Genomic DNA, 61,109 nt, shown 5'->3' with positions numbered 1-61,109 from the left:
TGTCCCCTCTCGGCTTTGTACCCGCGTCTGGCTGAAATGCCTCAGGTGTCGGACACGCGTCTTTCTAAGCATCAACATTTTAAGCGCCAGCCTCATCCTCCCAGTTTTTTTTAAGGTGGTTGGTGCAGCCAGTCTCGGAGAGACAAACGTCTGGCTTGTCCCCATAAACAGCATAATGGGATCCTATGGCCTCTACAGCGTGCCCTCCCATGAGAGCTGTGAATCTACCACATGCTCTGACAGGCCAGATGGCAGGGGACACCCTGACATCTCCAGCTCCTCCAGTTCAGGATGAAGACACGCTTTATACTTAGCATCTGCATTCCCCACCTCCTATTAGCATGTTAATACACTCAACAGCTTTGGAAATTGCATTTAAAGTTGTTCTATAAAGCAGAAACTGCAAATGTACTCTTCTAAAAAAATAAATAAGAAATTGAAATAATGAAAAATCAGCAGAGATGAAAAATTGCTTCTAGATGCTGCAGGGGCAAAATTGTAATGGACATTGATATGACACCTTCTGCACAAATAGATTAATTCAGCAATGAACCATAGCTGCTTCTGGAGATATTTAATATCAGACAGGACGAGAGCAAAACAGTGGAGGAGGAAAAGATAAATCTTTGTCCAGGAGAAACTGGTTTAAAGAGAATTGACAGGGACACCTTGCTTCCCGTGGGCAAGTTCATGCTGCCCTGTGTCCCTGTGAGCTGGACTGAAATTACTGCTCCGACACCAGAGAAATTGAAGGGAAAACCCTGGGATTACAGGGCTCAGAGCCTCACCGACTACAGCTACGTGTCATCACTCAAGAGCTGTTATCTCAAGAGCTTTATTCTTCACTAAAGCAAAGTTCAACTTCTTAAGAAGCCCAGCAAAGCACCTCTGTTTCCACAGGTGCAGGGAGGGGAGAGTTTCCAAAGAGCAGGAGCTCCCTGTGCCCAGGTGCTGAGCAAGGGGGCTGGCAGCTCCCACTGACCATTTAATGTTGGAAAGATGCCCACGGCCACCTGGCCACAAAGCCCCCATCTCCGGGGGGGTGGATCCCCCTCTCCATACATCCCTCTTCTCTTTTGCAAGACTCGCTTCCTCGTTGTGCCTCTCCTGCTGCCCCTGCCCCATCCTGTCCATCCCACAGCTACTGCTGCTCTCAGGGGAGATCTCTTCCTCGCTTCCAATAAACGTCACGGCATCCCTGATGAGACAAGGATTACTATTTGCTGTATTCTAGAATCCACTGCTCTCAGCAGAAAGCAGAAGCCACCCAACACCCCTTCACATTTCCTGGGTTTTCCAGCAGGGGAGCATTATCCCGGGCAGTCAGGTCAGCTTGACATTAGTTAGCAACATCACACGTAGTAATTTCCTGTTAAGCAGCTCCAAAATATCTTCTTATCAGGGGTCATTTTTCTTGGCAGGTGACACAACTGTGGGGAGATCAAAGTGATCCTCAGAAGGAAGGCAGAGGCAGCACAGCCTCAGCCGTGACTCAAAACCCTGGAGTTTAGGACAAGGCTGCAGCCCTCAGGGTGAGCAGCTTCCTCAGTGACAGCCTTGACAGGGTGAAAACTGCCAGCTCAGGTTCACTGACCTCGGTAAAGGACATGAAATGGGTTTGGGATTGTCACTGACAAATACTTCAGCACCTGGAGCTGCTTTCCAAGGGTTTTGGTCTCTCTAACGACTGCTCAGCACACAAAGCCCCCGTCCCTCTATGTGGCACAGTTTCTGTACTAGCCTGGTCCCCGCACAGGGCAGCCTGCAGCTCCAGGGCTTGGTCCTACCCCACACCCACAGTGCCACCTCTTCTGCACTGGCCACATCATTCACAGCAGCAAGGTCACCTCAGTTTCCTTCCTCATGTTTCTGGAAGGTGTTGCACACTCCACCCTGACCCTTAATCCTGTTTTGCCGATGAGGGCAATGAAGGATAAAGGTTCACTGTGGGCAGCCTGTGAGCTGTTGGACCAAAGTGAGCCCACTTCAGCTGGAAGAATTTTGCTCTTAACTTCAAGAGGTCAAGATTTTAGGGCATGTGTTACCATTTTATCGTCACCTCCTAGGTCATCTTCTCACAGCAGCACATCAGGACAAAGTCTCCCTGGTTTCCATCAAACCAGGTGTTTTAAGCAGATTGACAGCAAGGCAAATGGATGATGCTTCCCCATGTCAAATCTACTTTAATCCTTATAGATTCTTTCCTGTGGCATTAAATGTAAGAGTGTACCCATTTTTACAAAAGTAGTATATACTAAAACTTACCTGTTGCAAGGGAATAATTTTCCCATGGCCTTTTCTCACATACATGTATTATACACAGTCATGGGCAGTAACCACAGTTTTGAGTGTTTGTAGAACATTTCACTGCAGCAGACTCGATGAAAGCTGCCAGCTCCATCCTCCCTCTGAGGAGCACCATGCAGAAGCTCCTTTAGCACCAGTTGCTCTATGGCAGATGGAAACGGGTTCCCAGGAGACAGGCTTTTGACACTGAGCTCAGTTAGCAAGGGCTGGTTGTTTTATTGGATACAGGGTTGTTCGCCTGCACAGGGGACTTTTGCATTTGTGGGTGGTCAGGACAGTTTCATCTGCAACTTTAAAAGCTCAGGTGATGCCTCTGTGTGCAGCAACAGGATGTGCTCGGGGACGAGGAGAGCACCCGTTGCCCTTCCCTTCTGACACAGGGCCCTGAGCAATCAGCTCTGGCTGGCATTTTCAGAGAAAACAGACCACCTTATTAAAACATCAGAGTTTTTAGGTGGCCAAACCCCACTGAATTTTCTAGCCCCTGACTTCTGCAGTTGCCGATACCTTTTCTGCCTCACCATCTGCCCAGGTATTAGATATTAGCATCTGTGTTGTGACAGCACCTCAGAGCCAGTCTTGCACCAGAAGAATTTGCAGTGTGAATAATTATATGCACTGGAAGAGTAAATGCTTTGTCTGTACCCTAAAGCTATTCAAAGTAATTCCCAACATATTCATAAAGATTTTTAGCGAGCACTTACGAAAGACAAGATGGCAGATTTCTACGCCTTAATCAAAAGCTGTCACAAATTACAATACCAAAAAAGTCTGCAACCCTGCCACGTACAAACAGCAGGGAGAAATTCTTTAATAGTTTAATTTTATTGCATGAGACTTTCTCGTCCAGCAAAACACTGCTTGATCATCAAGGTTCAAGGAAATACCAGAGAAGATCTAAACCCTCGGACTGTTGCAGGATACATATTCAACTTTAAGCATATGAGTAATCATGCTGAGGTCACTGTAACCAAACGAATGTAATAAAAGGGCATTTCTCCCTGGTAAGGTGGAAGCTGTGCACAATGGAAGGAGGTGGGTTGTACAGATGCCATCCGCTCCTTACAGCTACAGAGAGCAGTTAGTACGAAGAACTTAGTTTGAGCAAACCAAGCTGTGAATAATATTTTCCTCTCTTTTCTTTCCAGTCAATAAAAAACCACCTCAGTGGCACCGATTTAACTCCACGCTCATGTCATAAAAACAATAGAGGGTGAGCTAGAGTTCTCGTGCCATTCGTTACACAGGCAAGCTGCTGAACAGAATGTGTTTAAAGAAGGAATGGTGTGATGATTTTAATTCCGTTAAGCGTAGCTTCCAAAATGCATTCTTTATGCTTCATTTCTTGCAAATGAATGACTCCGTTAAAACAGCATTTCAACATATTTTAGCCAAAATATTTGCTTTGCACAACAAGGAAATACAGATAACTGCAATTATCTGTAAGCAAGAACAGGCAAATTGACAGACACAGCAGAGAGATGTTTGTTGTGATACCTATGCTCTTTTTCAGCACAAAACTTTTATGGAAAACAAGAAGCCTCAGTAACGCTGATTTGCAACTCTTCATTTCCCTGTTCTGCCTGTTACTGTCAATGTTTGGAAAAAACGTGTAAACAAATATACTGTATATGTGGTTTATTTCCACATACATTCCAACCAAACAAAATGCCCGTACTTCAAATATTTTCACCTTTGTGCACCAAGATAGTGACTATGAATTTAAAATATCATTATCTTCCAACTGTATAGGCTACATGCAAGATGAAGACTTTTTCCCCCTCTTGGTGTCTTTAGTATAATTAGCATGTACGACAACATTCAGACGATTTAATTTCCCAATTACACAGCTATGCTGAAAATATCCTTTGCATTAAACATGCAGCAATTCTTATCAGTAGATACTCTACAACTTCTTCTGCCCCGCTGTATCACTGCAGATGCTTGTGTTTTGCCAAATTGAGAAATGATAATTTTCTGCCCTATCAACCAGAGAGACAGGAATCGCAGCCCCGCAGCGGAGCGGGGGCTGACACGGTGCTACCTCTCTGGGACCCCCCACTCCTGAGGGGCAGCCCCATAGCGCGGGCTTCTTGCCGAGCCCAAGTGGTGAATCAGTTTAAGCTGTGAAGTGTGAGAACGGGGACATTTGTGATATTATCCTGCTGTTCTCCTAGAAGCTTTGGTAGCCATGGGAAAAATCAGTTACTGGAATCTAATTTGCTTGCTTCTAATTCATATCACCCAGAAGCTACTTATTTGCCTGCCTATTTTTAGGACTGATAGATGACCAATGATAATGGAAAAAAAAAATTGATTATTTTTCCGAATCAGTAATGGACACCTAGTTACATATGTGTTAAGTATTAATCATGGGAAGTTTAGAAATTTTTCTTTTCCATGAGTAAATATGAAAGGGAACAGGGCATTTACAGATGGCTTGGGGGCATACAGATTTTTTTCCTTCTTGTTCTCCAATTGAAAAACCAACCTACTGACAATTCTTCAATACTTTATATGAAAACAGGGAAGTCAAAGCTAGAAGGAGGGGGAAACCTGTATTTTCCAGGCCTCCAGAGCAGAGGGATGCTGCAGAGATGCTCGCAGAAGTCTTGCTCTCTGCATAAATCACACACCAGCACAAAGGATCTCCAGCATCTCATGGATGTCTGTCTGCCAGCTCCAGCTCCACAAGCCAAGACAGCACCCACCATCTCCCTCAGAACTCATCCCACTCGAGTCCACTAACACAGGCAGACCTCTCTAACTCTCTCCAAGGCCTAAATCTCGCTGATTTCTGCCACATAACACCTGAAAGATACAGCCTTCCTTGGCTTCCCACGCAGCTGTAGCTCTCCTAGCTTGCCTCTCCTCTGCTGTAAAGCCCTTTTATCTCCTGCTGAGAATCACACTCCTGCAGGTACCTCTATCAAATGCTGCCTCAGAGGTCGTCTTCTAAGCCTATCACTTTGACCATCTCTCTGTGGTCTTCTCCGAGCAGTTCTCTGCTCAGTTCTGTGTATCAGATCAGACATAAACTGCTTCTCTCGATTTCAAAGGCTTTCACAGACAACCCTGCTTTGACTTTAATTACTCATTTAGCACCAAGAAGTCAGCTCCTTCCTCCAGCTGGCTGCAAAACCAGCCTCTCTCTTCCTTCGCTAGGCTCTCAAACAATCACCCTCACACTTCCTTCCGTGCTGCCCCTTCTGCTTGGGGTTTTTTCCTTCTAAGCAAACCCAAGCCAGCCGTGCCACTCTCCCTTTGTCTATGAATACACCCTATGAGATCAGGACCTTGGCACTGTAGTAACGTCAGTGGTGGCTGCAACATCTAATTAGTCAGCTCACACCACTTTGCTCCCAAGCCAACATCGGGACACACCGTATCACACATCTCTGGCCAATTCTGCCTCCCCACTGCATCATACACTTCTCATAGAACAGTGTTTAAGGCATTAACACCCATGAATTATAAAACAGCACGGAAGAGGCACATGTGCTCTAGGCTTAGCTTTGCTGTAAGATTCCTCAAGACTGCAAAGCCTCAATCAAGTTCTTGTAATAATGACCAGGCAGAAAGACGGGCAAGGCTGCTGTGTTAAAGCAAACTAAAGGGTAATTGTCTTCTCACTAGCAGCATTTCCACCCTTGTTCCCGTTGCTGCTTAATAACATCAACATCCTTTCATGCACTGTCTTGTTCAAGCAATGAAGAGAAGTCCAGAGGTTAATGAGTAGAACAGTCACTTACTCAAAAAGAAAGAAAAAAAAAGCTCAACAAAAACCCCAAAACCCATTTAAAGCTACAAACTAAAATTTGATAGAGTTTTCCAGTGGAAATGAATACAAATTTTAACGTTAATTAAGCACAGCAGACTGTCCTTTGGCTTAGGAAAATCATGAAACATTTGACCTGGTTACTTTCAAAGGCTGTCAGCCAGGAAGGCAGCAAGTCATGGGGCGCTGTGCTGGTTCTAGGGGAGGGGAGTGGAGCTGGGCAGCTGGCTGGGGTTACACCATGACAGGCATCCACCAGAAGCCAGCAACCCGTTATACACACAAGTACAATGTACCCTACAGAGGCAGATAGGCACTTACTAAATGGCAGAACATCTCATCAATTAAATCTGGCCATACATCTTCTTGCAACACATGACATCTTGATTGGCAACCTTTCTAGAGACCTGGCTCAGACACCTGGGGGATTTTGCTGGCAAGGTCAGTAAAGCTTTTAATAAAGTGCATTCCATCGCACAGTCATGGGTGACGAGTTAACAGACCTGCACGCTGTGCTGCGGTACCCCCCTTCTGCACCCCCTCTGCAAAAAGCACATGCTGCGTTGGGGATACTAGCCCCAGTCTCAGGTCTATGCTCTCCTTTCTTTGCTGTTTCTCTTCCTGGTTTACCCCAAAATTATTCTTCTGTCCAACCCTTCTTATAACGTCTTGCCAGTTCCTTGAAGTCCATAATAAATGATGTTTGACTGCAGTGGTATTCCTTGCTTCCCATTTATTTCAGTTTTTTCTTCTTGGCCCTGGCTACTCCTCTTGGAGGGCAAGTTATTCAAAGTATCAATAGACCTGTGTTTAAACCCTGGGTTAATCCTGGTGTCCTTCACCTTCTAGTTCTGGAAACCTCACTTCTAGAGAGATGGGGATTATTTGGTGTTCCACAAAGAGCAATAAAAAGCTTGGGAAAGGACTTAACACTGACCATATCCAGCTTGCTTTCCAAAGGAAAAATTACCAGAAGAGAGGAGTCAGGAAAGAAGCCCTTTCATGAGGATGGAACAAGCAGAAAGGAGATTAAAACAGAAGATCTGAGATAGAGACTATGAAAACTGTAAGAATAATGAATGCCCTAACAGGAAAATCCTGCATCTCTCAGGTAAAGCTACTCTCATGCATCAAATCCAGACAAACCAAGTTCCAAGGCTCCTTTCTCCACAGCCTCCTCTAGACCTTCTCAGCAAAACTAAAACCAAAGCAAAGTTTAACCTGCTTGATCAGTTCTCCCTGCTTGAAGTCTGCAAGGAGAGTGTCAGTTAAATAAGGGCAAAGGTTTACCATGAAACCTGTTCTTGGTGGCAAAACTCATGTCTTGCCTTTGTGGCTCTTCTCACCCCGGTAGTTTCCATCAGGGTGAAAAGTGAGTGGCTTCTGCTGGAAGAGGAAGGCTTTGCTACTGTGAACAAGGCAAAGACGCAGGAGGAACTTCCTTCTCTTACCCTACTCTCACCTGGATTGATGAAGGGTAAAGAATGAAAGCTCCATTCGGACTGGAAGGGCTATGTGTCTGTCAGAGGCATGTGAAAAACACTAGTGTAATCTGCAGAGCAACTTTTGAAACTTAATTATTTCTCAGGATTCAACTTTAATGACTCGCTTCTACTCCCTGGATCCTAAGCAGCTAGTTATGTCATGTTGCATTGGAAGCTGAAGCTACAGCAGACAGAACAGCATTAAACCTGGTGGGGGGGAAAATAGGAAAAAAAAAAGAGAGAGAAATCCTGAATGCTTTTCCTTTACGAAGAACAAACGTATGCAGTTGCACAGTGCTTTGGAAATAAATTGCTTACGAACCTTCTGGCTTGAAGGTACCCGTAAATCTTCCCGTTTGCAATGATGCCCAGGTATATATGGCAAGAAAATCTCACTGCTCTATTAAAGGCCTTACAGAAAAGTCTCTCTGCTTTACAGAAAAGCTCTTATTTACCCCTTGTGTCCTCAGAAAAACAGATTACCACAGCTCCTGGCAATCACAGCACAGCTCAGCTGCATGTCCACACTGCGGACTAAAGTGCATTACATAGATTGCAAGCTGTTACATAAACCAAAATTTTATTATGGTGGTTATAGCAGCAAGATGTCCAAAGGGATATTTTATATACAACCTCTCCCTGTGCTTAATCAAAGTATAATCAAGCATCTTTTTTTTTTCTGTTGTTAAAAGCTTCACAGGAGAAATGTTTTATTATTCTTGAGTTGTCCAGTACTCTATCGCTAATTCCCTACGTTATTAAAGCTTGAACAAGGAGACTAGGGACTAGCTCTTGCAAATCCTCAGTCAATTGAGTTTGGGGTTTCTAAAGCCTCAGCACTGAGTGATTCAGACCTGAGCTCATGGCAACTGGACCATGAGAAGACAGTCACCAGTGGATTGGAGGCTCAAAACCGTTCTGCTCCACTCACTGATGTTCCCTTTCCGTTCCAAGAACGAACGGCTACATTGCTCGGGAGCAGAATGGAGAAGTTGGGCAAGCAGGTGACACTTTGGCCTGGAGACACCGTATGAGATTGGGCACAGCCAGCAGCCCCCAGCCACCGAGATGTGGCAGCAGCATTGCCTTGCTCAGAGGTCTTCTGAGGAAGGTACAGGACGTAGCATAAAATATTCCGTTAGCATGGTAATGTGCCTGTGGAAAGGAGTTAGACTGCTACAACAAAGGTCTGGGGGCTCAGATCTACTGGCTTCCAAGAAATACTCTGGCCAGGATCCACCACAGTGGCTGACCATGCTCTGCTCAGCTGCACCCCATGCACAGGAGCAGTCAGAGGTGTGCATGGACTCTGGTGGGGAGTTCTGTGATGGGTGTCCTGCATCAGAGTGCCTTAAACACCTGCCTCAGAGCAAAGCAGTCATCCCAAGCGCATCCCCCATCCCATCAGAGCCATCCCCCGAGGTCCCCCAGGTCTGATTTGGAGCTCTCAGCGCACACAAGTCCCACTCCCGGGGCCAGAAGCATCTTTGCCCTGCCCAGCACGAGACGGCTGTCTCCTGACAGTAAAGCCATGCTAATTGCTGTCTGGTACAATTAGGCTTATTCCTACTTATAATTTAATTTGTGTGAGAATGCTAGTTCAGCACAGAGATTGCATGCATTTGTGGCTTCTTCAATTAGTGGCACCACATACTCACTCAGACAGCGGCTGTGACGGGGTTTTGTCCCATTTCTTTCCCTCCTGGAAAGATGCTCAGAGGGCAACAGGAGCAGGACTGGTGGGAATGGAGCAGGGACATGCCCAGCCTTGGCCTGGGGGGGACTCGCTCATGGTAACAGGGCAGGGCAGGACGATGGGATGAGCCAACACTGCCATAACCCTGCCTGGGGTCAGGCTGGATGGGGCTCTGAGCAACCTGCTCTGGTGAAAGATGTCCCTGCTCACTGCAGGGGGGTTGGACTATATGGCTTTTAAAGGTCCCTTCCAGGCCAATACATTCCTATTCTATAGGTGGCTACAGAAATAGAACAGAAGTAGAAGGAAAATAATAATAATAAAAATGTTAAAAAGCTGCTGAAAGAAGCCTGATGTATGCAATACCAACAACACCGTGGTAGTGAGCCAAGAGCCACCTTCCCATGAGATTTGTTGGCCCGCAGGACTTGGGTGACTCTAAAAGAGCACGTTTCACTGAGACCACAGCCAAGTCTAGACAACACTGTGCTTAACCTAGGGAATGGAGGAGGGAAAACAGCCAAGAAGTAGAAATCAGAGTACAATTAATGCAAATCAGTGTTTGCTGGTGCCTGTGATGTTTCACTGATCTTTATATATTTCTTGTGGGATCAGGAACATTTTGGGTACCGTGGGAGGATAAGAGTTCTTGTCTAAATAAGCAGATCTCCTGACACCCGTCTTTCACATTCTTCACTCTGCACACAGACGCTAGATGTGGGAAAGTTATTATATTCCTCTGATAAGCTTTTCCTACAAAAAGAGAGACTATTTCCTTAGCCTTCAAAAAACCCCACATCCCTATCTGGGAAATAAGAGGCCTGCGGAGGACTGATTTGAAATTCATCACACCTCCTGCTCCAGAAACATGCCTAAGGACAAATACATCAGAACATATAAAACTATTTTTAAACTTAAGTCATGTCCTGCCTGTCTGTTTTGCTCTGATATTTGCTTCAAGAGCAGAGCATCACAAGGGTCTGCAAAGACTTTAGTGGTAGAAAAGACCTCTTTGGTGCCAAGAGAGGCAAGCAGTTCCTTAGAGGGAGAAAGGCACAGCATTGTATCAACAGAGAATTTGAAAAACTGTTTGATTTGTAGAAACTAGCAAAAAAATCTCCAGAGGACCCACCATCCACAATAACCAGAGGAACTATGATGATTTCTTGTTTTCCTCCCCCTTTAAAATAATCTTGCCAAAACAAAACACTTTTCCTTCATTCTGAGCTTAAAAGGACAGTCACAAAGATTATAACAGTTAAAAAAGAACCATTTATTGCAAAAGGTTGTGGTAAAAGATATATAATTTTAGCAGCAATTGCCTGTGGGCAGTGGAAAGAGCTGCTGAATGGGCCATCAGCAGAAAGATTGAAGAGAGGTTAAAGAGGAGATCTTGGAGAAGGCATTCACCTTCCCAAATGGGCCATAAACTCAAATGGCTGGCTGCAGCCAACTTAAAAGCAGGAATATTTCCATTGCGTATCAAAATAACAAGCAGAAGGCTTGCTGGAACCCTGAGGATGCTTTAGAGGAGCAGCTCTCACAGACCACAGAGTAGCTCTCACACACCACAGTCCAAGTGATTAGCCCCCTACTGCGAGCTGGACACCACCACGAGGTTGGCCTCCTGAGGTAGTGCTGGTTGGCAAATTGAGATCTCTCATACTGAAAATACCACAGTTTTCTAAATTATTAGCCATTAACAGTCATTTTCCCCTCGCTCCTCTGAAATCACTCACTAGCAAACACGGGGTGTCTGAACACACCAGAGCAGCTGATTTGCAGGTTTCCTGGTGCCCATGAGCTCTCAGGGACCTGGCTCAGTCTCAGGAGCCTTGTTCCCAGCTGGGCAGCACGCAAAACAGCTGGCAATAGCTGACAAGGAGTAACCACAGGGCTGCTGGAGAGGGGCTGCTGCTTTTCCCAGGCACTTCCAGTTAGGAAGAGGTGTTGACCAAAGCACAAGGTGGTGAGAGCAGCTCTGGGGCTTCTGGTAACAGTTTTATGCCGTAAAAAAGAAAACCACACAGAAAGATCAGCAAAGGTTTTTGAAGCATTAATAAATCATCTAGGAGTCAGGCAGACGCCTCCATGTTTGACATGGTTCACTCACCAATTCTCCCAAAGCTTAGCCCGAGTAAAAAGCTTCTTCGGATGCTCGGCAGTTTCTGGAACTTAAGTCTCTCCCTAGAACTCTCTCAAGCAGGGAGGGAGATGGACCTCCAATGCTTGTGCAGGCCATAAAAACAAGTTCTCAAGGGAGGGAACAGCAGTCAGGTCTTTAACAGCCAGTGACCAAACCCCAGAAATAACCAAGTGACAACAAATATGTCAAGAAACACATCAGTGAAAACCAGTGTGGAGTTTACAGGAAAAAAAATACCTGAAGTACTAAGAAACAAATTATTAAAGGTTTTCTCTTACCTGTGAGAGTTAGAAGCTTGAGTAACTTCTTCTATAAAAAAGGGTATTTTTTTTAAACAACAGTCATTTTTCTTTAAAGAAAGACTCCACTCTTCTAGAAACAACAACAAAAAAATCCACCCTGAAAAAGTAGAGCGACTTCACTTTGTGGTCCCTTAGTAACTGCACTTCCAGATCACTTCTCCCCTTTCCTATCTCACCCTTCAACACACCTGTAGAAATTAAGCAACACACACATTTAGCTTTACCTGTCCCATTTCCCTCAGGCACACTCCTTCCCATCTCCAAGCCACGCTAGCTCCGTGCCTCCCCTGTTCTGTCGGGCAGGATCCAACCCATCAACACAGAGAAAGCACAGAAAAATCAGCCTCTCAGCCTGCTGGAGCCATTTATTGCGAACTCGCAGGGGCTTGTCCTTCTGCCCCTGAGCAGCTGAGCCCCATCGACCTCCCCGAGCTGCCTCCCAGCCCCAGCTCTTCCATGTTAAGCAATCAGACACGCCAGACCCTACGAATCTGTGCTGCCCCGCTATGCAAACCCACTGAAGAAAAAACTTACTCCATGGGACAGGTCCCCTCCTGTGTTGGGTGACTGATGCTGTAGTTAAAATTGCTGAATACTTTGTATAGAGGTAAAAGAGCACCTTTTTATTTCCTTCTGCTTTTTAACATGTTTTGAGCTGCTCATTTGAAAAAAAAATAATAAAAACTTTAAATCGATGGGCATTTTCTACCAAAAAGTATGGCTTCATTGTTGTGTTTAGCAGCTCGCCTTGCACACAGAGGGCTGAAACCTGATGTTTTCTGGGACGTCCTCCCTGCATAGACCTCAGGACTCTGGAGCGAATGGGAGGGTCAGGGCTGGTCACTGTCCTTTATGGATGGAGAAATTCAGCCTCAGCTTCGCGTTGGGCCCCCAGAGAGAGTCCCAGGCTGGGGTGAACCTGCTGGGTCAGACCCTGGCACTGACAGGTTTAGTTAAATCTTGTGTTTTGAGCTGAAATGCATAAAATGAACTGAAGAAAGTGAACCATGGGAGTAAATCATAAGGTGAGAAATCTGCTCAGTAAAACCAACTGCCTTGGGGTCTCCTGCACATGAAAGGGATTGAGATGGTGCTGTAGCCACGGAGAGACAGCGGAGTTCCAGGAGAAATCCCAGAGAAACTTTGTTTAAACTTAGAATACTTAAAAAAGCAATAAGAAAATTGGTGTTGAAAGCTTCATGCCCTGGGCCTGCTGCCACCCTTGTGCATCCCCTGGTGGGTGTCAGTGCAGAGGACCCCAGCGAACTTCCCAACTGCCAGGTGACGGCAGCACTGTGTCCCCCACCCAGGGGCTGTGCAGAGCTCAGCCTTCTCTGAGAAGCCTCTTGAGTGGGTCAAATACTGGGTGAGAGCTTTGAAAAGCCACATCTTCCACCAGCTCATCCTTCTGCAGGCTGGAGAAGTCTGTGAACACAAGGAGAGGCGCTTGATCCCCATTATGATGCAAATCTCCTATAGGGAGTAACGTGGCCTCCCTCTGACTCCTGGAAGGAGCTGAGTTGCATCCTGTTAATGAAATTATAACCATGGCTCACGTCGTGCATTTCTGCTGAGCGCATCCGAAATCTCGTTCCCTCAGAGGCTACATAACCAATGCCTGGGAGTTATCTTGCTGCTGTTATAAAAGCAACACGATTAGAATGCTGAAGCTAATTTAAATCCCGTTGAATGCTATTGTAAAGCAGCAAGAGACAAGCTGGTGTGTAATGTGTCATTGAGCCATCCTCAGAGTGGGCATAGCAGTTTGATAGCCAAAAAAAGTTTAACAGCTGAATTCAGAGACTTTAACATAAATTGCAAATCTGCGCATGAGCAGGTTCTGTTTGATGTGACTTTCAGGTGCTTAAGGTACAAGTCTCATTCAATTGTGTGACCACTCGAGGACTCTTAGCTAGTCACAGATTGAATTATCTTCTTGGAGTCCCGAGCATCCTCTGGGTATGGTGATATCCCACTCCCGGAGCAGTGGGTGTGAAGCTGAGGGAACTGATGTTGATAAATCTGAGCACTGCTAATGAGCCCAAAGTGGAGTTTAATTGTACGGGTCAGTTGCATTGGAGGTTCTTCTAATCCCTTGCTCTATGGGCTTTGTAGGGGTTTGGGGTGCACGTGTGGTTTTTTTAAAGAGCTGTGTTTTGTAGCTCTTAAAGAAGTGTCTCAGCCCTTGTGGTGCCGCTCCCAGGCACAGCTGGGATGTCACCTGGGGAGAGAAAAAGAGTCCCCCGCGGCACAGGACAGCCCATCAGCCCAGGTTGTGACAAGCAAGCCAGACACCGAGCTAAGAGGTTTTCTCCTGACCTTTACTAGCTGTCGCAACACCCCAGAGCTCCAGCAATCACCGCCTTGCAGAGGCTGAGCAAATGAGTCGCGGGTTCACCGGGGAGATTGCGTCGGCCAGTACTGGAGCGCGACGGCAGACTGCAGCACGCGGCTGCTGCCCCGAGCCTGGTGTTGCAGAGATGAGCTCCTGACATTTGCATTTTATAATTGTCCCTGCAATACAAAGAAGCGCTGAATCGCGCCTTTTTCTCCCCTCCCTTTCCCAGCACACCTGAAAGCAGATCTCAGAGATGCAGCTGGGCAGGATGGATGTTTTTTGCCGGTGCTGAGCAGAGAGTTCCTGATTACCTTGCAGACAGGCACAGAGCAGTTCGTCCCATTTCAGGTCAGCCCCATTGCTGGCTCCTGGCTATGCCCGACATTTCCCCCTTACCTGGCACTTTTGGGATGTCCTCATCAGGCTGGCAGGCAGCATTGCTTGAAGTTCAGCCCTTTGTGAGAACTTTGTCCTGGAATTGCTGTCCCTGGTCCTGCTGGCTCATGATTTCCTACTGTGTAATTTAACATCCTACACCATAAAGACATAATATAAATGTGAGGAGGGGAAGAGGAAGGAGAAATGGCTACAGTGAGCAGGAAAGAAGGGATCCCGAGGTCTAGGAGGAGATCGCCTGTCGGCTGTCTCTACGTCACTAAAAGAACAAGCTAGATCTTTACCAGGGTAAAGCTGCCCAGGTCTCTGCTCCATCGCAGGTGTCCCGTTGCCTTTGCAGCCCCAGGCTCAGCTCAGCCGCTGGCACGATGGGGTTGGCAGCAGGAACCTCTGCACTGCCCTGAGCCAGGGGCTCCCTGCCTGGCACAGCTGCCTGCAGAGCACGAGGGTGAGAAAGAAGTTACCTGTCTTGCAGGAGACATAAACCTCACCCCGCCCCATCCCATTAGGTGTTTCAAAGGCTGTAAAGAAACCCGTTTGGTGTTCAGAAGAGCAAATGCTTGGCCATGACCCATACTGGCATCACCCATTTTCTGCCTTCAAGGATGGACAGGGAAGACCTCTAACTCTGCATCCTCAACACAGGATGGCTTCATCCCTCGAATCAAGATTTATCTCTCCATTCCCGCTTGTATTCACATCCAGAAATTCATATTTCTTTCCAGAACTCCCCTTCTCCACTGAGACCTCTCACACAGCCATATTACTCTTCTCCATTACTCCTGCCTGCTAGGATCTTACCAACACTTGGCCGGATTTTGTACATCTCCCGAGGAGCCGACAGCTGTTTCTTCTCTATAGGTCTCATTTATGTTGTAATGAGGCTGAATTTTTAATTCTGCGACTCACTGCAAAGTCTAATCTTCCTCCAAAACCCCGTCCAAGGCAGAGCTCTGGTCTCACAGGCTGCACCTGGCTAACTAGCCTGTGCCTCTCCCACCCAGGCGGTTGGCACTGTCCACATTGTGCCTAGTGCAAGTCAGACTGTCTGCTTATCCATTTATTATTTTATATTTACAATCTATTAAAAATATTTAGTTATCATACAGTTTTCATCTTGGTTGTTAAATAGGGCGCCACTATGATCAGAACTCAGTTGGGCTACATTAGGAGGAAACCCCCCCGCCAACTGGGGTATCAGCCCAGGGGTCAGTCGCAGAGCTGGAAACTTGTTTTTCCTGAGATTTAGGGCTCAACTTTCCATCAGCCTCTCCATCGCTCTTCATCTTAGTGACCAACACCACCTTGCTCTTTGGGAGTTGCTGGGACCAAACACGAACCTGCTGCCCAGAAACAGATAGCGAAGTATTTTAGGAGGGGAGCAAACACTCCCCAAATGAGCTCATCCTTTCAGTTCATGTGCCAGCAGCACGGGCTGTCACAGCTTTATTTTTAAATGGCCTTTCCCTTTATCACTGCGAAAATGTCTTCTCACTGACCTGAACAGCACTAGCAAAGTCAAGTGGAATATATGTATTCTTTCCTACTCACTGAACATAGTCATTGTTAATCTGAGCATGTTAAAACCAAAAGGGACAAGACGTGGAAAGTGGTTAATGCTAACGTGATGGGGGCAAAGGGGAAGGGGTGAAGACCAATCTTGTTGAAGGCAGAATTAGGTGTTTAAACTGGAAGTGAGGTGACTGACCATCTCAGACTTCTGGTACCTACCTCCACCTCAGGGGACACAACCGCAGCACAAAGGCTCTTGACTGAGAAGAGATGGAACCAATGGTCTTGCAGAGTTAAGAGCAGCATGAGAGTCACGGATACACATTCACCTGTGCAAAACTGGGAGATCCAGAGTAAGAAACCAGAAAAGGCAGTTTCCAAAGCGTTTGCAGAGGACACCACTACCAGATGACTGGGAAAACATTTTCTAGCCGCTTAGAAAACCATGAGCCAAGACAAAGGATACTCAGAGAATCTTTGTTTTAATTACTGTTTTATGTAACATCCTTTTCTTTTGACTTTTGCATAAGTTCAAGGTCACGGGAATACAGTGTGTTTTCAAGCAAATGCATTCAAATAAGCAATGACTTACTTTGGTCAGGTTAGTATTAATAATCAGCAATTAGCTAAGATAATTCGCCCACACGGCATTTGAGGGTCAGTTTGTGGCACCAATGTCTCATGTGAAGGTGAAGGGAGGACCAGCCCCACATTCAGAAAATCTCAGCCTGGTCACAATGTCACAGTGCTTGGCAAAATAAACTCCCTGAAGGGGGCTGGAAATGATCTTACAATTTCCTACAACCTGGAAACGATCCTATAAGCTGTAGTAGAGAAGAAAGAAAAGCTTACAGGAGGAGCTGTAGCATGCAGCAAGCAGAGATGGGAATGTCCAACTCGCTGAGAGAGGACAAGCACACTGTTCTTTCAGTCCCAAGAGTTTTTATAGGATTAAAGCGTACCTGTATAATCCATCCAAGGCCTGACAGCATTTAAATCAGTCTGAAGACATCTGTGGAGGCTACTGGAGGAGAGAGACAGGAGTAGGAAGCAACAAAACAGAAGGGACTGACCACTTCTGCAGGACCCAGAAAGCAGGCAAGCCTCCTCCTCCAGCTCAGTCCTCACCAGCCTCCTCGCAGTGTTTATGTGAGAGACTCAAAAGCAGGAGCTAAGGTTATGGATTGGAATGATTTCTAGCACAGCAAATTCCAATTTTAGCAGAGAATTTCATCTGCAGGACAAAAAAAAATACATCAAGAAAGTGCCAAATCGTATCAATCCACCAGGAACTGTCAAAATTTTCTTTGCTGGTACAAACTTGTGTCTTTCTCATTCACACAGCACCAGAGGTTTAGGGCAGAGCAGAAAATCTCTTGAAGAGTTTTTTGGGTGCTGCTTTAACTATATTACAAAATGTGGGTTTAACTAATCCCCAAAACCTGTGACACTACACTTGGGGTGAGTCTGTGGTAAAAAGAGGAATAAAAATATCCATATGCTTCAAGGTGATTTCAATGCAGCCAAAGAGCTAGCAAACACAGGTGCTTACCAGAGATCAGTCTTCATTTAAAAGCTAATTAGGACCATACTGAAAAACTTAGGGGCTGAAGAAGGTAAAGGTGAACTTTAATGAAGGTTTAATCACTAGAAGGACCGTGAAGTGCTTTGGTTTGCCCTCTGCAGCGGTACGGAGCTGCAGTGGCAGCTCTGCTCTGGGTACCACACTGGGACATTGAGAAGAAACAGCTGAACACCACGAGGAACATCCCAGATCAGAAGTCCCCGGCAGACAAGGGTTTCTGTAGAAAGCTGTCAACAGTGTGGAACGGAATCAGCCTCTGTTTCACATGTGGGATGATCATCACTCCGCTGCCAACATTTCTTTAACTTAGAAAGCCAAAGTGGCCTCATTTCTGGAAGCGATGAGCCAAGCTTCATTTTGTCTATAATGGCAGTTCAGTGCATTAGTACCTATACTTCCTCTTTAAAAATGCGTGTTACCAGCCTGCAGCAAATTCCCATTAAGAAAAAAAATAATTATGAAAATGTCCTAACAAAGTGGGACAGAGCTATTTTAATGAAAATGGACGCAATTTCATTAGTAAGAAAAATATTTGCTTTTTCCTAGGCACATCACTGTAACAGCCACAGTGAATTTGTGACCCTTGCAATAAGTAACACTTCTAACTGAAAACAACAGAAGCAATGCCCAGCACATCTGAAAAAATAATTTATCTTCAAGGCACTGCTAATCACAGCAACAAAGGCCAGAGTCACAATGGATAAGACCCATTCTATCAAGCTATAGGTTTAATTAACTGAATCAATACGAACTTGGAGTTCAAATCGACACAAAAAAACATCCCAGGCCCATAGCTAGCTCATCGTTTGATGGTGCACAAGCCATTGCCACCCTCCTACTTCCACAGATGCTTTCTTTCACTGTTCTTCTGGGTGGCTGCTCAGAGGTGTTTTAACACCTTTTCCAGCTGTCACCCCCAAATGGAGCACCCTCATGTTTCTGTTGGTGTCCATTTCATCAAGGATTTCAGGTGATCGATCGCACGTGATGCAGAGAGCAGCAGCCAGCCAGACACCTGCACCTCTGCCCAGCCCCACGGCTCCGGCCACCTCGCAGGCAGAGCTGCAGCACCCTGCCAAGCCATGGAGGTCCCTCCAGTGTCCCCATCGCTGCCTACTTGTGCGCTCTGCCAGCTAAGCTGGCTTTGGCAGTCACTGCCTCTAATCAGGTATCCCTAAAGATTTTAATAACATGATTACACGATGACAAGAAAATCCAATAACCCAAACCCTGATGTAAGCTGTTTTTGTCACAATCTTGAGACTCCTGCTTGGAGCAGATGCCTTATTAGCCATTCAATTCTCAGCTTCACGGCAAGGCACTACAACGAGAGGAAATATAAAATCAACAAGGCAGCTGCAAACTATCTGCGTGTTCTCTCTCAAATTTAATAGAGATTCATGAGGCTTTACACTGATGTGCTGAGAGAAAAGGATTACGGGACTCTTGCATCTCACTTAGGTGTAAGGGAGGTGACTATCAGTAACGGGCATGCAGATAGGAAAGGCCTGGCAGAAGTCACACCAAAACTTGACTGCGTCGATGTCAAACACGGCACTTCAGCCAATGTGGTGTGCCTGGTTCAGGCCAAGCTGTCTCAGAAACATGAGCCCCAAGGTAAAGGAGCAGATCCATAGCAGAGGATATATCAGTGCATGGTGTGATGGACCATTCCCTTCCAGAGAGCACACGCAGCACGAGCTGCAGCAAAGCTGCCCAGTCTAATGGATGCCAGCGGGTGGCTAAGTTGGGTGTTGCTATTTCTCCTTCCCCACTGGGCCACAGAGCAGAGGAAGCCAGCGATTTAAAAAAAATGGAAGATTGCACTACAAGGTTTTGTTTAATCACATAATAATGAGTGGGTGGAGCAGGGAGAGAGGGTGACAGTGCCCAGCAGCCTCCCAGGCAGCTCTGCTGTGCTCGGATCTGCAGCCCCGAGGTGGGCAAATGCGGGTGGCATTTGCTCTCCCCAAGACCATGCAGGAGCCAGGTCGGTTTGCTCTCTGCCCCTTTCAGCCACCGGGCAGCTGTGTCCCCACACTCTCTGCAGCCGCCCATGCTGGCAGGCTGTGCCAGTCCCACCATGTCCAGCAACGGTGCCAACACCCGGGTTCCTCTCCCCACACACATCAGCGCAGGACTTGGGACAACATCTCCATGGGCAGAACCAGAGCCATATTTTTTCTCCTTCACTGGTGCCCATCTGACAGGTCCAGTCATGCTCAGTCAAAAACCACTGACAAAATTGACCTCGTCACCACTCAGTTCCTCTCTTGGGTATTTCATGTGAGACAAAAAGCAGCTCAGCATTAATCCTGCAGCTGCTGGACCCTCTGCCTCTCTCTGCCTTCCCCATGTGTCCTCCTGATCTTTTTCCTCTCATTCCAAATGCATTTTTCCACAGGGGTGCCAAGTTCCCATCCAGGACCTGCCACCAGCATCGCTGCTGTGGAGCAAGGAGTGCCCTGGGGCAAGCTGGGTGCATGAGCAGGGTCTGGTTGCTGAGCTGCAGATCTAAGTCAGTGAGCTGTCAGCCCAGTCCGGGAAGTTCACTGCAGCACATGAGAGAGAGTCCCAAGTGCTAGAAAACCCACCCTGTATGCTTCCCAGCACGTAAGGAAAACGGAAAACCTTTTTTTTTTAAAATGCAGTGTGCTCACATGAAAATGAACGTGCCCTAAGAAAGACTTTCTACCTTGCATCCTTTGCTGTACTCTCAATAACTCATAAAACTTGCTGCTATATATTTTCTTTACCAGGCAGAGAACCTTGGCTGCTATTCAGGAATGCAACTGGGATATAACAGTACCATCCAGCCCCAAGTCAGCCTGCCTCACCGGCACGAAAACAGCCCTGAACGGGCTTGACTGAGACCGGACCATACAGCAGTGGGTACAGGACACAGCTACTAAGAGAGAATCCTGACCCTGCAAACCTTAATCAGGCAGCAGCTATTTTTACCCTAGTTTATCGGTGTGGAAGCTGTTTGCCAAAGGATGACATAAATTGCACAAACCTTGAGCTGAGCCAAGAAAGGAGCCGAGGAATAACGCCGATTTACTGCCCTACCTGCGGTCCTCGAGCCGCAGCGTGAGCCGCCAGCCCCGCTGCAGGTGGGGACACCTGTTAAACGTGGGCACATTTGTTATACGAGTGCACACCCAGAGCTGTTGTAAATAAAGCAGGGCATTCCACAGTAGTTAATCCAGCGCTGTTTTGCTGATCATGTTGAAGACACTAACCTGTTTATGCTCTGCACATCTCTTATTGAAAGTAATGGAGCGGATTTCACCCTAGTGGCTTGCTTCCATCGAGGCAGCCTCTGTGCCCCTAAATGAATGATAATAGCTGCCACGCCGTTGTAATTCCCGTGCAGCAAAGCATGCTGAATCCCGTTACCTCCTGTTTGTTCTCAGCATGGATCATTGCTTCTCCCGGCGCTGCGAGGGCCAGAACAAAGGAAAAACCAGTGGTCTCCCAGCGGAGGTGTTTAATAAATTTACCACGCGTCTGTGAGGAGGTACAGATGCAAACAGGCATGGGATGCTCTGAAAGGCACCAGGGCTTCCGTGCGCTGGCACGGGACAGATCTCCGGCACCTGGAAACAGACCCCCCATTAGCAAAATGGAAGCATGAAACATTGAGCGCTTTCAGCCCCAGCCGGGGCCTAGGGCACAACAAAAGCTTGTCTTTGCTTATTGCTCCCGCTTGCTTTATTAGAGAAAGGAGGGCTGCTTCGTCTTTCTTTTGTACCTCTGAGGTACTGTTAGACTTAAGCCAACAAGATATAATGCAAGAATTATTTTGAGCAATTCAGGGTTGGTTTTTTGTAAAAAAAAACTCCCAACTTTCCAGAAGCAATCTATTTTTATTCTGCACATGAACACATTCAATATCACAGCCACCGAGTGCACTTAGGCAAAGCAGAGGCAAGAATTCATATAAAGCAAAAAAAACCCACCCCAAATGGGTTTTTGTCCAGTCTCCCAATTAACTTTTCTGGCAATTTATAACAAGGAATTCATAAAAATCCTGAGGCAAGATGTATTTTTTTTTACAGGCAAGACGGTAAGTGGCTTTTTCCCCCCCCCTCATCTTGCAGGAAATTTCCTTTTCTTTCTCTGAAGCAAAAGAAAACACATCAATAAATAAAGAATGAATCTCCAAAAACTTTCTTTGACTCAAAGGCAACCTGAAATTATACAGCCTAATTCCCTTCAAGCACTCTCGGCTCGGCCGGGTGAGTGCATCATTCCCAGAGGCAAACGCTGCATTTCTGAATGACAGTCCATTAAGCACCACCAAAGCCCCTCTCTCTGCCTTTGACAGATTGGGTTAGATTGCACATCGACTCGCTGTCCTCACCCCCTCTCCTCCTCAGGTCCCTCAACTCAGCTCTCAGTGCTGGCACAAGGTCCTTCTGTGAGCATCGCCTTTCCTTGCCGGGGTGTCTCCTACACATCCAAATTCTGATGACACAGAAAGAAACTCTGGTTGTTCTGGCTGAAAAATACCTGTAGAAAACCGAGTGGGGATCTTTACTCCATCCCTGCCCTCACTCCGTGTCTGGCTCTGGCGATTGACACCTGTGTCGTGATGGATGTTAGTGGAGAAAAACGGCTCCGAGCCCGGCAGGGACCATGACCGTGATGCTGGCTTCCACCCCCAGAGCATTTCAGCGCTTGACCAAAATGTGTCAGCAGTTTCAGCGAGTTCCTTGAGTTCTGGAGAGAGTTTTGTTACTGAGAAAGAGTCAGGTGTCAAGAAAAGCAAGTGTCATAAGAAGGCACTTGAGCTGCCATGAATGTATCAGGTATGTCAGGCCACAGCAAGCCTTGAGAGGGGCACTGGTTTTGTTGTTCCACCTGCTCAGCCTCTGAGAAGCTAGGAGCATTTGGAGAAGGCTTAAAACAGTGCAAATTGACACCGAGACAACAGTGAGATTTGGGTTTTTTTTTAAAAAAAATAAATAAAAAATACTTCTTGGTTTGGATTTAGACAGAATCTGGAATTTCAGGGCACTTTGTGGAAAGGACTGTTAAAAAAGCTGGCATGCAGAAGGGCATGTTGTTACGTCTTGAGATGACATCTGCAGCGAACATTTCTTACCAAGCCTGAGCCTGTGGCTTTGGCCAAGGTCAGTGCATCCTCTGCAGGGAAATGTTAGCACCAGCAGCCACCGTCCCTGTGCTGGCGGATGCTCTGGGGTGAGCCCCGGCAGACCTCGGCTGGGGATGGCATTTCAGTCCCCCTGCTCCATCTCTTGGGCTGCTCTGGAGTCCAACAACACCCAGAGCAGCTAAAGAAAGACCCAGGTTTGGGTTCAGATCTCACCACACAGTGTGGCTGCCCCAAAGACTCTTCTGCTACAGTGCATCAAGGGCTTGCCCAAGACATTTTTGGACAAAAATAAACCATTCTGCCTCCGCAGACTGTCCACGGGAGGTTGTTGCAGAGAGGGAGGGCAGCAAGGGAGGGGGTCAAAGTCTCCTGCTCTCTCTCCCCAAGAGAAGGCAAACCCAGCGATGCCAGTTCTCCTGCTCTAAAGTTGGTGGCCTCGGACCACTCCTCCAAACAGTCCATTTCAGCACAATTTCCCGCTTTTCCTCTTCCACCAACAGCCACTTCACAGGCTTTTTGCTCTTCCCACATCCCTCGTTTTTATCTCCCATCTGCTAACTCCTCTTTTATTATCCCCTGCACCTCTCAAGTCAATGACTGCTCTCCACATTCCCTTCTACCTTACATCTGCCGATGCTTGCAGTTTGGACATATTTTCAGACGCCTGTTTGAAGCCTGCCTTAAAACCTTAATCACAACTGTTTCTCCCAGTCTGAGATAATTGGGTGTTAGAGGCTGCTTCTCTTATTTATTTTTAGCAGAAGGTACGACACTTTTACAGGTATTTCAGCACACGGGGAGAGGGGAGGAGAAAGAAGTCAATTATATGATCAAAAAACTTTCCTACTCCATCCCCAGCTCCCTTCCCTCCTGAGCAGATGCTGCTGGTGTGTTGAAGCGAGAGGACATGCCCCAGCAGCATAAAGGTCTTGTTTTACCTGTCTCAGAGGTCCTTGTCTTCAGCAAACAGCCAGATCCCCATCATGTCCAGAGGGTATCAGCAACAGCAGAACAGAAAATGCTCCAATCTAGCTAATTTTAAATGAATGTAACAATTATTCAGCAACCTTGTGTAAATGAGGATTTCCTTGGGTACATTTAGTTAATTATCTCAGATTTTCAAGTGGAAACATGACCCCTTGTTCAACAGTCAGCAACATAAAAGGATGCACTCTGTGTCCTGCCCAGTCAGGACCCCCTCTTGGTCAAAAAGATTTAAATAATGAAGAATTGATCAATGTACCCTTGTGCATGCATGGGAACTTAGTTGCCAGCCAGGGTCAACACACCACAGTTCTTTGAGCTGAGGACGTGGGATGGGAGTCCCTGCTTGCCTCTGTTCCTGTTGGCAAACAGGGACTAGACAAAGAAACCTCTTTGCCCAAAGTACTTGAGAAATCTACTGAGGTAGAACCTCAGAACTGAATTCAGATTTCCTGAATCTTCCTCAGTTCTGTGGCACTAAGACCATCTCCAACAGCACCTGGGCTCAACTGGCTACTGAGGAGTAGTGCCAGACTGATACCCACTGGCTACAAACTGAAGTCTGTAGGGCTGGCTTCTGAAATAACACACATACAGTCATTTTTTAACAGTATTGACAGCAAGAGTTGCGTGAATGCCAGTAAACCTGGGGAGGTTTAATGGGAAGGATGGGGCAGAAGAGGGTGGAAGGATGACAGGGAGCTGGCAAGCCCAGCTGCACACGGACAGTTGTGTCTTTGCTGCCCCCATTGCCTGCCCCTGGTTTGCTGAAGATACTGGGATTGGGCTCCCACCCTGGCAAGCTGCTCTCAGTCCGTTATCGTGTGTGAATTCACCAGCAGCTATAGAAATATTTGTAAAGGGTAGTCAAAGGAGTGGGTGAGTTTCTTTATTAAGTCACCCGTCTGTTATTTCGCCCGGAAAGATTGTGTGCATTGCTTCAATTGTAGCGAAACACATTTAAAGAAAATGCAAGGGTCAACAAATGAGCTGTTAGTATTACACACATGTAGAGAGGGAGGCAGCGGCAGTTTGTCACTCAGGGGAAAGCTGACAGGAATATGGCAGTACGATGGGGTCCTGCACACGTTCAGACTGTAATGCTGCTCTGAACACTGGCACCTCGTGATAGTTTTTTGTCCAGGAGGAGAGGGAAAAACAAAGCATTGCTTTGGGCCTGATAAATGGATGTCCCTGGAGTACTTCAGGAAGATCTGTAAGGGGAACAAATAAAAAAGCACAGAATCCTGTACTTACATGAATTATGTATCAGGAGCTTTTGTAGGACTGCGGCTTTGTCATGAAACAATAATTTTCTGAAGAATAAGAAGAGGTAGGCAGTAGGCTTTTGAAGGTTGTAACAATGGCATAACGTGTTATGGAGATGATCATAAATGCCTGTATTTCTCTGTTTTTATCTATCCCTACTTGCATCTATGCAAGTTTATACAGGCTTCTGCCTGGAAAGCAATTTTCCCTTCTTGGAAAGGACTACTCCATTTTCCCTATTCCTGCTCATTGCCACTGCCCCTGTAACTTTTCATCATCCCTGCACCCCTGTCCATGTCCCCTGGGCTTCCCAGTTGTCCTGTTACAAGTTCTTCCTTCCTCTCAACCTCTTTCCCAGTCTGCTCTGATGCCCTAGGTCGTCTTGGTGAGTTTAGGATTTCCCCTTCAGTAAGGTGATAGGACTGGTTCCCCTTCCTAGTGCTATTTGATGAACAAAACCCAAACCCAGCAGACAAGAACAGAGCTGGGCCACACAAACTCATTGCTCAAGAAGTGTCTCAGGCACACCACCATCTCCTTGTATCACCACCTAGGGCCAGTACCTGGATGCTCATATGACTTCTCATATGTTTCTCATGACTCAAGAGTCTGCAAAACCAGACCAGGGTTGCTTGTGCTGACTTAACTGGTGTACCTGCAGCTTGAGGTACAAGCAGAGATTTTGTGCTGATGTTAGTAATGATGGCTAATTACGTCGCCAGATTCCAGTGAGCTCCAGCACCAGCGCTAACCAGTTTCCTACTGAGGAGACGGGCATCTCATCACATTATCCATATGCTGCTGTTTCCACTCTGCCTCTGTAGAGAAAGCCCTAGAAAAAAGCTGTTGTGTTGCATGGTAATACTCAATGAGTAGCACAGATTAAAAAGAAAACCGTATGTTCAAAACCCAGCACGCTGATTATTGAATTCTTTGCTGGTTTAAGAGAACACAGATTGAACAGAATTAATGAATTGTGCCAGCTGCAAAACTTCTGGCAGATGGAGCAGAAAAAAGCAGCCCTGGATGCTGAGAATGATCTTCACCTCTTTTGAGGGAGATATTTCTACAATGAATACATTTAAATGATGAAAAAAAATTTTTGTGCTAAGATGATCTTGCTTTATCTTCAATCTTTCTTTGAAATAATTATTTCAAACACAACAGCTCTTCACAAGATCAATAGCTAGGAATATAAAAATATCCCAGCACAGACTGATTGCTGCTGAAGAAAGAATTATTACTAAGGTTCAGCTTCACTTTTTTTGTATTAAATAGAGACTATTTACAGCCCAGAAAACCCAATGTTTCAAGATCTGAGATGTCATTTTTAGCTACGCATTAATCTTTGTGGTTCACATCAACCACGATCATCTGTTAAGTCAATAGTTATCTTGCCTACCTACCTCCGAGATGTCCTGAATGAACCCATCAGTCAAGGAAGTCTTCAGTGCTCTTGCTGCTGGAAAGAAGAAAAAAAGCACACACATCAGAAGAAACCAGGCAAGAAAAGTTTCTTCATACATCATCACCCAGCTTGTTTTCTTAAACAAAAGCACAAACTATTGCTTATATGTGAAGATATTTAAGATGAAAAAATCAAAGAAATTTGCTATGCTAGATTATGTGTATTTACTGTTAAGATTCTAATAATTTTAAATAGATTATGTTCTGAACTAACTCCAAAGCCAATTTTAATACTATGATGCAGCCAAAAATTGAGTAAACTCTAAACTCGAAGCTCTAGAAGAAGTGAAAAACACAGTAAAAAAAGTCAGAGAAGTCTTATACAGCATCTCTGGCACTAGAAAATCTCCGCACTACTGGAAGTGCATTTCTTGCCAAATGTCTGCGTGTGCCAAGCATTGTGCTCACAGAACAGGGGTGTGGACATCTCAGCATGGGATTAGTATCTTCATCACAGTGTGGTCTCCAGAAGATTTTAGCCTCATCGCACAGCACGAGTACATCAGGCTCAGTCATAAGCGCATCTTCAACCATACGCTACAACCACAGCATCATACTCTCTTCTCCCTCTTAGTCTCAGTTTAAACTTTTCTTTCTTGTCACCTCTGAGCTATGCTCAAAGGTCTCAGAAACTACACACTGCTCTTAAGCTCAGGGTTACGCACTACTGAGCAAAGCAAAGCAGTAAAATTACCTTGGTATTTCTCATGTAGAATGATCAGTACGAGATCATGCAATGAGATGGTTGGAGAGCTGAGATAAAATATGCTCCCACCAAGTGCCAGCCCAGTGCTCTGACCTTAATTCTAGAGAGTCAAAATTTTCAGGTTCATTTTTCCCTCTCCCAGACGCTCTGTTTGCTGTTAACGTGCTGTTACAGAGGATAATACTTCAGCCTCCCCGTCTGGGACCATGTGATCTGAGAGCATGACGGCAGGTGCTAAGCACATTTCATGGACAGTTGTTAATTATCAAAGTCTTTTTATAATATTTATCCAAAGAGATTAACAGGTAGAAAACTCAGCACAATTAGAAGAGCCCAAGGCCTGATGTTGTGCACTTGGCCAGGCTTTAATTAGTCAAATAGCAACATTTTTGTACAAAACCTGACAATTAAAGCCAGCAGCTAATAACATTCACAATGCTAGGCTAAACTGTGCACAGATAAAATTTATAATGAATATAAATTAACGCTGAAAATGCAGACTCTTAAAGGCACCCCCTGAAGATCTCTTTGACCAGCATTATTTGTGGACAGCATTGCTGTGCGCTGCCGGGGTTCAGGTTATATTTTGATAGTGGCTTATATTTTTTCCATGCTCTAACTGAAAACCTGAAGCATTTCTAAATTTTCTAGCAGCCAACACAGGAGCAACAGAACATCTTCAATCATCCCTTCCTTGTACCTTCACTTACAATTTCCATTGTTGCCTTTGGCCTCCCAACACAAACCTCTGAGCCGGGAGCAGCACTCCTGCGAGGACACCCCGACTCCACACACCTTTAGGAGTCCTCCTTCATCAGCGGCGAGGTTGCAGGACACAGGGTGAAGGCCACAGAGCCGAACATTCCATGCTGTGGATCCAGAAGGCGGGCGAAGGGAAGCGCTGGAAGGTCTCTCCGCTCCTCGGGCAGCCGCGGCTGATTGAGCCCGCGGGCACGAGCCCAGCTCCATCACCTGCGGGTCCCTCGCTAATAAACCTCCTGTTTTTGTGCTTTTGTGGATAAAGATAACAGGAGGTTCTGAAATTCAGAGCTCCCCTGTCTCACCAGATTTTGTTACTAAAACTCTAAGCAATATAATTTAAAATATTAAAGAGAAAAGGCAAATTCCTCTGCTTTTTATGTGGCAGCAGAGAGCTTCTCCCCTCCCTTCGGTGAGGGCGAGCATTTTTACAAAACAACTTTCAGTGCTGCTCCAGGGGAATGAGATGATTATTTTCTCTGGTAGCACCAGTCCGTAACCCGTTTCCCACTCAGTGCAGCACGCCAGTAGCTTCAGATGTACAAATAACAAAGAACATTTCACAGGGAGGAATTAGCCCGTTATGATTTCTGTTGATATGGAGAATGGAAAGGGCAGACTGGCACCATGCCACAAATTAGCTGCTTTAATACATCCCTTTTCTTTGTTTTGAGTTTTCACGGGTACTTCCACTGCAACGGCTCATCCTCCAGACAGTCTAATTAAAAGAAAAGTTAGATTCAGTGTTTCAGTATAGCACTGTTTACAGCATTTTTCCTTGTTATTTCATGACATCAACGTTGGCAGAAGAAAAACTATTCAATTTGATTTGTTGTTCGTGGGGTTGACTTTCTTCCCATTTACAGGCTCCTGGCTTTTTTTGAAATGAACATTTTTACATCGCAATGACAGTGTTTCATCTTCTTCATAAAACCAGGTTTCCAGTTAGTTGTGGTTAAAGCCACACATTTGAACCAGGCTTCAGTATTTTAAGTTCTAACCCTAAGCTCTCTTAAAAGAATCAGTCTCCTGCATCTTTTGGTTATCAGCACTGCTTCCCCAAAACAGTCCTGAAGTTATTTCTCCCATCAGTCATGTAAGAGCTCAGTGCCGCTGGGAACAAGCAGATGTGCTCGAGTAGACAGCAGAAGCCAAGATGTGGTACAATGTGTCTTGCCAGTGGGACAGCACCGCAGTGTCCTCCCCTCCCCAGCCCTGCGGCGATGGGCCCCGTCCCCAACCGGCACTTTGTAACTTTGGCTGGTAAATATGGGCTATTTCCCTCTTTTCCTGGCACTGTGTGAAGCCGTCCCTAATAAACCCACATATGCAACTCAAATTACAGCTGCACACCAGCAAACAGCCACCTACCTATGTAACGCAGCAGAATTTGACACAATGAGCGATCATCAGGAACGCTTTTCATGGAGTTCAGCTACGCACTCAGCGCTGAAATACCCTTCTAAGAAAGTGGAGAAAAGCAAGTGTGATTGACATGTCATTTTTATTTATTGGCAGATCATTCACAGTCCTGGCCTCGGGGGTACAAACAACAGGAGGATTTGGAAAGCTTTTTACAAGCAGTCGACTCTGCAAAGATCGTGCGTTTTAAGGGATGTTCTGGGAAACCTCCCCACTGCCAATTTCTGTCTAGGCAATAGAACTGGTATGGAAGGCTTTTTATAACAGAGTGATCAAGGTATCAGTTGAACTCAAACTATGCGATATAGATGGAAGAAGCAACTACATGAGAACAAGTAATGGGAAGCTGTTTCTTAAGGTAACAGTTCATTTATAGGAGACTGTTGAGAAGCTGCTTTTGTACTGCTGACAATGCCTGAACGAAATCAGTGACTCCTCAATGACTTTAAAGAAATTGCACATAGATCCTACCTTACTGGAGCTTTTATTAAGGTGTAAAACTCATTACTAGCAAAGGGCTAAAAGCTGTAAAACTTCGGTCTTGAAAGTTTCAGTGCTCAGACAATGAGAGACTTTGAAAAAATGTGTTTTGAATGGGCTGCCAAGTTTTGAGTTAAAACTGAGCTTAGAGGTACTCGTGATTAGAAATACAAAAACTCAGCACAAGTTACTACTCCAGGGTCACAGCTGCTGACTTCCTTCCTCAGAGACTGCTGTGACTTTTGGCATGAGATGAGGACTTTCAAGAAACCCAGGATGGAGCTGGACCACTCAGAAGTGACTCACCAGCCAAGCAGAAAGCACATACCAGAAGGATAAAAGTGCTTATAAGCATCTAGGGAGTGGCTACTTTCATCCAGCAGAGATCCTCGCTTTTACAAAAAGATTAAAAGCAGTCCAGTAGTGGAATGATCTTGAATTGTAGTTGAAATTTAATACTATCCTACTTGGTCCGATTTTGCCTATGGTGTAACTTCCCAACTGATGCCAGCTGTGGGATCTAAGCTGTATCTGCCTGAACCTGAACAAGTCTCCCCATGCAATCTGTAACATCCACGTGAATCCACTCTTCCCATTTTTAACTCTGTACGCTGTTCTAATTGGTATCTAGAATATATTCTATTCTCTTTCCTCATGCAGACAGGCCACTGATGGGAAGAGATTTCCCATAACAACCATTATTTAAGAATAAACAGTAGTAGTTACCGTATCTGCACACTGTTAAAACATAAGGGCAAAGAATATTATTTCTTAAGGGAATAGTTGGTATCTTGTGTTTGCTTGTGACTTCAATGAGACCATCACATTTGTGCTGTTCTGCATCGTCACAATACTGAGAATTTGGCAAGATACAAAACCTAACTTTCTGTGACATTTCAGAGTTCCTCTGATCTTGCAAACTTCACACACTATGTGCAGCAAGAAAGCGAGTCCAAACTGAGCAGCAGGGAATGTAAGAACTTCGCTGCCTCATCAGGAGCAGCCAGTCCACAGGGCAGAGGTCTCTGCCCCCATGTACACCCTCAATAGCTGTTTCTACTTTTGTGTCTCTGTGAGTTGTCACCCACTTACCCACAGAAAGAGTGAACTGCTTATTTCTTCAAATAGAGACACAGACAATTAAACCAATCCCCTCCTTACAAAATGGCATTCAACCCATTTGCCCTCTGCCAAAAACACCCGAAGTTGGATGCTACAGAAAGCATATTCCTAGCTTTCCTAAATCATAACTTCTGCTTTGGGCTTGGAGGATTGTCAAAAAGAGGCAGAAAGTTCAATGATTTCGAAGGCCAGTAGCTCAATCATTTCTGTAAAGCAGTCTGATTGCACGCTGCCTGCTACCCTCGGCTTCATGTAAAGCAGTCATTATCCTGGGAAGGAAACGCAGAATTGCTTCTGCCTCTGAAGATAGAAGACTTCATTCATTGGCAAAGTTCCATCGGCCTTAAAATCCAGCAAATTTTCACTGTCACAGTATGAGAACAACAGCTTTTCAACACCACTTATTGTACCCATGCTCAGAAAACTATCACAGTGTCATCAGAATCATTAGGTTGTCAGAGCTGAGCCAATGTCTCTGTGCCAGTTAAGAAACACTGGACAAACGCCATCAGACTTGCCAGCGGAGCTCACTCATTTTTACAGTATTCTTTTAAATTCGACATATAATATCACTCTTTGTCCACTTTGTCTCCTTATCTACTACATTTTAAAATAGAAACAGCTTTAGGAAAGGATGAAAGATGTGTTTAATTTTTGCCAAGTGCGATACCATTAAAGTCATTAGCCAATATTGGTTCCAACGGGAGATTACAAACAGCGGGAATTTAACGCGCTCCTTCCGCAGGATTAATAGATACACGGCTCAGGATGGTTTTCTGCAAAATGACAGCTTGAGGCTGTCAATTTCTCTCATTTCCTGATTAAAAAACATCAGACAAGCTTACATCCGTTCAAGACACCCAGACAGAAGATGCAACTGAAGACAAATTCCTACGTGACGGACAAGGGTTTAAAGCACACCAAGTTTTTGGGAATGGGATGCGTGGGTGCAGGGGGTGTTTTAACTGGATCGTGAAGCTGCCAATGTTCAGGCTGAGGTTTCCCAGATACAAAACACATTATCATACTTTTAAATGTATATTTTATGAAGGGGAAGGAGCTCAATAAAAGCTATGTGAGCATACTGGCTTGCTTTCTGTCTTTGGGGAAGGCACAGGCCTGGCTGCAGGGGACCTAGAGCTGGACGTACCTACAGCCCGCTCAGCGGAGAGCGAAGGTGCGGAGCTGGATCGGAGCCTTGGGTCCAGGGCTGGTGGTGAAGGTCCCACACCAGGCTGGCCAGGACTGTTAAGGTCTCTCGCTGCATTCAGAGCCCTGACAGAGAGAACACAAATGAGCTGGAAACATCTTCCCACTGATCAATTGCAGCACAACTCACAGGGAGAGTGTGAACCCAAACAGATAAGGGACCCGCACAAAAGAATAACGATTGTCTATTCTCTGTCTGCAGTGGCAATTCTGAGAGAACTATTAACTTACTAACTCAAAGGCTTTCACAATTCATGATTCAACCGAGTTAACTGGTGGCTTCTTATTATGCAACTACATTAAATGTTTTGTTCTGGGAATACAAAGCGATAGATTTGGGCACCTAAAGAACCTTTTATTTGTCTGTCATTATGATACCATTACACTTAAATCCCACATATTTTACCATAAGAATCCAAGGGAATACGAGGTTTTCCCATTAGAAATAAATCTCAGGAGTAGTTGCCTTTTCACTATGTTGAACATCCAGAGGAAGGAGATTTCTAGGTGAGGTCAAGGTCACACAGCTTTCTACCTTCTCTTGTGGCATAGCCAGCTTACTGAAAACGGACAGTAATAATGCCGTGTAACACAGGTTTCAGCCATCTCACCATTTTTTTCAGGCAACATCTCATGATTTTGGCAAAATCTTTTCATTGTTGTACTTCCTAATTTATAGTCTTTGCTGCGCATAACCTAGGGCCACTCAAAAACCTGGGGACAATGCGCTTTTGTTTGTCTCAATAGTTTTAAGGCTGAAATATCTTCTCACACGAACTAGACTCAAATTTGAGCAATACTCGTATTTTCATCAGTCCTTACAAAATGAATTTTTTCCTTCTGTTTTTCCTTAGAAAACAGATTGGATTATCAGAACTTCAGAAAGGAGGAGCAGAAATTGCAGATTACTTCTGTTTACTTCCTTGTGATGCCAAACCCTCTGACCTGTTTCTTGATCAGAGTTAAGATTAGGGGTTTTTTTGAGCTTTAGCATTTCTGAAGAAAAAAAAGCTGTTATAACAAGGTGGAGCAATAATTTCACAGGCAGTTCTGCAATCACCAAGGCTACCAAATCTTAATAAATAAAGTTGCAGATAAACATCTTTGGATTGCATTTCAATGAGAAACCCTGTATCTTCCTACTTCTTAATAGAAGAAATGTGAGCACATATAAGACTACTCCCAGATAGAATACATCCTTAGAATTTCTTTTACAAGAAATAATACAAGGTAAAGCTTGGATCCCCAAATTACTCCAGCTTCACTGAAGTAACGTATCATATCTGCCACTCTATGTCACCTGGAGAAGTCCGCGTGTGCCCTTCTCCAGTCTTCCATACTGGGATTTCTCTTACCCTATACCAGGCAGCTGTATTTGTAACACTGTCAAATATCATCAATAAGTCATTGCGCTTTCTATTTAGAGACCAACAGTTTAATACTCAGTCTAAGGAGAAAAATGAGTTTGTCAGCATGCACCTGGATGTGCACCCATTTTGTCTTTATCAGAAAAAACAAGTCAAGGCACATCTCCCAAGGAGGGTATGGCGGCGATGCAGAACTGGCAGATTATTGCCATCGCTTTTGCACTGGTCTAGCAGAGCTTTTTATCATGTTTGTCATGCTACGTGTTCAGGATTAATTGTTGCCAAGAGATTATCATCTTCATTCAAATTAAAGATATTAAATTAATACCATGGACGTTTCAAGTTCACTGGAAGGTAAAAGTGGATTTGTTAAAAAGAGTTGCAACTTGCTTTAAGATTATACAAAATCCCGCAGGGTATTTCCGTACCTGTATTTACCTCCTGTGTAATCCAGAGCAGAGATAATTAAGGGCCAAGTCAAAGACATGCTTTGCATCAAGAATTATCAAGAATCCTTCGATGGTTCAAACAGAACAGCAAAAGCAATAACCACACCAGCTGGCCATCAGGAAGACTGAGACCTAATTAGTGTGTAGGCAGGCCGTAGTTTCCAACATACTGCTCCAACAAAACCTTTCCTTTTATATATAACATTTTATCAAACTACACTTTTGGTGCTGAATTATCTGTCTAAAACAGATTCAGAATATCTTCATATTTAAACAGCAACAGAAAAAAAAAGTCAGCTTTTAAGAGCTGCATTTAGGAGAATTTCAAACAAATTTTCATAAACTCATAGCCAAGTTAATTTACAAAATGAAAATACGGATGTTAGATCAGTGCAGCGCTGTATTTAATGATTTCAGATCATGAGGCAAGAGAAAAATTAGTAAAGAAGATGCTTTAGCATTTTACTAACCTCAATCCACAGGTCTTCTTTGCTTCACGTACTTAGTTGTTGGGTAGGGATGGAAGAACAGGAATAGATGATAAATGCTATTTAACTAAGTAGAAATTTAATTAAACAAGATTTCCCAATAAAACTTCTTCACAGAACAGAAGTTGCCTTAAATACAAGGAAACATGAATTCTAAATGCTATCATTGTTGCCTCATTAAAAAAAGGAGAGTATGATTTTGATTGTGTCTAATGCATGAAGTCAACGACTAAATGTGTTCCTCAATAACTGGCGTCACAGAAAATGTTAAGATACAAAGTTAAAGCAGCAATAGACGTGAAATCATGATCAATGCCAAGAGACCACAGATACACCTCAGTGGCTGTCGACTTCTTGACAGAGCCAAATCGCTCAATGCCAAACCATTAGCTCAGTTCGATAGAAGTCGCCCTACAAGTGGAAGCAAGGACTCTTCACCTGTAGGAAAAAAAAAAGTATAAACTGAGATGGCCAATTGATTTTAACTTCTTTTTTATTAACTGGCTACCCACCAGCTGACTGAAGAGCTAAGTAGGAAGCTGTTGAACACAATTCAAACTAGAGCATCTTTAAGACTACAAATCCACCTCTTCAACTACAATTATACAGATCGGTGGATGAATTCTGCACTGCAAAACATGCTCTGAAGGTAACTGGTACCAGGGACTGGAGGAGAGATGCCTACAAGCACTTAACACCCATTTCACTTCCACTGGACAAAGAACACAGGGCTACACACTACCTTTGCTGTAGCGATGCCTTTGTCCTATCAGCTTTATTTCACAAAGAGAAAGCATGGCTGTAACACCTACAAATATTCAAGCCTGAAAATGATTCAGTGGTTCAAAACTTAGTTTTAAGTACTTTCTCAGTATCGCAGGTGAACTCAAACCTCCAGAGAGAAAAATCTGATTCCTCTTGAGCAGCTCTTACTGCCCGTCAGTGGAAAATTTTTGTTCTGAGAGAAGGTTACTCTGCATGAATACAGGGAGAATAGTTTTCTTGTATAAAACGAACAACTTTTAAAAATACTCATCTTCAAAACGACGATTTGGAACTCCCAAAACAGTGAGGAAAGACTGGCTAGCACATTACAGAGAAAAAGGCCCTTCCAAAGTGCTTTGGAAAGTTAGGGTTAATAGTCAAAGTCCTCCTGGTTTGAAGGACACAGAGGAAGCAGTTCGAAGTACCTACAGTAATGGGTTGCTTAAATTACTGTATTTGACTGAATTTAAGGCAAAGCAGTCTCACATTATAGTTTCCACAAACCTGTGAAATCTGAAAAAATTGAAATTGAGTTGCTGACAACTCGGTCCCTTCCTCACGATTACTCAAAGCCTGTTGTTTTGGTTTTTTTCCAGCTGAAGCTCTCCCTATTTCTTAACTCCTTGTTGCAGCCACCTCAGGTATTTCCCATCCAAAAGAGGATTCTGGCAATACAGCAAGGCGATACAGGACCTCCCAAGGCCCCCTGGTGCGTGGCCACATCACAAGGAGACACCAGAAATAGTCCTGACTGCATCACGAGCTCCATCCATGCTGTATTTGCAAGCACTAACAACACAGCCAGTGCCTGTGAAGATAGACTAAAAAAGTAACATTGATTTCTAAACGTGAACACATACAAAGGAATTATTCTGGCAAAGCAGTTCCAGCCCCTTTAATATGGTGAAAATGTCCATCCTGGTTGGAAAGAGAAAAAAATAACACAATAAAAGCACTACTACTTTTAAAGTTCTGAAGAACTACCCATGAGAGAGTGCTAAATGCAAACAAACCTCAGTAAACAATAAAAAGTGTATAAAAAAGCAGTTTAATCCAAATTTTCCTGGAGCTAAAGGCTCTGTCTCACATCATTCCACAAAAGGGGGTAAGGAAAAAAAAAAAAAAAAAAGACAAGACTTGCTCACAGGGAAGGAAAATATTTTAAGAAGTCATTAAAGCAACAACCTTTCCAAAGAGAATAAATCTGCAAAGCAGCAGCAAAACAAGCTGTCCAGCCTATTTTATCAGAGTTGGGCTTTTTTTTTATGACATGACAAACAACTGGCATCCGAGCTGCCAATTATTTAACCACGGTGAGACTTTTAACTTCATTTAAGAGGTAAAAATATAGGTGCTGTAAATTTTAGCCTGCACAATCTACAACAGCGGCCTATGAAACTTACTGTTTCATCAACACGTACAGAGGAAATGTTCGAACACCAGTTGAAAATTATTTTTGTCTTGGTCAAAACATTACCAATAACTTTAAAATAACTAGGTAAATAGTGGGTAGCATGATCCTACATTACCGTTTAGGTGGCTCTCTTCCATCACAATTTATACGCACAATGAAATTGCTCTGCATCAGACACAGCATTTTATTGTTTTTAGAGTGTAAACTCTGCTAATTATTATTGGCCAAAAATCAGAAAGAAAGCCCATCAATTGTTGTTTCCAATGGTTTAAATATTGTTCTTGCATTCCAAGTGAGCACCAGCAAGTGGTCTGTGTAGTTCCAAGTAGTGAACTTAACCACCTAGTCTGTAAGTAAGTGTAAACTGTGTCACATTAACGTCTCTATTCCCTCTCCAACCTCCACCTACTCTGTAAATTTTGAGAAAATGACTGAGTCACTATAACCACAATCTTTCTGATTACAGATCACAGAGTTTTTTGGGGTCATTAAAAGCCCCAATTCCACCCTTTATGGAATCAGCTAACTGCCAGTAAGGGCACCTTTGGAATATAGGAGCTATTACAAAACCTCTTAAAGAAGCCCTGGGGAAAAACGCACACATGCCTTCTTGCACTCATTTTAAGAACATATCAATTAAAAAAAATAAAGTGTATAACGAAGTATGCCTAATAAACAAACACGCAATTATGCTGAGGCCACAAGCTTTCTGAAAAGTGTTAACTGGTATATGTCAATAAACCATCAGTTACTAAGCACCTTTCTCAACTGTACAAAAGACCAGAAGAACGCAGGATTTCCGCAGAGCGTGCTTGCTGAATGAGCACACAAATAAACTCTTTCTTCTGCAGCGAACCAGAGAGAGTAAGGCACACTGAGACAAAGGGTCCACTGACCATCAGTTATTGACTCCAAAGGGTCAACTCCCCACGTAGAGGCTCAGAGATCTCTCCAAACGATGGACAGAAAATCACATTCCTTGTCCAAAAACCGTCCACTACTAACATCCAAGCAAACACGCATTCTTCCTAGATTGTTCTGTGCATGAAGGAAGAAAAAAAGTACTTCTCGGCTTGAAGGTGGGCAGGCAGGCAAGACAAGTTATATTAGGAAGCAGAAAGTACTGAAGATAAAAGAAAATTAACTTGTAACAAAAGTCAACCGCAAACAATTAAGGATTCCACAAAAACTCCAGCTAATGAAAGATGTTTCCTTCTTTATTATTGTGTAATACTTCTTTCACAGAAACATGATATTTACAAATATACACATATAGACTGCTGATCATAAAATGTTACTGAAGAATTAGTCAAAAAATCAATTTACAAAACCCAAAAACTTTCCAAAGATATTCTGGCTGAAAAAGTTTAATGAAATTTCAAGGAGACGCTTCTGTACAGAAAGATAGGTTTTAGCTCCTCGAGTTCTGGTAATATTAGACGAGTTGTGAACCAAGTGAGCTAAGCTCAGCTGTACATTTGAGATGAGGCAGTTTTTTATATTGTTGTTTTTCACACAATTTCTCGATGGTCAGTTCAACAGGTCTCAGGAGGCACTAGTTTGTATATTTTTGGAAGCTGCAAGCATTGCTCTCACTTTGGCCATAAGATCCTGCAGAAAATAAAAGGAAAACGATCAGCTGAAGCATTTGCAAAGCTCAGAAGTTTGCAAGGTAATAAGAGAAGAAAACAGTATGATAGGCACTCTTAATTAGGCGACATACTCTGAATTTGTTTATTTGTACCTGAGTGATTTTACTCTGCACTGAAGACACAATTGCTGAAGAGATTTGGCCATCTTTTTCCTGAGAAACTCCCCTAAAAAAGTAAAATTAGAAATTTATAGTAAATGCTTTAAAAAAGCCTTTCACCTCTCATCAGGATTTTGGGTGTTACTGTACAAGTCTCATGTTAGCCAACGGTTCTCTCATTCAACCAGAAGCCATGACCAGGCACAGCCAGAAGAATCACTTGTACAAGTGGTACGGAGAAATCTGAACAATAGCCTAGGAATTTCTAACACGAGTGTTCCGTATTCTGTAGAAATAACATCATTATCAATCTTGCACACACACTACAATTCAAACCACTCTAGCAAAATTCTACTTCAAAGAGGTATCTCATTTCGTGAGAGTTTCAGATTTCTAACTTAGAACTAGGTTGCACAATTTTCTGCACCAGTTTTACTGTAGGAGTACGATGAGATATTTCCTCCAGCAGGCAAGAGAGACCCAACGTCCTCATTAGACTGACGCACCCAGTCCTGTCCTGCCAGAGTCTTCTACTTGCAACATGCACACACGACACACGTGAAGAGCTCCTCACCACACAAGTTAGGCCAAAAGACACGCTCACAGTGCATCAGCACTGCAGCATTACGGGAAAAGAGCGTATTACCTGGAGCGTTCCTGGCTGGATTCCCTGCTCTCCACAGGAGAGACACTAGTTGAATGTACAGAATTTTTTTGTGTAGATGGTTTGCCTGGTGACATGGATGGTGAAGGAGACCTGGCTTTGGACTTGGTACGTGATCTAGACCGCCTCTTCTTCTTCTTTTCGTGGGGACTTCTGCGAAAAGAAAATATGTTATTGAAGGATACTTAAAGCAATATTACACCAGCTCAGTCAAAGATACTTTTCACATTTCTAAAAGCCCTCTTCCACAGCATCCTTCCATGCACTCAGCAAGCTTTAGAGCCTTACCTCAACACTGCACTTCTATGGTTGTGCAAAATACTTTCTCAGTAGCTTTTTTATAACATCTGGCAGCCACTAGTACCTGAGGTTCTCCCTTGGAATGCTGCTTCATGGGTACACAGGAGTTACTAGCTAGCAACTGATCATTTGATGGACAACAATGAGAACTCTTTCAGTGGAGATTTGCAGAGTAACTTTACCAGGCGGGAAGTTCCTTCCCAAACTACATCAGACACTTAGAACATAATGAAAAATGCAAGAGTTTATATCCCTTACAACTTTTCGAGCTCATAAATGAAGAAACTACGGAATCATAGCTATGCAAAACATGTACAAGGAAAAATCTACAGTTTGTTGGTTTGCTTTTTAAAAGAAATTACTCCTTTCTTTGTGATCCTATGCACAACACAACAAACTGCCGGCTCAAAATTATAAACAAGCTCTTGTATGCCACTCAGACAGACGTGGACCAAGCAACAGGTTTTAAGTGCAAACCATTATGAACTTGGAAATGAGAGACACAAATGTTTGTCACTACGAGAGCGGGAACAAAGGACTTAGGACTACCTGATGTGTCCATTCTTGACAGAAGGGGAAAACAGAATTAGCCTCCTCATATGCAATATTAAGCTCAAAGAGAATTCAATTAGTAATATGCTAGAGACAGAACTACCAAAATCTTTATACATGGTTATGAATTTATGCTGGTATAATTTACATACCGGTATTGATATTACTGTAATTAAAATTACTACAGTAATGCCTTAATTAGACTTAGGCAGCATGCCACTGTAAGCATCTCTCTCTAGCACACACTGCTAGAAGTATGCTCAGAAAAATGTTGAAGATTCTAGAACACTTTAAAACACCGGAAAACTTTGAGCCACCTATTAAACATCACATTATTGATTCCTTTAATTTTCTTAGGAATTTGCTACTTTAAAAGCAACTGCACTGTAACTCATTAAATTCCATATTAAACACCACTGATGCTTAGAATCAATCATACAAGTATCTGATTTTTCAATAGAATTGAGCATTCAAGACTTAAAATTACAAAACATCCTTACACTTTTTTTTTCATAAACAATCATTAAGTTACAGAAGAAAAACCCCACAGCTCTACTGGCCTCTAACATTTTCATGACTATACAAAAAAAATCAGCTACAAAGTCAGTTACTCCTTGACTAATTATGTACTTTAATTGCTCAGTTTCTTAAAACATCATCATGTAACCAAGCTGTGCACATATTTCATACCTAACTCTCAATAAATCTCAGCAAACGTTCATCATGCAAGAAGAATATTTTATGATAAGCTTTTCCAGTGGTTTTCATCTCAGATCATGATGAACAAACATTGTAACAGCTGAATGTATGTGTCTACCATTTTTCTATTTTTAGAACCATCCATTTGCTATAACTTTTTATTTAAAACTTAAGACATTTCTAGGTACAAAAGCTAGCATAACAGAACTATGCATATTCTCTGTGGAGAGTAATTCACTGCAGTCAGATTAAAACCCTTATTTACATTAGACTTCTTTTTAAAGTGACTATGATGGCAACTGAGCTACAGAACGAGCAAAAGAAGAAAGACTTGTTACATTTACTCTGAAGGACACCTCATCCTACAAGCAGTCAGCCACTAACTCCCAAGCAAGACTCAGTAAAGTATAGCTTCCTAGTTCTTACGTATTTTCTTCTGGAAATCTACCTAAAAATTTACACGCAACGCTGGCTATTCAGCATAACAACTGACACCAGATTAATGCCACAAGCAAATGTAAAACATTGTAGTATTTATTAATTTTAATTTTCAGCCCTCTGACAGTACTGGATTCTAAAGCTTGCCAGAGCTGCAGAATATCCTCATCTATGTTTAATTACAATATTCTTTCTCCAGTCCACATTTTTTGCACTGACTGTAGCACTTTATTGTATAGTGCTCCATTTTCCTGTTTGAGGCCTAACGGAAGTTTGTAATTTCCATTTACATTAACAATATTGGTTAAAGAAGTATCTACTTTGTTTCTCAACTGTCATTGTAACTTACCACTTGGAGTGGTGTAAGACTAAAAAATGAACCAGTTGAAGTACACTGATGAAGTTCTCAATTATACATATCACACGTCAATTAATTAGAGGTTGTCAAGAGATGGACGTTACCTTAAGAAACAATAGAAATTTCTTAACCACAATAAAGTGATCCCTTTGCTTCTTATTCCACAAGAGATATGGAGAAATAGGTTAAAGACTAAATCTTCACTGAGAAGCAGAAAAATTCTGTTCAGTAGCTTCAACGTGTTTGGGGTTGGGTACACTTCAGGTGTACATATACAAGCATGAAAAATTTTCACTTCGTTACACATTGAAGACACGACATGCTGCAAACATTAGAGACACAAAACATTTCAAAGCCTTCTGGGCACACGCTTCCAGATGTTCTTCTGCAGTCAGTGAGCTGAAATAATGGTTGGCATGCCATCCTGGTTCTGAGAGGTTCACAGAGACTATATGCAAGGTGCTCTCAGAAAAAGGCACCTCTTGATTCACTTTTCACTTCCTCTCCGCTAAAAGCAAAGAATATCGTCTGCTAAACTGGAGTTTCCCTTTACTGGGGTAGATAGGAGATGTTAACCAATCCCTGCAGGAATAACGTAATACCACTGACCTCTGTGCAGAGGCCATATAGCTTGCACAAGCACAGCACGAGAAAATGAGCCAGTAAGAAGGAAACAGAGAAGTCCAGATAAAATCTGAACTCACACAGCTAGGAGATGGGAGCATATCAACGTTGGCTGACTCGGTTGTACATTTAGTGTTCAAACATACGCAAGAACAGTGGAAGAAGAACGAGCGCTTCCATTTATTTTTTCTCCAAAGAAGTATTTGTCTATCAAGGTAAAGCTTCAGAACATTAAAAAGCTAAGTTCTACCTAAGTGGTATCCAACACCTTAGGCAAGGCTTAAAGTCTCGTATGACGCCAGGACATAACCTGTCCCAAGACCGAGTATACGTACTTGGACCGTGGGCGTTTCCTGCTGTTTCCAGGACTATTACTAATGCGATAAGCTGTTGGAACACTCCTTTCATCTCTCCGCCTTTCTGGTGTGTGAGCCCTTCTCCTAGGTGACCTTGATCGTGACCTGAACAGGAAAAAACATCCAAAAGTTTGCTTTTTGTTACTTATCACTTTCATTTCAGTGGAACTGTGCCAAGACTTGTCAGCTGCATAAAGATTTCTTATCCATCCAAGACAATTTCCTGCCCAACAGTTGCAACTGACTGGAATCGGTTTGGCTTTGAACTGCCTGGGCATTTACTGGTACAAATTTTGTAGTTAGAAATTAATGATTCGTTATTTCATTGAAACTACTTTCAAATACCTTCCTTATTTGAGTATATTTATTTACCGTCTTCCAGGTGTCCATACCCTTTGCAGCAGGTATGAAGATGCTTATATAATGCAAGAAGTGCAGAGATGTTTTAAGTGTTAGCCCACACAGAACTCTAAAGAATATGTTTGGTTTCCACACCCACCTTGAATGCCTGACAGTTCTATAGGCAGTGGGAAGCGAGTGCTTTGCTTTTGAATGTGTTCTAGATCTGGACTTAGATGATGAATGATACTTGAACGGTGATCGAGATCTCGTTCGAGATCTTTTCTTGTGTTTTTTTCTTTTCTTCTCTTTTTCTTCATCCCTAGGAGGATCTTTGCTTTTGCTTGGAGGCCTTTCTGCTTGTTTAACTTCCAAGGTGGTTAAAGTTCTGACTGCAGTCACAGGACAGGGTATACTATTGACACTCTGAAATCACAAGTAAACAATAAAGTGTTGTCAAAGATGCATGTCAATTTTTAATTGGAGAAAGTCCTCTAAGTGTGGACAATACATAAGTATCTTTGGTCCTTTATACTAAACAGGGGGCCACATCTATTCCTGTGCATGCCACATACAGGTACATTCTGACAAAGAAACTGAAGATATCTGTCTCCGTAGTCTTGCCAATATAGAACATAGCTTTTTTTTTCCCCCCAGAAATGCTGGATAACGAGTACAACAGTGAGGAATGTAATAACTAACAATCACCTCAGATTTTTTGACTCATGAAAGCATGTGAGAAATACATCCATCTTAAGAACGTAGTTGTTAAATCAATAACGATCTCACCTCACAGGAATGCTTTAAACCCTCACAGTGCTGCATCAGGAGTACATGAAGTGTGCGTAAGTAAGGGCAACACCTTCAAAACGTGCATCTAGCAGTATATTTAAGGGAGGCCTACACAGCTCCCCCATATGCAAGCTGGGATATGCACGTTAAGACTGTCAGTTTAACTAGGACATAGTTCTGAGGTTTCATCTTCAGTTTTGAGGAGAAATGTGTTCTAAAAAATGGGTACTATCAGACACCTTTTCATCCGTTTATCCTTTTTATTTAAAAAGGTATAAACCTGAAAAAAACAATCAGGAACTACTGACATTCAAAGTTTTAGTGTCACTTTCACCCCTGAACTGTGCGGTTTAGATTACAGCCTAAAGGAAAACAGCAAAATGAATGAGTGCCAATACAAATTATTTGCAAAATAAATGTTTTTGAGGGTAAAGGGTCGGGAAGATCACAACAATTATTAATCTCAAAGATAGAATAGGCCCATGCACAATTCATGCACAGTAATTCTGACTGCAGTCAGTTAAGCCAAACACACTAAACTCCAATAAATTTTCAAATTATCAGCTTGTACCTGAGAGAATTTTGCTCAATACCTTGTTTAGAACAATTCAAGCCAGGCACTATAGATATGCTGCTCATTTCAAAGCCTGTCATTCCCCCAGCTGCCATTATCAAGGCAAGTGGAGAAATCAGTTTCCCTCTGTCGTAATTTCTGCTCCACCTGGTCTGACACTTTCACTGTTCAGTACAAGGATGCTTACCGTGATCAGAATAAAAGTTAATACATTAAAACCTGAAATAACAAAATCAGAAAGAGATTATGTTTTCCTTCTTTTTACCTTTCTCCTACTGTGACTTTGTCATGGCAGTAATTGACCACATTTGAATAATCAGAATTCCAGCTTTGCTTGAAGTCAGAGAGCCCTGACACTATTCTGAGCTTTAACTGATACCTGCTACCACAATATTTACAAAAACAGCAATAAAGCAGTACTAAAGTAGTTTGATTCAAAGATTCTAAACATTTTATAGCATGATCTTTTGAGTGACTGGTTTACCAGCAGCCCATTTGCAATTTAATTCACTTGGCAAACCATATATAATTGCAGACACCTCATCTACGAACTTCAGAGTCCTAAGAGACCACAGCAGCCAACTTTTGTTCCTTGACAATGTTATTCATCTCTTTATAAAAAGTGTCTTAGTCTTCACTTTGAACACTACTGAATATGTAACACACCAGTTTGCCTTCTAGTAGGCACCTCTAATAGCTTGAAAAGAAATAGCTGTAGGCAAAGTAGAGTTAAGAGGAAAACAAGACAAGGAAGGAAAAAACAACAGTTTTTGGTGCCCAAGTTCATTTGGCTGCATAAAACATAAGCTGTCATACCACTGCCAAAAAGGAAGTCAATAAAAGAATGACACATTTACTTCTAGCTCCCACAAAGAGATTCTCTCAGCAGCCAGAACAAAGAACCCCACGATGCTAAGCACCCCTACGTATCCACCAAAAGCAGCAGATGCAGAAACCGCAGGTTCTCCTCAACGTTCAGGCTGCCTGAGCTAAGGGGAGCCAGCGCTGCCCGGGTACCTCGGAGGGCAGCACAGCCGCAGGCTGCCGGGCTCGAGACTCAGACACCACTGCTCCGGTTACTAACGAATCGGGTTTGGAAAGCCACGCAGAAGTAACTTCAGCTACCCCCAGGTGAACACGCCGGTTCTGGAGTGCAAAGCAACAGCTGACACACAGGAAGAAGTCACCCACCAGTCCAAACTCAAACGAGGCACCGCTCAGGTGACACTTGTCAGGTCACAACTGCACGATCAGCTGCAAACAATGCGCCGATTCCTACTCAGGGCCTTCAGGAAAAAAATCACCAGCAAAATGACCTGATTCACCATCAGAGCAGAACACGGAGCTCAGTGAGAGAATGCCAGCAAGTTGCCAGGCCACAAAGAAACTTTCTAGCTACATAAATAACGCTGCTGAATGAAAATATTTGGAAAAAAATAAACCCTTTAGTGTTTGGCAAATAGAAAAAGCTGTCAGTGGCTTGTGTTTTCACCAGCGAAAGCTGATCCAGGCAAACTAAAAGGAACCAAAATTGGAGGCATGAACGCAAAAATAAATAAATAAATCAAGCACAGATACTTGGAGGTTATTAAGCATTTCCAAAAAGCAGAAACACTCTGTTGTACTGACCAGGCTCTGAGAATCTGCAGGCTAGTAGAACACAGTTTTGGTAAGCACGTCAACAAACTGGTTACCCCATGAATGTTGTTATGCATCACAAGCGATGAGAGTTGTAAATCTTTTGAGACCCTTTCTTAGAAGTTACACTGCTCTCAGACAGCATAAGTGTGTGACATTTTGTTTTACGTTTTTATCTTTCCTTTTGAAAAAGCAAGATGAGGGAAATTTCCAAAGACACACCTCCCCTTCCATGCTGAACACAACACTGATAAATTCTGAAGAAAAAAGTAAAGTAAGGAACAAATGGCCCTGAAATATTCTAAAGTATTTTTCTTTTAAATACTTATTGGAGAGTTTTCATTAGATGACTACATTTTGCTCACAGACTGGCATTAAGGAAATATGATAACAAAAAATTATGTTATACATTATTATTCCAAAGAAGCAAGCAGTAATAAATACAGCCTACTGCTAAAGAAGAGTAGGATCAACTGCAGCGCTAAGTAGGAAAGACGTACACTAGCGACAGCTATTGATAATCCTGTTACGCTTGGCAAAACTTGAATAGCATCTTATTTTCAAACACGGCACACTTTTATTTCACTTGTAAACAGACTACTTTCCACAGAAAAACAAAAATAAAACTGTTACATACAGGACAGAAGTAAGGATAAGCTATCTAAAGAAACAAATGAACAGGGCTTCAAAACCAGAAAGATGAAAGAGTCAAAAGAAGTTAAGTTTTGCTTTGTGCTATAGAATCTATATTCAGAGGCACAACAGCAGATGACAACTGGGACAAACCATTAAAATAGAGTTTCTTACAAATCATGTGCTTGTCTGGTTTTGCAGTATGAGGACTGTGGATTTCTCTCCTTGTTTAAAGAGGGTACTAAGGTTTATCCAGGTAACAGTTTGGGTATAGCCAACTGTTTCCCACGCGTATCAGAGCCCTAGCACGCCCAGAGTATTTCTGACATAGGATAAAATATGAGAGATTAGCAGAATAATCCATATTAGAAACCCATTGGACACTTCTTAGCTAAATTGTGCTTTGTGGACAAAAATCAGACTGCACTACACTTGCTGAACACCTGTCACTACATCAAGCAACTTCTTTGCACAAGTTCCATACACAGCCAGTCACCAGTGCTGGCTCCTTCTATTTTTGTCAGGTATTACCAGCACCAGTAGGTTCTGGGAGACGCTTTATCACTCAAATTACTTTAATGGCCACTTATAACCTATTTCTTTGACCAAGAATGCAGGTCTGCAGGTCCTCCTTTGACATGGACAGCAGGCAGGGGACTTGACTTACACAAATTATATTTTCCAAAACGGTTTGCTGGAAGCAATGATTTGGCAGCTTAGATTTTCCCTCTGCAAGACTCCTACAACCTGCTACCGTTATCAACCATTGCTAACAAAAACATTAAGCAAATGTTCCCTAGCAAGACACTGAATCATGCCAATTTTCTTCTGTGAGGTTTGGCTGCACACAGATGGAGAACTGTGACTCCACAAGAGGTTTTTTTCCTTTCTCTTTTTCAACCTTTTGTTCCCAGATGCACCCAAGATCAATGCTGCTCAGATGGACAGGGTCAAGGACAACTAAGAGTTTTGAACTTACACATCTGTAGACAAAAAACCCCTTTTAACCCCTGGAAAAGGTGGCAAAAATGTTACAGGCCTATTACACCAAGTGTGCTGTACCAAGGCCGGCTCCCAAGGGTGACGTGTATTCAGAATCCATGTGAATCATGTCCGTAAACACAGGGGAGATGCCACCCAGGGGGTGTTTACCCATGGCCTGGAAAAGGGCAAAGACTTCACCAGCTACAACACAACTGGAAGATGATCGGCTGTGGGAGCTGAGCTAAGCTACAGTTTCCCAACTGCTGTTTGGAGGAAACGTTACGTGTAACCGTATTGCTGCAACGCAAGCGGGAGCCGTGAGGAGCCATTTGTGAAGAGCTGAGCTGCTTCACTGCTCAAACTCATTTTTCAGTCTTTTGTTCCTCTTGCTCGATTTCACTTCAAGGAAAAGCAGGAAAGCACATAAAAGAAATAATTCTGCTATGGTAAAAGTAGATCTGACTGTTTTTAACATTCAGCTGAAGCCAAAAAAGCTCAAAAGTGCTATCTTCTGTGCTATCGACTGCTCTTTACAGGCAGTTAGTAGAATCAATTTTGTTTGGAGCTATAACATATACCTGGGATTTCTTGAAAGAAGTGCTGGTACTGAGTATCAGGAAAATCTGACAGAGGTCAAAAAAAAGCTTTGCTCATTTAACACATTTCTACACGATGCGATAAGCAGGTCTTCAACACAAACGTATGCTGTGTAGGCACACAGACAGCAGGACTAGTTTTTATACAGTTATTAGGCAGGACTAATCTCATGGGAGCTATGCATGTCCCACAGACATTCTCAACTCTTCTTCATGCTTTATGATACGTGTCAGTCACTAATCCATTCCTGAGACACACCTGAAGCTACAAAAATCATTTCACTACATGAACTCTATGAGCACTGCGTATCAACCTTTGTTTCCTGGACTCCTCAACGGATGCTCCTTCCTCCAAAATAGAGGATGAAATATGGTAAGTGACATTCTGGGTGGACTTAAATATTTAATTCTTTTCCTCAGTTTTCTGAAATCCCAAAATACAACACTGATTTTACGTATTTCTCTCTTGATTTTTTTCTACATTTTTAAATTCCAGCCACTGTGGTTACTTCTTGTTACTTCTGCAATCACATGTTTTAAACACATCTTTTTGTTCCTGAAACATGGCTGAAAAAGCTTAAAAACACCCCGTGCTACATATTTATAAACTGATTTAGACATCGTGATGCAGCTTACTGGATTCTCAGTCAACAGAGGTTAACAAATCCACACTATGATTTCACTTATCTTTTTCCAATAAAGTTCCTTGAATCAAATGGGCTGTTACGAGCAGGCAAACGAGGCGAGCAGAGTAAAAGGCAGATTATGCCTTGGAAAGAAAGTAGATGGAAGCTTTCTCAAATAGGGCAAATGGAGAGACAACAGCTGGAAAACCATTCGTGTTTCAGAAGAAACGTTTATACGTAAAAATCAATATGCATATATATCTATAGAAACATAAAAGAGCATGTCAGTAAGCAAACTACGCTTAGGAGCAATATTACTTCTAAAGATGTTATGGCATTTTAGACTGTTTGTTAATGTAGTACTAGCGTTCCAAACAAAAGAGTCAATTTTATTTCAAAAAGCAAGGTCACATCAGTAACATTTAAATATATATTCAAAATGCTAAATAAACTTCTATTAAAAAAATCATCTCCAAATCATTTCTATTAGTAAAAAGCAGTAAAGCTAGCACTTTAAAATTCTTAAACACACTGGGTTTTTTTTCTATATGAAGAAGGGATGCCTTCTTTGAAACTGTATGTATGTAGGAGAAGGAAAAATAAGTTTTTAGCAAATCGGTTTGCTGAGAAGTGGGACTAGGGCTCAGTTTCTGTTGAAAAGTTCACTTGCTTTTTAGTAAGTTCAGCTTAGAACTCCAGCAAGTTCAGATGTGAGTGAGGACACTCATCTGCTCTTCTGACATGGAGTAACTGAAGAATTATTGGTTATTTCAGGCACTCTTTTAAAGGAAAATATCAAAAGAACCTTAGCTTAGAAATATCTACGTCCTTGACAAATCCCCTTGAGAAGGAAAGCAGAACTGCAAGTCTGGGGAGTTTTGCATTGTCATTATTGTCTCTTTTGAGTTCACTCTTCAATCTGTAACTGGAAAAATGTGATGAATGCTTGTGCCAGTCAGGGAAACTTTGTCAGTGGCAGCAGTGGGGATCTCAGAGGATCTCTTCTGGGATGTGACCACACTCGATTCACATATTTGCTACTCTCTGCTGATATGGACCATCTGAACTGCAGGTTATGTTTCTTTCAATTGTCTGTTCTCCTGAAAGCATTTTGAGGTGTAATCTATAATTTACTTGAAAAAAAAGAAATCAAGAACTGGACAATGAATTACTTGTTAGATACTAGAATTCCTTGTGGGAAATGGAAAGCCACATCATTCATTTCAGAGGATCTCTTCTGGGATGTGACCACACTCGATTCACATATTTGCTACTCTCTGCTGATATGGACCATCTGAACTGCAGGTTATGTTTCTTTCAATTGTCTGTTCTCCTGAAAGCATTTTGAGGTGTAATCTATAATTTACTTGAAAAAGAAAGAAATCAAGAACTGGCCAATGAATTACTTGTTAGATACTAGAATTCTTTGTGGGAAATGGAAAGCCACGTCATTCATTCTTCCAATCAGTTGGTCACAATCAATATCTGAAATTTTCCATCAGTATCCAGAGATGAAGTTTTGTTTGATTAGTGCAACCAAGAGTGATTTACTGGCTTTTCTCAAAGCAATGTAATTCCCAAACCTGGAAACCGAGGTTCTACTTCCCAACAGTATTTGTAATTGCAATGTCCATGAAAGGTCTGACTGCAGCAGGATACTGCAACAACACCCCAAGCTGCATAAATTTCCAGCCCTATTTAGGTTAAGTTTCAGGAAACGACACAGTTTACACCAAAACCCATTCCTACTTCTCCTCCACAACTGTTTACAGATCTTGCAGTGAAGACCCAAATCTAAGGTGATTTTGCTGCAAATGGATTCTGACGTTTTTTCCTCCCTTAAGAAAAGAGATCATCTGGACTTGGTGGAAGTGTCTGTACAGGTGCTGGAAACACAGACTCCCCTGTATTTTAGCAAGCAGGCATCAGATCATACTGGATCGGAATGTGCCTATGAAAAAATGATGCTTAGGCTGAATAAAAATCAGTGGCACTCCTGGAAGTAAAATTATCACTTCCTGAGCTAGAACAAGCACTGCACTGGCAGACAGAGAGAGAGAAAGGCTCAGGGAAAAAGCTTAAACAAGGGGAAAATTAAAAGAAAGAAAAGAAATGAAAGGAGAAAATAGCCTATTGTCCTCTGTGGATAGAAGTTAAGCAATTAGGAACTTAAATGGAAAATATGCAACATAAATGGAAAAGTTTCTTCAATAAAGAACCCAGCTCTGCTGCCAAAACCTGCAGCTGCAAAGGAAAGCTTCCGGACAGCACCACAATGCATGAACAAATCAATACGCCATATACATAGAGTGGCTTGAATGTTATGCCACTCTATAAATTTAGCTTTATTTTTAAAATCGTATCCTTAAAATAAAACAAAACCTAACTCCCATACTGAACTTAGGCCCAGAACTAGCATTCTAAGCTTTTAAGGGGTTTACATGAAATGCTCAACTAGTTGGTTCAATAACTATTCATCTCAGTTTCATACCAGATAACCTAATAAAGAAGTCAAACAAAAAAAACCAGCAGAGCAGGTGCAAAACAGGTCTTGAAGTAAGCCTGTGAATCATATCTGAACTTCAAGATGTTTACCCACATCAAAACACACATTAGGTAGGTAAATATCACTACAGATATCCAAACACTCTTGAAAGGTAAGCGTTCAAATGCACGGCCCCTAGTACAGAGTTAAAACTTGGAAGCTCATTTTCCTTTCTGTCACTGGCTAACTGAGCTCTCAATTATCCATCATATTTCCCTACCAGTTCTTTACCAAGAGATGAGAGACACAGGTAAGCAACTGAAAAAGATTAACGGTGTTTAAAATTCGAATTCCTCCCCATTTAGAAAAGCTCCCATCTCTTCAGTCAACTTGGTAGCGTCTGTCAGATTCGCCCTCCACAGCTAAGTTTTCTGCTAGCTTCATGGTAAAGAAAAATTTCATCTTACCTCATTACTGAACGAATTCTCTTCAATCTTCTCAGTTTCTGTCTCTGCCAGAGGGTTTTTCAGGGTCTGCAAAAACAGTGCAGCTTTCCTCTTGCGCTCTGCTTGTAGCTGCTTTTCTTTTGATTCTTTGGAGGCCTGGGCAAGCTTCTCTCTTGCTGCAGCTGCTAATCTATCCTCTAGTTTCTGTTTTGCTAAGGGAGACAAGCATCAAGCTTAAAGTGAGCCATGCTTTGGGAACTTAGATTTCCTTGAAACAAACACACACACAGACCCCTCCCAACACAAACAACCAAACAGCCCCTCCAACGATCCTCAAATCTTTCCAATACATCCATCCAAAGACATCATAGGGACATATCAGCTTGAAATTACGAAATTTCAAACATCTTAATTCACAGACATGTAATTTTCTAGATCAAAAGCAGTACAGATGAAGAAAAAAATTTTAAGCTGGAAGAAAATGACACGAAAATCCAATCCTGACAATTCAGAATACTTGTCCTTTTCTATTTAGAAAAGCTATCTCAAAAAGCACTGTAGTTTCAGAAGTTTTTTCTTGTACTTAATAAAGCGATGCAAACTTTCCATTCTGTTTTCTACAGCTCTGATCTTTACCTTACATCTGCCAGCCCTATTTACAGACATCTGAAAATGTTACACAAAGGGCTGCTCCAGAAAATTTCAGAAACTGTTTCACCACTGTTACACCCAACAGTTATTGTTATGTGATTATAGGAATTTATTTAACTATGCATCTAACAGATATTTTGTCCAACCTTCTTCATCCTACACTTCTTCTGCGTTGTGCATGTACAAGCCAACTGGTTTTTCGTCCAACTGCAGTTTTTCCAAGACCTAACTTTTCCCAAACATGTTTTGCACTTCATTTTTATTATCATACAAATATTTCATATTTGCTTTAGACACGAATTACTATAGCATATTTTGTACTATTGAAGCTTACAAAGGAACTGCAAAAAAAAAAATCATTCTGAAAATGAAAAGTTAAATTCCTGTGGCATTCTCATAGGTATAAGAGAAGTAGTAAGTTTAAGCTCATCAACACTGACAGCATCTCCACTTTATTAAACCCTCCCTGCTGTGAAACAGCCTTGGGGAGGAATAGGGGAAATGTGATCCCTTTAAAAGATCTAATTCATTCAAATTCACACAGCATTCCCTTCTGCCCTTACCCACAGAAACGGAGTAACAGGAAAAACCCACACAAAGACTTAATGGCATTGCATTGTAAGAATAACAAAACACCAACAATGTGATACAAGTCTATATGGGAGTGCTACAGAATTGAAAAATAGCTTGAAGCACTTCATTTTTCTCTGGAGAAAATGACAAACAGACATGCCTCTTTCTAGGCTCTGTTAGTGCAGTCTGGAAACTAGAAGTTCAGTGTTTTACTCGAAGGCAGCAATGGAAAAACAGAGTAAAATTCAGAAGGAGTACGCATTCAGGCAAAGTAGCCAACTCCAGCGTGTTGCAAGTCTGTTTTTAACTGAGCAACCAACCAAGATTTCATTCTTAACAATAAGCAGGAAACTGTGGGAAAATAAGGGAATTCTGACTCCTGTTAGCATGACATAGTGAAGATTCAAAATACCTCCAATGTCATACTTAGTCACAGGATAGTTCTGTAGTTTGCCCAAAGGACTCAATCTTTCATTTTGTTTTCAGTGTAACACGAGATACCTTGTTTAGCTTCCAACTCCTCCTGCGTAAGTTGAGGTTTTTTCTCTTCAGCAGCAGTACAAGGAGTGGTAACAGCTGGAGTATGGTTTGAAGCACTATTTGCATTCTCTTGGCCTTCCTTGCCCTCTTCCTCCTCCTCATCACTGTCGTCATCCAACTTAACACGGTTTTTCTCCAAAGGAAGAAGGTCATTTTCTTTGGCCTTGATTGCAAAGCTTATTGGAGCAAATGATGCTGTGAATGAACGGATGAGATTTTACACATCATTAGACGACAGCTGAAAGCAGATTGAATTTCTTGATTTTACCCACTACTCGTGCAGACTATGCCACAAAGGAAAAAAAAAAAAGAAGCATAATGTAAGAATGATTCAAGTTAACTGTTTTGGTGAAAGGGAGAACACAATCTTTTTTCTTTTTAAACAAATGTTGGAAACTTCATTTTCCCTGTGAAGATCTACCTCAAAGTCTTTAACTAGTACTTCGGTAGCAGCAGAGTAAAAAACTAGCACTGTAAACCAGCTCAGGAATCACATTTTCTGAGATAAACAATTTCATATTCTGTCCCAAATAAATTTTAGTTTTAGTACTTCTTTTCCCAGATGAACAATCTACTCTTGCAGGCTGAACATGAAAATGCTCTGTGCTCAGGCTCCTATGTGACACACTACAGAATGATACGGTCCCTTCACACTAAGCTGATGGTTTGCACAACAATAGCATTTGGCAGACTCACAGTATTTAAAGACTTATTTCCATTTATATGAAAATTCATTACTTTGGGGAGTTCACAGCATTTCATTACAGGAGATATAAACGCAAAAGATAAGTACTTTTCCCCAAACATCTTCGCTAGTCTTGCTGTAGCGAGATTCGGGGCAACTATTCTTTCCAAGCAGCACCTACTACTCCAACACAAAAGGACAGCACAACATACTCATGTCAGCACACTCGAAGGAAAAAGAATGCCTGTAAAAACACGGAATACCACAATGAAAAGGAAATCACAGGTCATTTCAAGCTAGTTTGTATTAATGGATTTTCAAATAATATTAAGCATAGCTAATATATAACTATAGTTAAGTCCGAACTATTCCTTTTGCCTTGCAGAATTTCCCTTGGACTGTTTTTTGAGAATCATTTCCAGAAAAAAAAATTGAATTAAATCTCTAAACTGTTATTCCAAAATGCAACTTCTAAACTCAAAGAATGGAATTTCTCAGGCATCTCAAGTTAAGCAACCTACTACCATATGGTTTTCTGCAATATTTATCTTTCTCAGGATGCCTTTTGCATATATATCCTGTAAGATTTCAATTAGGGAAATCTGAATACCGTAATTAAATTACATACTAAGGTTTATAAAATCTAAACTTTGCATCCTGTAAATCTGGTGTAAGGAAATAGAGAACTTGAGAATTCACAGAGAGGAGACACTATAATAGTGATATTCCAACTTTTTCACATGATGAAACAAATCCTAAAATGGGATTTTACTTCCAGAAGGCAGAAGAAAAATCTAATGTGGAAGTTAGGCCTGTGTTGCAGCCAAGTACTGTATTTAGGTTACAAGAAAGTGGGATTTGTACCATAGTAGAGGAAATGAAAACATGTTTATAAAGAATAGGATTGTCATGAATGACTCACTGGTTACATTCCATCATCTAAATTGGAGCAGATTATTATTATTAAAGCATGGGCTCCAGTTTGCTCTCTATTAGTAAGAGAACAACTAGAAACAGTATCATCATCTGCGGTGCACGACATTCTCTTAACAGGGCACCTTTGAGAATGGACAAGATTGCTCCTTCTCTCGGGAAGCTGCTCAACCTGCACAGAGAAGAAACTGCAGAGTATGGACAGCGACACGTCCATGGCAAAAAACTTGGAGTTTGCAGTCCATGAAGGGAAAGAAACTGCAGTCAGGAGCTGAAGAGAGAATTGCAAGGGACCACAGGGAGTAAATAAACATCAGCAATTAAGAAAGCCTCTGAAGTGGGCAGGAAGGCAGTGACCATCCATGGGAACACACATGTGGAGCGCTCTTCCTATTTAATTTTTTTTTTTCAGTGGCTTTCAGTTCTAATTAAAATATTTAATTTTTCCTGGTTTTTACAGGAAAGAAGATATTTTAAGATCTCTCTTCCTGATAGGCCAGGAAATCAGTTCCTGGATATAAGTAACAGCTTCTCCAGCTGAGGAGACCAACAGCATGTTTGCTGACTTGGTTTGACTGGCTTCCAAGAGATCTGCCCATCTTGTCCCTCTGCTGCTATGACTGCAAGAGGAAAAACATTCCACTTAGACAGGAAAAGGGTTTTTTTCTTCCAACATGACTAATGGCCAACACAAGAAGACGAAGCAACTGAATGCTAAGTCTAGTGTACTTCCTCTGTATGTACGGTTTTAAATAAGATGAATTCAGAAGGCGTAACTTCTTTCTTGCACAAAGCTTGGAACTGTCAAGTTTAAAATAAACAAAATAAAATTCTACTGGGGTCACTGATGAAAGCCTTCAACTTTGCACAAAACTGAAACAGAACAATTTATACTGCTTCAGACTATCAGGTATTTATGGTCTGACAGAAAGCAAATTACTTATTTCAGTCCTTTTTTGATGCTTCCAGTGAAAATATTTTCCTCGTGATGAAATTCTTTAACCTACTTTTCCCCGCTCGCCTCTCCCACCGCATTTTTCATTTTTTAAGTATACGTTAACAAATATTTTCACATCCAGCAAATGCTAACATACCTTTCACCAGTTTACCATCACTGACAGCTTTAGAAGGGGGAATATCCTTTTTAGCTCCTGGAATTCCCTTAGCACTTGGCTCAGATGCATCTTCAGGTACCTGTTCATCTGGAAATTGAGTCTCATTTGGTGTGTCAACGGCAGTATCTGCTGGAACATCTTCAGATGAAGATACTCCCTTTTGAAAAGAAATGTGCAAGCTTACTAAGCGAGTAGTTCATGAAAGAATTAATACGGTGACGTGGAGCTGCAATTTTGCCAGCCACTTCAAAAATCACACTGTCAGCTAATCCCATACCAGCTGATTTTACATCAATAAGCATTCATGACCAAAAATCTGCTTCTTAAAAATAATGGACTACGTCACATAAACTCATAGGCTGCAAAACCTACTGACCTACAGTAAGATGTGTTTTTATTTTACTGTAAAATAAAATATTCTTCATCTGGTACACTTTTGCCAATAGCTGTTTTAAAAACTATGTTTTTAAAATTAGACCCTAAAAGCATACACATTTTTTCCAAAATATATTCTTTTAGGTCTTGACCTCCAGAGTCCAGGACAAAATCCATTAAAATTGATTCATAAGGGACAGAATGACATTTTTATGACATTTTTTCCCAATGTGCAATTGTATGACCCCTTCTTTACAAAATCAAGTTTTACAGGGATCAACACAGGTTAACATGTTTGACTTGTTCCAACATTTTGTTGAAGAACACTGGGTCTACCAATGTTTTCTGTGGCAATAAATTGATATTGATGTGCCGAGATTTTCAGAAGAGTGCAGAATTACCGGCTCTACTATTACATGACTGCATCATCCAAAACTATCTCTAAACTCACAGTATAAAAAACTTAAGCAGGATACTGTAGAACATTAAAAATGTTTACGTGGTGAGTCAGGCAATGGCATTAAGTAATTAACACTTAAATGAGCCTCTCTCAGTAAATAGCATGGTTGCTCTCCACTGCTGCTGTTAAGTATACTTAGTGTTGAAATACCAGGTATTGAAGAGGTATTTCCATTGCTCCCTGCAGCCATTCCCTGACCAACAGAACTAATTTCCGAAAATCCTCAAAGGGGAAAAACACAGGAAAACCAAGGACTTCATCCTGTATTTACTGAGGCCAGTAGTACAATTTCTTATTAACTTTAATGGCCAAAAGGAGAACAATCAATTGTGTTAGTTGCCTATATGTACATTACTAAAACATAAAGATAATATTGAAATCATTATTCTAAAAAATTAAAGAGAATGGTAATATCTACAAAACCATGCAGTAGAAAAATATGCATTGCTACACATGACCTCAAGGGACTTAAACCAGTTTCTGCTTGCTTCTTAGCTGTACTCATTTGAACACTTAAAATAAATCCTTTATTATTACACTTTGGTTAGTGAACAATTTCCCCCCGCCCCAATAGATGTTAACAAGTCCTTATTAATTATCTAAGTATTATGAATTCAACTCACTAATTTGCAGTTAAGGAATTCTAGAGTAACAGTGATCATTGTGATACAGTACAATTTTGCATGTAATTTATCAACTGAAAAAGATAGTATTTACCACAGCTTATCTTTAAAAACACTGTTTTCGAAACATTTTTCACTATTAAAACAAAACATTAGACACAAGTGTTTCAAACAGCAACCAATACTGAATTTCTTCATTTTCCACAAAATGATTTTGAGGAGTTTACCCACAGGCCTACCTTCTTCAGTTTAAGGCTCCCCAATCTAAGCCTTGAGATGACAAATGACATAGGGCCTAAAAAAAAAATAGCTCTTTCCCATGAAAAGTTAACATCAGATAATGTATTGCTGACACTATTTGCAATTTTCTTTTCAGTAAGAAAACAATCTAATGAGATTAGCTAACAGGAGAACAGTTCAAAACAAGGATGCCAAGCCCGGGTATCATCTAACGACAAGGACTAGAAGCAAAGCGAGTAGGAAACTGATGTGAGATTCTGAAGCTCCGATATTGTTTCAGTCAGTCATGACAGGACTCTGCTTTAACATAACCTCCCTCAGAAAAAACATGCCAGAAAAGCAGTCCAGCCTCTGTACTACTGTGCTGTGAAGAACCAGGAAGCACACAAGGAGACAGGCTTCTTAAGAAGCTATATCTAACCTTTCTGACAACATAACACCAATCCCAATCCTACAAAGCTCTAAACATCCACAAACTATATATTCCCTTGGACAGAAAGCCGAAAGGTTTTTCAGGTTGCCATTTTATATTACAGCCACACCGCGTGGCTCCTTATACTAAAAAGCAAGAACTAAATACCACACCATCTCACATACCCTTATTTAAATGCTATACAAAACTAAAAAAGCTACAAAAAAAGAGTTTGCATCCTTTGCTGAACAATTTCTCCATTCAGTGCTCCATATGCAAAAATCTCATCGTAATACAACAGATAAGTAGGTCCTTTTCTCACTTACATTGCATTTTTAAGATATGTATATACAAACATATATGTACCTGACAGTTGTCACTGCTCTCTTTTTGAAGGAAGAACTGTTTTTTAAATTCATAGTAAGCATTATACTGGTGCCATGGCTGCAGGAACTCAAACCTGTTAAAAGAAAAATTGAATATGTGAAAATGCATATGAACACAGTAAATACCAATAATCCTTTCCCATCTGATTTCCTCTAATGAGTGGAACAGTTATTTGATGTTTGGAAGCACTGTAACTGAAGCCTAAATTTGCAGACGATACACATTCAGAATATGTCTTCTAGAGACGTTTTTGTTAGGTTGCTTTTTATCAGGATTTGGGCAATAATGCTTTGTCAATCCTTTAAGTAGATCCCTGAATCTCAATTTCACAGAAGGAAATCATAGTACTTCTCTAGACCCACACGTCCTGGTAATATATTTAAAAATAAGAACCTTTAAGATAGAAGTTAAAATAACATCTCCTCTTACCTGAGATCGTTCTTGGCACGAACACTGGTTTCAAATTTTATCCCATTCCTAGCAACATACTCAGCCAGCTTATCAATAACAGGTTGGATATCTGGGGGTGGAGGTATAATGGCAACCACCGGAGCAATTGTGCTGAAAACATCAAAAGTACATTGGTTTTATAAATAGAACATAAATATCTCGCAGACTCTTGCTTTAACAAAAAATCCACATTGCAAAGAGGTTTGCTGTCTGGTTTCATTATGGAGCTAAAATAGCTTGATTTTCTGTCATGCAAAAATCTTCCTAGTGGCCGAGTAACAAAACCCACTTACAACGTCAAAGACCAAGGTGGAAGAAATAGTGGCAAGTCACTGAGGAATCACCAGTAACACAATCTTTACTAAATACTTCATTTTCAAGTGCAAGATAGAGATTCTTCCAACCAGCAAGCAAATCCGCCTGGTGTACCTTGTAGATGTTGTGGTAGAAGTCAACCCACTGCTGCTCTCCGTTGTGTCCGGAGGAGGGGGAGGTGTAGTACCGGGCGGTGGAGGCACCGTGGCTACACCTGTAGTGCTTGATACCGTCACCCCTGCAGGCAACGTGTTGTAGTAGGTCGCAACATCTATTCCTGGAGGTGGAGGCGCGAGGCAATAGGTTCCATCAGGTAGCATATAGTAACTATAATACATGGCTGCCACAGTGGCTATAAAAAGACATAATTAAGAACAATGTTGTAATTAGAAGAAAAACATCCAATTAAAAAAAACCCCAACTGTCAATACAAACACAGTGAGAATCCAAATTCACACAACACACTACGAAATGGCATCTGATTTTTTGTATAAAAAAACGAAAACCAGAATTCTCCTATTAATACATTTAAGATGAATAAGGGACAGAATCAGAATGTACTGAAGGTCAGTGAGAAGCCAGGCAGATATGAATTAAGAAGTGAACCAGAGAAGGCCTATTAAAAAAAAAAAGCCTAATACGAAATCATTCTTCCTAATGTAATTCACCTCTGGCTGCTTAACTCACTTAAAACTATGTCTGCATTGAGAAAGAAACGTGTATATAATCAAAACTAACCTGGAGAAATTAAACTGCTGGTATCACTATATTAAACCATCGTATCATTGTACATAGACACACACCTATTCCCTGAAACCTCAGAAAGTGGGCAGATCTTGCAATTTAACGGATACTTGCAATTTAACTGATACTGTTTAACCCTAACAACCACTTTGAGCAAGTTTTCCACACTAAATGCTTCTCCTATTCTAAATACTTATTTTTGAGAGTGCAAAGCCTTATGGCTTGCCTTCTTTCTTTCAGGACAATATTTTGCAATGCTTTAATTATCTTAACATTTTAAATTGCAGTTACTTCTTGTAAATCTGAAGTTTTTCTGCAGGAAGATTTATAAACAGAAAGTATTGAAGTAAAATATTTCAAAGGATTTACAGTAAGAGCATGTTTCTGGAGGCAAAGTTTAATCAATGCATTAAATTATAATGAATCATCCTCTTAAAGTTTCATAAACATTTCTGTGTGGCAGTATTTACCTTCTTCAAATAAGAAGTTATCTATGAGGAGGGCAGAATAAAGAGCTGTTAAGTTTCAAACGCAGGGAGAGGAGTTGCAAATTTAACTTGCATTGCTACTAAATTATAATCTCCCAGTTTGCATCACAGACTTTCAGATTCAAGCCTGACGTTAAAGTAATCAGAAAACTGACAAGTATTATTCTACAGAGATACTGATTCTGATTTTAGCCTTTCTTGAAATACCCAATAGTTTTCAATTTCTATACAGAAAGTGAATTCCAGTTTTATTATGATTCTCTTAAAGTAAAGTTTTAAATAAAAATTACTTCTATGCATATTCTTCTCCATATACTACACTCTGACAACATCTGCAATCCTTTGGGGGATTCTGAACCTATGAGATGTATCAAAATCAACTCAGATCATTATGGTGATACTTATTTGCAACAACTTTACTGAAAAACCAATAAGTCCATCACCACCATCACCTTCAAGTAACACTGCTCATTAACTACAAATTAAAAATATCATGAAATGCTACTGTAGTGAAGTCTGACATGCAAGTTTTCTTGCATCCAAGTAGAGTCAAACGCTAAGTCCCATCAATGAAAGGGTTTAATTTCTGTATTTAAGGAATCAAGAAATATGTAAAGAAATTTGTGAATAATTAGAAGCATACACACCAAATTAAGTTTGACTCCACTTGTAGTGGTTTGACCCTGGCCAGCAGCCA

At 42.2% G+C, this 61,109-nt stretch overlaps 1 protein-coding gene across 1 annotated transcript; it reads right to left on the bottom strand.

Annotated features, from left to right (window-relative positions):
* Positions 1-37,760: 37,760 nt before the first annotated feature.
* SFSWAP (splicing factor, suppressor of white-apricot family) lies at positions 37,761-59,532 on the bottom strand (the record flags this gene model as incomplete). Its single annotated transcript, XM_009864477.1, has 11 exons — positions 37,761-38,178; positions 38,312-38,384; positions 38,964-39,134; positions 42,288-42,413; positions 42,808-43,073; positions 51,443-51,633; positions 53,147-53,380; positions 55,898-56,075; positions 58,395-58,488; positions 58,845-58,976; positions 59,295-59,532. Coding segments are annotated over 11 exons (1,769 nt in total), but the record flags the coding sequence as incomplete, so codon positions are not given.
* Between the last annotated feature and the right edge of the window lie 1,577 nt (positions 59,533-61,109).

The sequence above is a fragment of the Apaloderma vittatum genome, unplaced genomic scaffold, assembly GCF_000703405.1.
Source record: "Apaloderma vittatum isolate BGI_N311 unplaced genomic scaffold, ASM70340v1 scaffold10202, whole genome shotgun sequence".
Classification (NCBI taxonomy): domain Eukaryota; kingdom Metazoa; phylum Chordata; class Aves; order Trogoniformes; family Trogonidae; genus Apaloderma; species Apaloderma vittatum.
This window is presented reverse-complemented; position numbering and strand designations above follow the sequence as displayed.